Raw genomic sequence first — 72089 nt, forward strand, 5'->3', positions numbered from 1 at the left:
TATTTAAACGGTGTTACGTATTTTGACTATCCGCGTTCATTAAGTGTCTGAGTGGGATAACATTGTGTAGAAACTTCTCCTGTAGTAAGAACATTAAACGCCTGTGCGCTATTGTGCTGCAGAAGCAGTCCATAATGAAACTTTCTAACTTGGAATTGAGAGACGATAGGTGAATGAAGCCAGCACATTTTATATCTCTGACCAGAAGACTCAACATTTAATGAACAAGTGAAATCATTAATTTGACCGTTTTTCACTACTCCCTCAAGTAGGGAGGGGGGACACGTACATGGAAAACAGACACTATTTAAAAGAAGCGCCAAATCCATAGTTTTGAATACATGACGAGATTTTGCACGTGCTTTACATGAAAGTAACACATTACTGTTAAGTTCCTTGGATTATTATATATATATATATATATATATATATATATATATATATATACACTCCTGGAAATGGAAAAAAGAACACATTGACACCGGTGTGTCAGACCCACCATACTTGCTCCGGACACTGCGAGAGGGCTGTACAAGCAATGATCACACGCACGGCACAGCGGACACACCAGGAACCACGGTGTTGGCCGTCGAATGGCGCTAGCTGTGCAGCATTTGTGCACCGCCGCCGTCAGTGTCAGCCAGTTTGCCGTGGCATACGGAGCTCCATCGCAGTCTTTAACACTGGTAGCATGCCGCGACAGCGTGGACGTGAACCGTATGTGCAGTTGACGGACTTTGAGCGAGGGCGTATAGTGGGCATGCGGGAGTCCGGGTGGACGTACCGCCGAATTGCTCAACACGTGGGGCGTGAGGTCTCCACAGTACATCGATGTTGTCGCCAGTGGTCGGCGGAAGGTGCACGTGCCCGTCGACCTGGGACCGGACCGCAGCGACGCACGGATGCTCGCCAAGACCGTAGGATCCCACGCAGTGCCGTAGGGGACCGCACCGCCACTTCCCAGCAAATTAGGGACACTGTTGCTCCTGGGGTATCGGCGAGGACCATTCGCAACCGTCTCCATGAAGCTGGGCTACGGTCCCGCACACCGTTAGGCCGTCTTCTGCTCACGCCCCAACATCGTGCAGCCCGCCTCCAGTAGTGTCGCGACAGTAGTGAATGGAGGGACGAATGGAGACTTGTCGTCTTCACCGATGAGAGTCGCTTCTGCCTTGGTGCCAATGATGGTCGTATGCGTGTTTGGCGCCGTGCAGGTGAGCGCCACAATCAGGACTGCATACGACCGAGGCACACAGGGCCAACACCCGGCATCATGGTGTGGGGAGCGATCTCCTACACTGGCCGTACACCACTGGTGATCGTCGAGGGGACACTGAATAGTGCACGGTACATCCAAACCGTCATCGAACCCATTGTTCTACCATTCCTAGACAGGCAAGGGAACTTGCTGTTCCAACAGGACAATGCACGTCCGCATGTATCCCGTGCCACCCAACGTGCTCTAGAAGGTGTAAGTCAACTACCCTGGCCAGCAAGATCTCCGGATCTGTCCCCCAATTGAGCATGTTTGGGACTGGATGAAGCGTCGTCTCACGCGGTCTGCACGTCCAGCACGAACGCTGGTCGAACTGAGGCGCCAGGTGGAAATGGCATGGCAAGCCGTTCCACAGGACTACATCCTGCATCTCTACGATCGTCTCCATGGGAGAATAGCAGCCTGCATTGCTGCGAAAGGTGGATATACACTGTAGTAGTGCCGATATTGTGCATGCTCTGTTGCCTGTGTCTATGTGCCTGTGGTTCTGTCAGTGTGATCATGTGATGTATCTGACCCCAGGAATGTGTCAATAAAGTTTCCCCTTCCTGGGACAATGAATTCACGGTGTTCTTATTTCAATTTCCAGGCTCAATATATATAACAGTACTAAATTTCCCAGTAAGGTCAATTTTTATTTCTTTCAATGAACCATACACAGGAACATACCACCGAAGTCGCTGACGATAGTAGCGTCGACGAGGCATTGCGGCGGTACGTTAACACACAGTGAACGTTGCAGGCCAAAGCAGGCTGTATAATACTTTTTAATATAGTATTAATTTAATTCTTAAGTATTTAAGATAGGAACTTTTTCAAGAAATAGCAGTAAATAATATAATCATCTTTTTCTCAGAAACTGTTCGAGAGACTTCTAGATTTCTATACAACTTTCCCTGTTTAATCCCTTTGCATATAGTAAGCTGCTCTCGTGAGACTCTTTTGAATGTACGGAACAGGAGAATTTTAATAATTTTTTAAATTTAATTCTTAAGGGTAATATAAAATTCAGGTAAAGTTCTAAGCACCTTGCCAGTTATCTCAGTTCACACTCAGAATTTTAAAATTTGCTCTTGAGACGACAATTATTGTGTTCACAGAAAAAGTGTACGAAATTAAATAATTCGTAGATTCTGAGAAAAAGGAACATAAACTTTAAAGTATCAATTTTCATAAAATACAATATAAAGTTCAACCTAACGTTTTTATATGACATATGAGTGTATGAAGATGGTCGGATATGTCCGAAAGAGCAGATTGGTGATCTTGTAGCTCTCGAAAAACGAAATTAAAATGAAATCCAGACCATTAGCTGCTTATAGGCCTTGATAAATATCAACAGTGACAATTGAAAATGTGTGCCCCGACCAGGCTTCGAACCCAGGATCACCTGCTTACATGTTCTATGCGACTTTTTTTCTGATCTCATTTTGTTCGTCATTGGCCGCTGTGTTTGTTTGGGTCGGATGTACCATGAAACTTGCTCAGGTTCATCGTTGATCTATTCACTCAGTGTTTGTTTTTTTTAATTACGGAGGGCAACTAAGCCTTTGACCGACAAGCTGAGTTACCGTGCCGGCTGACTGAGCCACCAAGGACACAAAGCACTGAGCGACTGCAGGGATTGATCTCTGGCATACTCCCCGTGAATTCCACGTTTCCAGTTTAAGTCCCCACAGTACATTTATAGTGCCCTTGCCCACTACACTCATTACTCACCGCAGCCAGTCTACTGATTCCCATAAGAGTTTGAGCAACACTGAAGAAGATCATTGGCCGGTAAGTCTTATCTATATGAAGACATGTCCGAAAGAACAGATAGCATGTTCATATAGATAAGGCTTACCGGACAATGATCTTCTTCAATGCGGAAGCACTCGCATTGCTCAAACTCTCACCGAAATCGGTAGATTTACTGCCGCGAGTAATGAGTATAGTGGGCAGGGGCACAACAAATGTAATGTGTGGACAGTAAGTTGGAAATGTGGATCTCACGGGGAGTTTGCCAGAGATCAGTCCCTGCAGTCACTCCGTCCTCTGTGTCCTCGGTGGCTCAGTCGGATACACTGTCTGCCATATAATCAGGTGATCCTGGGTTCGAGTCCAGGTCTGCGCACACATTTTCAGATGTCCCCGTTGATATTTATCAATGCCTGTAAGCAGCAAATGGTCTGGATTTCATTGTAATTTCAAAACGTTTTTTTATGTCATCTCTTCAGAATGCCACAAATTTGTACTCAGGTTTCTTTTACGTTGTCGTTAACCCTGCCTGCAGGTGAGACTGTGCCATTTTCACAATGAATGGCTCCGTGACGCTGATACTAGTAGTGATGCTGGCGGCTCGAGTGGCCCACTCAGCCAGGATCCTGGGCATCATCCCGACGGCCTCCATCAGCCACCAGCTGCCTTTCAGACTGATAGCTCTCGAGCTCGCCAAGAGAGGCCATCAGGTCACAGTCATGACAACGGACCCGATAAGAGTAAGTGCACCTTCGACAGAAAATAATTTTTAGAGTCAAAGTCGTTGGCGTGGCTTACGGGTTCTTCAATATGGAATGTAGGTTTCTTCACTTTCTAGTGGAGGTAGAAAAAAATTCTTAAACATCAAAAGAACGATTGTGAAACCGTTTAAATTATAGTACATAGATAAAAACCTCTACAGATGTCGAGAGTCGGAAGAGCAGGTGGAAAAAAATAAATCTCTAAATAGACGTCGAGAGTTGGAAGTGCATGTGGAATTTTTTTGTCTGTGACAGTATACACTAAGAAGATAACATTCATTCCATGAGCAGTTGTCCTTAATCCGCAATGTTCTGATATCCCTTACTGCCACTGAATAACCCAAAAAGAGTTTATGGTCAGGGGTCCACGGAAAGTTGTCGACCTATCGCTGCTTCCTGGACGCTAATATTGTGGGCTCACAGGTATAGCTTGCAGCTCTCCATTTTTTCTGTAATTCTTTACCAGTTCTAACGATACCGACTGGACGCCGATCCTCTTTCCATCTCCTCCTTGTACCAAACTGAGGATCGAACTGAGGCTCTGGAATCAACTGTACATTATGAAAATCAGGTCGTATCACAGTCTGTTATCGAAACATAACGGCTGCTTTTGTCAACTGCAAGGTGCTTGCATTAAACTGAATTGGTTCTGTAAGTTGGTTCAGAGATGATGATGATGATGATGTTTGGGTTTTGGGGCGCTCAACTGCGCGGTTATCAGCGCCCGTACAAAGTCCCAACCTTCGTTCAGTCCAAACGCGCCACATTCACGAATGATGATGAAATGAGTACAACATAAGCACCCAGTCATCTCGAGGTAGTTCAGAGATTAAGTCGAGTCAGATTTATAAGGAACCTGTCGGTATGAGTCCACTTATCAGTATGGCCTGGATGTGTGCATTGTTTCGGTTGCGCAGGGTGTCGGGAAGACGTTGTATCCTCTCCTGCGGCAAGCCGGCCCACAGCTGTTGTAACTGCTCGTCGATATCCTAATCCATCGGGGGGAACTCAGCATCTTGCTGGCCAACAGAGTATCTCATATCGCGCAGCCAGCTCGTAGAGACACATGTCATGTGTGGAAGAGAATTACACTTTTAAAGAATCTCACACACGAGGCCGCAGGATGTCCATGACGTACCACTGTGCCGTCAGAGTTCTTTCAGTCACTACCAGCCATGACCAGAAGTTATTCCTGATGTCTGCCCACACTACGACGTCAGGATTAACACTGTTGGGTTCAAAATGGTTCAAATAGCTCTAAGCAATATGGGGGTTAACATCTGAGGTCATTAGTCCCCTATACTTAAACCGAACTAAGCTAAGGACATCGCACACATCCATGCCCGAGGCAGGATTCGAACCTGCGACCGTAGTAGCAGCGCGGTTCCGGACTGAAGCGCCTAGAATCGCTCTGCCACAGCGGCCGGCAACACTGCTGGGCCTCTCCAAAACATTGGAGGAATGGGGCTTATCACCGACTCGCCGTCGCACTTACTGACGATGCTCAGACTGGGTAGTGACGAACCGCGATTCATCGCTGAACGCAGTGCGACGCCATTCATAACCAGTCCTCGCTTCCCTATCAATGCACTCCTCCAAAAGCAGCCGTCTGTGTTGCGATGTTAACGGCAGAATACGCGTCGGACGGCTGCTCCCTAGTCTGGCTCCTGCTTGTCTCCGTCCAATTATGTGCGATGGCACAAAATGTTGCGGGAAGTTTATTACTTTTTTTCGGAGGGCAGAAGGGTTTACGATGTGTTTAGTGCACAATACGGCGATCGTCCCTTCTGGTGGTCAGAATTGCTCGACCGAAAGCTTTTCGACGAGTATGCCTGCCGTCCGTTCCATGCAGTCCAACATCGGGCCACGGTCGAGTCCAGGTGCCACACGAATCTGGACACAGCACGATAAGACCACCCAGTCAAATGGAGACCCACAGTAAGATTGCTTTGAAACTCTGTTGCTGATAACGATGTCTGACACGAGTAAGCGGCATCTTCGTGTCCTTCACAGAGTTCACTCAACATCTGACACTGCCCACGCCCCTTACATACCTATCGTACCTGGTAACAACACTAAACACTAGTAACACTATCCACTGCTCTTACCTTACGGGTAGAATTGCAACTCTAATAATTTCCATACCCGCCGAGTGCGGCACACGTATGAAGTTAGATTGACCTCCAACCATTTATTCCGGTGCTTCACTCTTTTTAAGAAACAGTGTAGGTTTAACTACGAAGCAATAACTGTCCTTAAATGCAAGACAAGCTGTAGAGTTATGTCTTAAACACTCCTTTAATAACTCTGAAATACTGACGAAATATAATGAATTTTCGGAAACGCTAAATTTAAATAAACACTTTTGTTGTAACCACTACCGGAACGGTAGCGGGGTTGCCGAGAACGAAGCGCGGCGGAACCAAACGGGAGCGGCCCGCGAACAACGAACGAACGGGAAAGGACGGACACGAACAACGACGGACGACCAAGGGAGACCTTACGACGACAATAAGCAACGGGGTGACAAGCGACACGAATGCACAACGTCCACTAGTAACGGAAACGAAGTACTCCAAACACTCTGTCTGTTGAAGCGATGTCGATAGACTCCACGAATATAGGACTGCCTAGCTGAGCTCTTTTTTCTTTATTTTTACTTTAACACCTTATACAAAGGTGGGCCGACAGCGGCAATCTTACGCTGCTCTTCGGCTACAGCTAGTACAAATAGCAACAAGGAAGACATAGAAAAACAAAACATAATGAAGTACAAAAAACAGTAGACACATGAGTACAAAACACGGAGCCGTTCGCAGGTGTAGTAAAATAAGAAACTTGACTGAAATAACACACGTGAACGATGGAGCGTGAGCGGTGAAACACTAAAGCACTAACACGACGGCACACGCAAAGAACCGACGGCGATGATCTCTGGGGTGTGAATGTTCACTTGACGTGTACGAGTCCGGGGACCTGCCAAAAAGGGTAAAAGTTGGGGGAGGAGGGAGAGGGGAGGGTGTAGATGCCAGTGGTAGAGGAGATGGAGGAAAGAAGGTAGGGGGTAGGGGAAGCCCAAGGGGAGGAGGGGGGGAGGAAGGGAGGAGGGAGAGAAGGGAGAGAGGGTGTCCTAACAAAAAAACACAGGGTGTGGAAGGGGAGTATAAAAGTTGGTAGGAGGGGTAGATGGAGGGGATGAGGGCATCATCAGGGAGGGGGAGTTGGTGGAAGCCACCTTGGACGAGGGTATGGAGAGTGGAGACATGGAGATCAGGTGGGACGTAGGAATAGAGGCGCGGCAGCAGACAGTGGTGGGAGAGGATGGGAGAGACAAGAGGGTGAGGGGGATCAAGTTTATGGCAGGTGTAGAGGATCCGTATCTGTTCAAGGAAAAGGAGGAGGTGCGGGAACGGAATAAGGTCATACAGGATCTGTGTGCGGGAGGGGAGACGGATGCAATAGGCGAGGCAGAGCACATGGCGTTCTAGGATTTGAAGGGCTTTGTAAAAGGTAGGAGGGGCGGAGATCCATGCAGGACCTGTGTAGCAGAGGATAGGGCAGATGAGGGATTTATAGGTATGGAGGATGGTGGAGGGGTCCAGATCCCATGTGCAGAAACGAGCTTGAGGAGATGGAGGCGGGAACGTGCCTTGGCTTGGATCGTCCGGAGATGGAGGTCCAGGAGAGGTGACAGTCAAGGGTGACGCCAAGGTATTTGAGAGTAGGGGTGAGGATGATAAGGACGGCCATAAATGGTGATATAGAAGCCGTGGAGACGGAAGGAAGAGGTGGTTCTGCCTACAATGATCGCCTGCTAGCTGATCATTTTTTTTTCTTTGTTGATATTCAGTTCCCCCCAAAGGGGGCGGGCTGGCAGCAGCTTACTACGCTGCTCTATAGCCTACAGACTTTTTTTAAAAAAAAAAGGAAGAAGAAAGAAACAAGGAAAAACAGGCGATAAAACGGTGATTTAAAGTGTAAAATGGCGTAAAAATGCGGAAAGTTAAAACAGAAAGCAAAAGGGGTAGGCAATGTTGATAAAATACACAGGAATCAGACAAGGAACAAAGTAGACACACAGTTAAAAAAAACCATGGCGACAGTCTGGTTTCTGTTCGCAAGAGATAAAAAATCACACCCAGCGACAGTATGATGGCTGTTCGCTACACTTCCCAAAAGACACAACACGGAACACTCACTGGAAAAACACACTGTAAAACACTGCACGAAAATGGCGGCACAAATACGGCACTCCCGATCCAAAGGCAGATTGGCGGGGGGGACTTGGAGAAGGGGGAAAAACAAGGAGGGAGGAGAGGAAAAAACGAAAAGGGGGGGGGGAACCAAGGAGGGAGAGGACTAATAAAGGGGGAGAAGGGCAGACGCGAGAGGGAATGAGAGGAGGCAGAGGAGGGAAATGTAAAAGGTCTCGGGGGAGAGAAGGGGGCAGAGAGAGGGGAGGTGGGGAAGAAAGAGGATGGAAGGAGGGGGGAAAGGGAGCCCAGGAAAAGGACAGAGGAAAGGAGGGAGAGTGAGGATCAGAGTTGATAGGAAGGATAAATGGAGGGAGAGAGGGCATCATCCGGGAGGGGAAGTTGATGGAAGCCACCTTGGGAAAGGAGATGTAGGGTGTAGAGATGGAGGGTAGGGGGGACACAACGGTGAAGACGTGGCAGGGGGCGGGGATTGGAGAGGAGAGGAGCAACCAGGGGGTGAGGGGGTTCAAGACGGTGGGAGGTGTAGAGGATGCGGGTATGTTCGAGGAATAGGAGCAGATGGGGGAAAGGAATAAGATCATAGAGGATCCGCGTGGGGGGCGGGAAGCGTATACGGAAGGCGAGGCAGAGTGCATGACGCTCAAGGATCTGGAGGGACTTATAGAATTTGGGGAGGGGGGCAGATATCCAGGCAGGACTGGCGTAACATAGGATGGGACGGATTAAGGATTTGTAGGTGTGGAGGATGGTAGAGGGGTGCAACCCCCATGTCTGGCCAGAGAGGAGTTTCAGGAGTCGGAGGCAGTTGTGGGCTTTGGATTGGATGGAGCGGATATGAGGGATCCAGGTGACGTGACGGTCAATGGTGAGGCCAAGGTAGGTGAGGGTGGGGGTAAGGCGGACAGGACGGGTGCAGACAGTAAGGGAGAAATCCAGGAGCCGGAAGGAGAGAGTGGTACGACCTACGATGATGGCCTGGGTCTTGGAAGGATTGAGTTTCAGGTGCCACTGGTTACACCATGCAGCAAAAAGCTAGCTGAAGGAGAGGCAGGCGCTTATATACAGGGTACGGTACCTCGCTATTGGCTGCTGGGACCACGTGCTCCACCGTGGCGCCCTCACGTTGTAGCGAGCCAGGAGAGCGCGCGCAGCCACGGCTTATTGCGCGACGGCTGTAGAGACCTCTAGTGGTAATCGAGGTCCATGCCGTCTGGCGCGGATTCAAAACCCGTGGCGCTCAGTGCCAGAACTCTGCTGTTCTGTGGTTAATGGAGCATCAAAATGGTTCAAATGGCTCTGAGCACTATGGGACTCAACTGCTGCGGTCATTAGTCCCCTAGAACTTAGAACTAGTTAAACCTAACTAACCTAAGGACATCACACACATCCATGCCCGAGGCAGGATTCGAACCTGCGACCGCAGCGGTCTCGCGGTTCCAGACTGCAGCGCCAGAACCGCGCGGCCACTTCGGCCGGCAATGGAGCATCAGAACGTGACCCAGAGTCGTTCAAATTTCATTCACATGAACATTCCAGAAAATCTCAAAGAAAAAAAATAATGTGATTAGTGACAAAAAAGTGGAACATACCACGAAAAGTTTAAAAATTTGCAAGAAGTTAAGAGGGGTAAGCGAACAGTCATTGAGGAAGTGGTACTAAGTAAATCTGATACAAAAATATCACCATTTAAAATAAGGAAAATACCACTATCCTCAGTAGTAAAAATTCATATAGAATAAAAAAAATCTCAATAAGAAACTCAAACTCTGCGGCCGTGTAATATGTAATGTGATGAGTCAATCACAGTATGTTTTTAAAAGGGCTATTCTAATGAGGCAGCTATTTATAATTTTATTGAGTACAAAATAAAATGCAAGCATTTGTTATTTTTTGTGACTATTCAAAGTTATTTGGTTGTATCAGTCATAATATTCTGTTAAGAGCAACAACGTTTTTATTGTTTACTTTGTTTCAGAACAATCTTTATTTAGATCTGTTTTAACAAACTGTTAACGGAAAAGTACGCTAGGATGTTTGAGTGTAGGGACGCCACATCATGTTCATGGGGGAAAATCACGAAGGGCGTTTCTCGGGGTTTCATCATGGGCCCAATAGTGTTCTTGTTTTATGGTAATGGTCTACCATTTTGTTTTAATCAGCTGGCAGAACTGGTGTTATCACGAGCATCATTTCGTGTTACATTCAGCCGCTCACTAAACATGTGTATTCCTCCCTGAAGGACAACAAAATATAAGAAGTGCGAGGCCCATGGTACGACACGGAAGTAAAGAACGACAGCAGCGCTCCTAGAGTCCTCGCAGCGAACTCTGAATACGAGAAAACAAATCACGAAAATGCGTATTTCTAATTCGAAATTCGCGATTTAGTTGATAATTTTTTATTCGTATGCTCTAAGACAAAAAAGAAGAAACGATTCAACATAAAGGAATTATCCGAGTGGGACGGAAATCTATAGATATGACGTATATGAACAGACAAACAAGTGATTCGAATTTCAGAAAAAATCCATTGTTTATTAAAGAGAAAGTGCTCCACAAATGGTACACGTCAACAACGCGGTGGTCCACGCAGTTATTCGGCTTGGCGTTGATTGATGGAGTTGTTGGATGTTGGCCACCGCTGTGCTGTAAGCGGATGTCAGTCAAAGAAGTGTTGCCGTGAAAGGAAATGCACCCTCAACCGACACTCCTGGTTGTCGGGCCTTATGGCGGGCGAATGTTAGGTTGGTATCCCACCGCTATCCGGGGCGCCTCCAAACAAATCTCGGCCTGGAATCTCCTTGGCTGCAGTAGAAATGTCTCCAGTGATGAACCTGTTTCGGACTGCTCCCTGATGACCAGCGAAGTCGTGTTTGTAGATGCCTTGGACAGCAGTCGAACGCCAACCTGTCTGTCACCTGTCAGATGGTGGTGGTGGTTGATTCGGTTCAAAATGGTTCAAATGGCTCTAAGCACTATAGGACTTAACTTCTGAGGTCATCAGTCCCCTAGAACTTAGAACTACTTGAACATAACTAACCTAAGGACATCACACACATCCATGCCCGAGGCAGGATTCGAACCTGCGACCGTAGCGGTCACCCGGTACCAGACTGTAGCGCCTAGAATAGCTCGGCCACCCAGGCCGGCGGTTGATTCGGGGGAGGGGACCAGGCATAGAGGTCTTTGGTCGCTTCGGATTAGGTAAGGATGGGGAAGGAAGTCGGCCGTGCCATTTCAAAGGAACCATCCCGGATTTTGCGATTTAGGGAAATCACAGAAAACCTAAATCAGGATGGCCAGACGCGGGTTTGAACCGTCGTCCTCCCAAATGCGAGTCCAGTGTGCTAACCACTGCGCCATCTCACTCGGTCCACCATATGGCCCGACAGCCAGCAGTGATTGTGTGGCGTGCCATTTATTTCATAGCACGACCCCTTCAGTTCTTATCTGCGGCATCCTTTAGCACGGCGGTACGTCGACATATTCTACATCCCGTTTTTTTGCCCATCATGGCAAGCCATCCTCGCCTAACATTTCAGAAAGATAATGGCCGCCCACACAGGGCGAGAGTTTCTACTGTTTGTCTTCGTGGTTACCAAACTCTATCTAGGCCAGCAAGGTCGCTGGACCTCCCACAAATTGAGAACATTTGGAGCATTATCGGCAGGACTCTCCAAACAGCTCGGGATTTTAATGATCTAATGTGATTAAATGATGATGGCCTCCTCTTGGGAAATATTCCATAGTTAAAATAGTCCCCAATCGGATCTCCGGGCAAAGGAGAAAGAAAACTGGCGTTCTATTGATCGGAGCGTGGAATGTCAGATCGCTTAATCGGCCAGGTAGGTAAGAAAATTTAAAAACGGAAATGGATAGATTAATGTTAGATATACTGGGAATTAGTGATGTTCGATGGCAGGAGGAACATGACTTCTGGTCAGGTGAATACAGGATTATAAATGCAAAATCAAACAAGGGTAATGCAGGAGTAAGTTTAATCATGAATAAAAAAAAATAGTAGCACTGATAAGCTACTACGAACAGCATAGTGAACGCATTATTGTAGCCAACACAGACACGAAGTCCACGTCTACCACGTCTCCGCAGATGATGAAGAGATTGAAGAAATGTATGAAGCGATAAAAGATATTATTCAGATAAGGGAGACGAAAATTCGATGGTCATGGGGACTGGAATTCGATAACAGGAATAGGAAGAGAAGGAAAAGTAGTAGGTGCACATAGACTGGGGTTAGGAATGAAAGAGGAAGCTACCAGGTAGAATTTTGCCCAGAACATAACTTAATCACTTGGTTTAAGAATCATGGAAGAAGGTTGTATTTGTGCAAGAGGCTTGGAGACACTGGACGGTTTCAGATAGATTATATAATTGTATGACAGAATTTCAGGAACCGGGTTTTAAATTGTAAGACATTGGCCTCTGACCACAATTTATTGGTTATGAACTGTAGATTAAAACTTAAGAAACTGCAAAAATTTGTGAATTTAAGGAGATGGGACCTGGATAAACTGAAAGAACCAGGGGGTAGAGAGTTTCAGAGAGAGCATTAGGGTATAATTGACAAGAACAGGGGAAAGAAATACAGTAGAAGAAAAATGGGCAGCTTTGAGAGATGAAATAATGAAGGCAGGAGAGGATCAAGTGAATAAAAAGACGAGGGTTAGTAGAAATCCTTGAGTAACAGAAGAGGTATTGAATTTAATTGATGAAAGGATAAAATATAAAAATGCAGTAAATGAAGACGATACAAACGTCTCAAAAATGATACCGACAGGAACTGCAAAATGGCTAAGCAAGAACGGCTAGAGAACAAATGTAAAGATGTGGAGGCATATATCACTAGGAGTAAGATAGATACTGCCTACAGGAAAATTAGAGAGACCTATGGAGAAAAGAGAACCACTTGTAAGAATATCAAGAGCTCAGATGGAAAAGAATGGAAAGCGGACAGGTGGAAGGAGTATGTAGAGGGTCTATACGAGGCCGATGTAGTTCAGGGCAATATGGAAGAGGATGTAGCTGAAGGTGAGATGGGAGAAATTGATACTGCGTGAAAAATTTGTCAGAGCACTGAAAGACCTAAGTTGACACAAGGCCCCAGGAATAGACAACATTCCATTAGAACTACTGATAGCCTGGGGAGAGCCAGCCATAACAGAACTCTACCATCTGGTGAGCAAGATGTGTGAGACAGACGAAAAATCTTCAGACTTCAAGAAGAATATAGTAATTCCAATCCCAAAGAAAGCAGGTGTTGACAGGTGTAAAAATTACCGAACTATCAGTTTAGTAAGTTACGGTTGCAAAATAGTAACACAAATTCCTCACAGACGAATGGAAAAACTGGTAGAAGCCGACCTTGGGGGTGATCAGTTTGGATTCCTTTGAAATGCTGGAACACGCGAGGGAATATTGACCCTACGACTTATCTTAGAAGATAGAATTTGTAGACTTAGAGAAAACTTTTGACGATGTCGACTGGCAAACTCTCTTACAAATTCTGAAGGTGGCAGGAATAAAATATAGAGAGCGAAATGCTCTTTACAATTTGTACAGAAACCAGATGGCAGTTATAAAGAGTCAAGGGCATGAAAGGGAAGTAGTGGTTGAGAAGGGAGTGAGAAAGGGTTGTAGCCTGTCCCAGATGCTCATCTGCATATACATGGACACTCAGAAAATCACATTTAAGTGCCTGGCAGAAGGTTCATCGAACCATCTTCATAATTCTCTATTATTCCAATCTCGTATAGCGTGCGGGAAGAACGAACATCTATATCTTTGTGTACGAGCTCTGATTTACCTTGTTTTATCATGGTGATCGTTTCTCCCTATGTAGGTCGGCATCAAAAAAATATTTTCGCATTCGGATGAAAAAGTTGGTAATCGGAATTTCGTGAGAAGATCTCTCCACAACGAAAAACTGATGATGTCCATCCCAAATACTGTATCATTTCAGTCACACTCTCTCCCCTATTTCGCGATAATACAAAGCTGTCCTTGTTTGAGCTTTTTTATTTTAAATTCTGTGCATTAGTATTTGTAAAATGACTCTTTCATATAGTGTTCATTAAAAAATGACGATCATTCCACTTGGGAGCTGTGGAATGGTACATTAGCTTATTTGTTTTAGTTGTAAATATTTGTCATGTATTGTTGTTTTGCTGACGTGTTCTACATCCCGGATGACCTCCTCACTATGGATCATTTGGAATGAAAGTAAATCTAATCCAATCTAATCTAATCCTACCTGATAAGGATTTCGCACCGCGTAGCCGTATTCCAAAAGAGGACGGACAATTGTAGTGTAGGCGGTCTCCTTAGTAGATCTGTTACAGATCCTAAGTGCCGTTTGGTTAGCCTTCCCCACAACATTTTCTGTGTTCTATGTGTTATTCAATCTGTATATTGAGCAAACAGTAATGGAAACAACAGAAAAATGTGGAGTAGGAGTAAAAGTCCATGGAGAAGAAATGAAAATGGTTCAAATGGCTCTGAGAACTATGGGACTTAATATCTGAAGTCATCAGTCCCCTAGAACTTAGAACAACTTAAACCTAACTAACCTAAGGACATCACACACATTCATTCCCGAGGCAGGATTCGAATCTGCGACCGTAACGGTCGCGCGGTTCCAGACTGAAGCACCTAGAACCGCTGGGCCACACCGGCCGGCAGAATAAATTAAAACTTTGAGGTTTCCCGACGACATCGTAATTCTGTCAGAGACAGCAAAGGACCTGGAAGAGCAGTTGAACGGTATGGACAGTGTCTTGGAAGTAGGATATAAGATGAAAATCAACAAAAGCAAAACGAGGATAATGGAATGTAGTCGAATTAAATCAGGTGATTCTGAGGGAATGAGATAAGGAAATAAGACACTTAAAGCAGTGGATGAGTTTTGCTATTTGGGCAGCAAAATAACTGATGATGGTCGAAGTAGAGAGGATATAAAATGTAGACTGGCTATGGCAAGGAAAGCGTTCCTGAAGAAGAGAAATTTGTTAACATCGAGTATAGATTTAGGTGTCGGGAAGTCTTTTCTGTAAGTATTTGTATGGAGTGTAGTCATGTATGGAAGTGAAACATGGACGATAAATAGCGTAGACTAGAAGAGAGCAGTAGCTTTTGAAATGGCGTGCTGCAGAAGGATGCTGAAGATTAGTTGGCTAGATCATGTAATTAATGAGGAGGTACTGAATAGTATTGGAGAGAAGAGGAACTTGTGGCACAACTTGACTTGAAGAAGGGATAGGTTGGTAGGATACATTCTGTGGCATCAAAGAATTACCATTTTAGCACTGGAGGGGAGTATGGAGGGCAAAACTCGTAGAAGCAGACCAAGAGATGAATAGAGAAGCAGGTTCAAAAGGATGTAGATTGAAGCAGTTGCTCGGAGATGAAGACGCTTGCACAGGACATAGTAGCATGAAGAGCTGCCTCAAACCAGGCAGAAGACGGAAGACCACAACAACAACAATGCACCAGTTCGACAGAATTTGGCGCGGTATCCCTCAGGATGACATCCAACAACTCTGTCAACCAATGCCTAGCCGAATAACCGCTTGAATAAGGGCCAGAGGTGGACCAACGCATTATTGATTTGCTCAGTTTGTGAAGCGCTTTCTCTTGAATAAATAATTTTTTTGACATTGTAATCATTTGTTTGTCCATTTACGTCCATCTATCGATATATTCCAGAAATCTCAATCAAAAACCAAGATCAACTTCTCATAGCTGGGTTTCACAATCATGTAAAATTTTATAAAAGACGTCGTGGTTGCCTTTTGTATCTAAAATAATTTATTTTTGAAACCAAATATTGCAGTTTATACTTATGCGATCAGTTCAGCTTGTATTTATGTGATACAGAAAACAAACAGGCAATCGTGGATTCATTTACACCACACAATATTATGAGTCTACGCAAAAATTAAGCAGATTGCTAGCAAGATATTCACAAAGCAATTCAATGAGTACAACATGAAGAAGAAGTAATAATCGTGAACACAATACGATGAAACCAGCTTCTGTCACGTCAGATGAGTTTTAGGTTTAGACATGTGCTTAAGAGGCGTTATTTTCTCTTAGTGGCCCAAACACCCTTGCTTGTAAATGCTAAAAATGTAACAGTAGTTACGCACATGTATTCAAAAGTTATTAACATGTACTACAAGCAATATATCTCAGCAGAAATCAATATGCTATAATCATCTTCCCACCCTGATGGAAATTTAAAAGCAAATTATACACATTCTCATACTTTCATCAATGGATCTACTAGTGAAATTTTTATAACTAGAGTTTACTAAATGCCGGAGCATTCAGTACTGTGGAAGTATGTTCACACAATCCCATGTGCAATTATGCCCATCGAGTAGAATGTTTTTGCTGCATAATAGTAACTGGTACATGAGCTACGTACTCAGACACTAATTCAAAAATGTATACTAAATGGGAAGGAGGAACATCATTCGAAGCGGTTCCTGAAAAGCTGTAATAAAGTTGAATAGCAATTCTGTCAATAGCTGCGAACATGGAGTTCTCCATTAAATGCGGGAAGGTACGATAAATGGATTCGAACTAAAATAAAAAAGAATACGAACAACGTAATTTCGACGCATTTAAGTCGATCAGTTCACAGACGGGTTTACAGGAGGAATAAATGGCCACAGAAAATTGTACAACGAAACCAGCTTCTGTTTTATATGAAACGAAAACAAATAAGGAATTATTTTCTCCACCCCATATTACAGATGCGAGCAAGATCAAGCGCAAAACGAGTAAAATATTAACAGTGCAATTTATAGAGTGCAATAAACATATGAAGTTGTACTCTGTCAGTAACACAGTGCGATGAAATCAACTTCTGTCCTGAACCGTCTGCCCCGATAGCTGAGTGGTCAGCGTGACGGATTGCCGTCCTAAGGGCCCGGGTTCGATTTCCGGTTGGGGAATTTTCTCCTCTCAGGGACTAGGTGTTGTGTTGTCTTCATCATCATTTCATCCCCATCTGGCGCGCAGGTCGCCCAATGTGGCGCCGAATGCAATGAGACCTGCACCTCGGCCGCCGGACCTGCCCCGCAAGGGGCCTCCCGGCCAATGACGCCAAACGCTCATTTCCATTTCCATTTGTCCTGAACGAAATCAAAACAAATATGGAAGGATTTAAATCGCCCAATAAGAAGACGAGATGTTTGCTTGATAAACTTGCAGCGTTCCAAGTGGCCTGGCAGCGAACCAAGATCGTGTTACCGGAAGTCCCCATATGAGTTTCACCCCCCCCCCCCCTACTCCTTTCGCTCATTCAATCGTAACGTCATAGCGAAGTACTAAGGACAGAGCGTGCGAGAGATGCGTGTGTGCAGACAGTGACAGCAGCCTATTGCGCTGTTGCGCATGGTAGGTCAGTACAGGGACAGTTAAAGTTGTTTTCGGATGACGTCATGTCATGTGCTCGAGTGGATTCTGCATCACAGATTTGCAGTCAGGGTGCGTAGGATAACCGTGAGTGCTCAAACGAAATTTCAACCACAGATTATAACTCCAGGTGTCGGTCCAGTGCGTCTAGCACTCAGATTGGCAGCAGGCCCTCAACTGGGCTTTTTCTATCCTACAACAACCATCACTGCCACCGAGGCGGAACCAGCTTTTATCAGAGAACACAACATACCTCCACCGTGCCCTTCAGTGACTGTCCTTTGACACCACCGAAGTCCCAAATGACGGTAGATTAGCATCAGTGGATTGTACGGTATGCGGCGTCTGGCTCGGTGCTGTCCTTGAAGTAAACGATTTACAGCAGTTCATTGTGCCACTGTGCTCACATTGCTGCTGGACATGCAGTACGATGCGCCACAACACGATGGTCTCTCCTCTCGGTAGTGCCGCGTGGCCCTTCAGAGCCCGGTCTTCTTGCGACCACCACTGCCAACAACTATATACAGTGGTTACATTCCTGTCAAGTCTTTCCGCAGTATTGCAGAAGGAAAATCCAGCTTCTCGTAGCCCTGTTATACGGCCCCTCTCAAAGTCAGTGATGCGGTGAGAATGGTGTCTTTGCCGCGTTAAAGCCATTCTTGAGTAGCATCAACTCACCACGTCCAGTCTGAAAGGTGACTAACGCTGATGACCTTAACAGCGTGTATTCGAAAAATACATGATTTCCATCCTCGTAGTGGGCCTAATAGCGCCACTCTTACGCGACAGACGCGAAATTCGAAAAGAAATAGGTGCGACAACATGCCTATCAACTTTCTTTTATGTCGCACTACTTCTTCTTAGTGTTGCGATGGTTTTCCGCCAGTGTGTTTAGCGTAAGTCCACAAGTGACCTTTCCTGTAATAACCCCTCATTAAGCACTCATTGTACAACGGAAAATAATTAAAATAATCGTAAGGTAACTGAGAATATTGGCCACAGCTTTACAGTACATATATTTCCTAAAGATATTTATTGCCCACAATTCACTGCAGTTTCAGAGTTATGAACCAGTTCACAAATACAGTAAGAGAAAGAAAAATAATTTTAATTTCGTTCTAGTGAATCTAACTTAGTCACAAGGTGTGAAATACGGACCTATGATACTCTTTGATAACTTTTTGTATGGGAATGGAATGTATGAAGGACCTTAGAAGTGTTTCCACATGAAGACTTAAGTGGTATCTTCTTAACAACATTTTCTTCACCATACAGCAACTCTTGATTAGAAATAAGTAGACGTATGCAAAACTATAATTGGCAAGTATAGAGACGTGAAACAGTTACTACAGTCCTTTATTTAGTTCAAAAATTCCTGATAATAACGTTTATGGTCGTGCATGGGACGCAGAACTAAGTAACTAACTAACTGAGGTATAAAGGATTCATCCTTTGCCAAGAAAGAGTAAGAAAACTGGTGTTTGTATTTGACATTTGTACTTAACAAAATAAAGGATACCTGCAGCCACCACACATGCTTGGCAGCATCGTAGTATGCTCTCTTTGAGGCTGTTGAAAGAGCAATGATGGATGTCCACGAAGTTCCTGCACAGCTCTGCATGCGTCCTTGGTCGCAGGTCATCTGCGGTTCTTCTCCCCCTATTCATCGCTACTCGGCTCTCTGCAAATCATATGTGGGATCATGTGGGATCTGTCTACGTAGCATACGCATCTTCACCACATATTCGTCCGCTAGGGCAGACAGGCATTGTCTTCTAGAGACAGAGACTGCGAGGGAACTTTGAAAAGTCACTCATTTGGCTCAAGGGTGGGCGATATTTAACATAGCTGTTAAAATAATACCGCTACTGAATTGTAACTATGAAGCAATAACACGATTCGCTATGGGTATATTACATTCACAAACAGAGAAGCGAATTTTCGTCACACTCCTCGTCTTGTGTAGCTATGAAGCTAAAATACGTTTCTTCTGGCAATGGCCATGAAACTAAACAACTTTTCCTCTAGCCATGAGCACAGCGTCCGGGGGCGGGGGCGGGGGATCGCAGACGCGAGTCCTCCATAATATTATTTGAAAAGCGATTTAAGTTTTTTGAGTCTTAGTTGACAAAAAATGATACCGTTACTTGTGCAGTAAGAATTTACAGTTTTCAGGATTTACTAACGTTCCAGTGAATCAAATGCGCTTGTATTACTCACCAAAAAGAATTTAGTTTGAAAACGATTGTTTAGGACATAATGTATAGGCATTGAGAATGCTCCATAAAGCGGTTTTAGGTCCTAATTTTTTCAACTTCTTTCAAGGGGATCTCATGTTTAGACCCCCTAGTGATATGCACTGTATCTATTGAATCCTCCCGCCCCAATAATTTAGTGCTGGTGTCAGTTACAAATTTCATTAATGTACAACAAACCAATACTCTTACCATTCACGCCTTGCCACAGCAGTAGACAGACTCAGAATTCCGTCTCGGAGCTCTTTAAACTGAGACGTCTCGTGTGATCAGCACAATGGCCACACTCCTAGGAAGCACACGAACAGTTTTGTGTTTCCCCGAAGCCGTTCCAAGTGGCAGCCGCTACTCCGTAATAGCTCCACACGGGCAGTGTTACTCGCGGATGGAAATTCTGTCTTCGTTAGCAGCTCACAGTTTAAGGGATAGGTGTGGACAGCGTGAGAAGTGGCTGATTGGATGGATCACTCGATGTGTTGTTTAAAGATGTGCACTGAGTAACTTATATTCTCAAGGAAACAATATTTGCTGTGTAACTGGTATGTAAATGTTTAACCCAGAAAACGGGTATTTTATATATCTCGAGGCGGTGTCGAAGATAAACGCAGTTACGAAGCGCAGTATCTTCTTGGTACGTTGAAGCTATGAAGAGAGTAGTTAATGAACGATCAAAAGGCTTTTGCACTACATGTTGAATGGAAATGACTTATCGAGAGGCAGGTGAAAAATAAAAGGTCGACTAAGCTCAACGAGACAGGGAAATATATAACAGCGATTCTGGAAAAGGAGTGAAGGAAATAAGATTAAGGTTTAGCGTCCCGTCGACGTTGAGGTCATTAGAGACGAAGCAGAAGCTGGAAATGTTTCAAGAATGGTGAAGGAAATCGACCGTGCTCTTTACAAAGGAACCATCCCAGCATTTTCCCGTGGCAGATGAGGGAAATCGCGGAAAACATATTGTGCATAGCCTGACGCGAATTTTGAACCGTCGTCCTCCCAAATGCGGACCATTGTTGGAATCATTGCCCCATCTCACTGGCTGTGCTAGTGAAGAATGAAAAAAACAAGTCGTCAGAAGTGCAGCTTTCTTTTCGCGGAAGGGGCGAAACATTCGTAGCTCCGAGTGTATTCTGTGCTCTTGTGAGCAGGTATTAACATTGTGTGTATGTTCCACACCTCCTCCAAAACCACAGGACCGATTTCAGCCAAACTTGGTACAGGTATACCTTACTGTCACTGTACAACATATAGTTCAGGAGATTACCATTGATCTGATAAACGAACTGGGAGGTCAGTCATAAAAACAAAGGCGTTTTTCGCTGCGGCAGGACCTTCTCATGAAATTTCAATCACCAACTTTCTCCTCACAGTGAGAAAATATTTTGCTAGCACCCGCCTACATATTGGAAATGATCATCATAATAAAACAAGAGAAATCTGAGCTCGCACGGAAAGCTAGAGTGGAGCGGTAGCTTAAAGATGATTTGATGAACCCTCTGCCTGGCACTTAGTTGTTAGTTGGAGAGTAATCATACAGATGCATGTAGGTAAGTAGAAGAAAAGGGTTGGGTGAAAAACTGCGCCGGCCGAGGTGGCCGAGCGTTTCTAGGCGCTACAGTCTGGAACCGCGCGATCGCTACGGTCGCAGGTTCGAATCCTGCCTCGGGCATGGATGTGTGTGATGTCCTTAGGTTAGTTAGGTTTAATTAGTTCTAAGTTGTAGGGGACTGATGACCTTAGAAGTTAAGTCCCATAGTGCTCAGAGTCATTCGAACCATTTGAATTTGAAAAACTGCCGCATCATGTATGATGTTTAAATTAATTACTTCTTTACTAGTAACTCCATTCGCAACACATTTTTCGGTCGATAATCACTTATGGTGGCGATATGCCAAAATATTTATATCACTGGAGAACACATAGTTCAGAAGATATGACGTCATAAATATTAAGTACAAGGCCAGACGTTGGGCAGTACGGGCGTGGTCGCATAGCTATAAATAAGTACCTGGGCAACACCGCGTTTCTCCGCTAGAATTACATAAAGTAAAGCATGGTAATCCTAGATTCAGTTTTGTCTGTGTTCGTTTCCGGTTGCTAAAAATAATTGGCAGGCATAAGTCAAGTTATTTGTGAAGATATGTTACTGTAACAGACGAAAGTTACGAATTTGCATGGTACGATATTTGTAATCAAACATTATGTCCCAAAATGACTGACAGTAACCTGAGAGAACATCTGGAGAGAAAGCATCCAACAATATTTTTGTCAATTTACGTTTATCGCCATGGAAATATGTAGAAACGATTCTGTATGTAAATGCGGTCTATTTGATGAAGGAACTATGAATACATTGTTTAGAACTTAAAACAAATCTCGTTAAAAATTTAGAAACCAATGTTACATTAATGTGAACCATTTTAATGATTTCGCCGTGTCTCACTGCATACGTAGACCGAATTGAATAAATATCAAGTTTCTGGAAACCATTAATACTCATAATAATGTGTTTATCCCATCACTGATGTGATACATAGAAGAAAGAAAAAAAAATATGTTTAACGTCCCACTGAATACAAGGTGGTTACAGGTGGAGCAAATGTGCGGACTGCATGAGCCAGGATTGTTTCACGCTGTCCTCTCTTCCTCCTCTTTCCATCATCCCTTGCTCATACCACATGTACACACATCAAAAAAAGTTTTGCATCACGTCAGTTCCAAGAGTTCCGGAACCTTTACAGAGAATTGGAATAGAGATCCGCGTGACCGCTACGGTCGCAGGTTCGAATCCTGCCTCGGGCATGGATGTGTGTGATGTCCTTAGGTTAGTTAGATTTAAGTAGTTTTAAGTTCTGGGGGACTGATGACCACAGATGTTAAGTCCCATAGTGCTCAGAGCCATTTGAACCATTTGAATAGAGATCAACATAAACATCATTTCCGCCGTTTTTATTGCTCATGAACATCACACATTACATGTTGTACCACCATATAGCGAGACCTTCAGAGGTGGTGCTCCAGATTGCTGTACACACCGGTATCTCTAATACCCAGTAGCACGTCATTTTGCACTGATGCATACCTGTATTCGTTGTGGCATACTATCCACAAGTTAATCAAGGCACTGTTGGTCCAGATTGTCCCACTCCTCAACGGCGATAGGGCGTAGATCCCTCAGGGTGGTTGGTGGGGAACGTCGTCCATAAACAGTATTTTTCAATCTATCCCAGGCATGTTCGTAAGGGTTCATGTCTGGAGAACATGCTGGCCACTCTAATCGAGCGATGTCGTTATCCTGAAGGAAGTCATTCACAAGATGTGCATGATGGGAGCGCGAACTGTCGTCCATGAAGACGAATGCCTCGCCAGTATGCTGCCGACATGGTTGCACTATCGGTCGGAGGATGGCAATCACGTATCGTACAACCATGACGTCGCCTACCATGACGACCAGCGGCAGACGTCGGCCCCACATAATGCCACCCCAAAACAGCAGGGAATCTCCACCTTTCTGCACTCGCTGCACAGTGTGTCTAAGGCGTTCGGCCTGCTGAGGTTGCTTCCAAACACGTCTCTGACGATTGTCTGGTTCAAGGCATATGCGACACTCAACGGTGAAGAGAGCGTGATGCCACTGAGGGGCACATTCGGCATGTTGTCGGGCCCATCTGTACCGCGCTGCATGGTGTCGTGGTTGCAAAGATGGACCTCGCCATGGACGTCGGGAGTGAAGTTGCGCATCTTGCAGATTATTGGGCACAGTTTGAATCGTAACACGAAGTCCTGTGGCTGCACGAAAAGCATTATTCAACATGGTGGCGTTGCTGTCAGGGTTCCTTCGAGCCATAATCCATAGGTAACGGTCATCCACTGCAGTAGTAGCCCTTGGGCGGCGTGAGCGAGGCATATCATCGACAGTTCCTATCTCTCTGTATCTCCTCCATGTCCGAACAACATCGCTTTGGTTCACTCCGAGACGCCTGGACACTTCTCTTGTTGAGAGCCCTTCCTGTCACAAAGTAACAATGCGGACGCGACGGATCCGCGGTATTGCCCGTCTAGGCATGGTTGAACTACAGACAATAAGAGCTGTGTACCTCCTTCCTGGTGGAATGACGAACTGATCGGCTGTCGGATCCCGTCCGTCAAATAGGCGCTGCTCGTGCATGGTTGTTCACATCTTTGGGCGGGTTTAGTGACATCTCTGAACAGTCAAAGGGACTGACTGCGAAACAGTATCCACAGTCAACGTCTATCTTCAGTAGTTCTGGGAACTGGGGTGATGCAAAACATTTTTTGATGCGCGTATTTATGATGTTACGAAGTGAGGTGCCACAGTGGTTACAAGGTCGGACTCCCATTTTTGGAAGCGACGATTCAAATCCCAGCCCATTCATCGAGATATAGATTTTCCATGTTTTCCCTGTCTTTCTCCAGCCAAATGCCGGGATAGATCCTCTGTATAGGGCACGGCCGATTTCGTTCTCCATCCCTCCCTACCCCGAGCTCATGGTCTGCCCCTATAGTCGATGGGATGTTAAACTCTACATATTCCTTCCTTTACGATGTTCTTCTGTTTGCACGTTTCTGTGGCTCTAAATTTTCATTAAATGTTTTAGTAATTGTCCGCTGACTTTTGATGATGCATTCTAACGTCAGTACAACCATGCCACCAGGTGACATGTTATGATAGTTGGGTTCTATAACTGCAGTACGGAGTCAGTTGTGCGATAAGTAACTCTTTACATGATATTATGTATTAAGTTCTTTTCTTTACTGTGTGAAATCGTTTGTCAGTGGATTTAATTACATCTATTCTTAATAGGCCAACTTTAAGTTGTGCGCCGCGCGCGGTATCCCCGCGGTCTGCCGGCACCTTGCCACGGTTCTCGCGGCTCCCCTCGTCGGAGGTTCGAGTCCTCCCTCGGGCACTGGTGTGTGTGTTGTCCTTAGCGAATGTTAGTTTCAGTTAGATTAAGTAGTGTGTAAGGCTAGGGACCGATGACCTAAACAGTTTGGTGCCATAGGAACTTACCACAAATTTCCATATTTATGTTGTGCGTTCATGTCAACTGTGATGTGTTTGGTAGACACTCAGATGATGTTCCCCACCCGAAACGCTTAAATAATGAAGTTTTAACGACAGGTGGCTTCTTTTGCACGATCTAAAAGCGGTGCTTAGTAAAAAAGGTAAATGAAATCGGCCGCTATCTTTTCGAGAGAATTAATGTGGTTTATTTCCGTGGCGATTTAGGGAAACCCCGGAAATTCTAAATTTAGATAGCTAGATGGGGTTCGAACCGCTTTCATTCCGAGCCTCAGCCACATCTCTCGGTCACGTGGTTGCAGTACGTCATCTCTGTAGTCGCCGGCCGGGGAGGCCGAGCGGTTCTAGGCGCTTCAGTCTGGAACCGCACGACCGCTACGGTCGCAGGTTCGAATCCAGCGTCGGGCATGGATGTGTGTGATGTCCTTAGGTTAGTTAGGTTTAATTAGTTCTAAGTTCTAGGCGACTGATGACCTCAGAAATTAAGTCGCATAGTGCTCAGAGCCATTTGAACCATTTGAACTGATGACCTCAGAAGTTAAGTCCCATAGTGCTCAGAGCCATTTGAGCCATCTCTGTAGTCGACAGAAGAAGAAACATTCACTCGATGACAAACAAAAGTGTGACCATCCCAATACGACACATCAGTAATCACTAAACTGCTTACTGTGCATATCAGAAGCGTCGCAAAAGAGAGTTCAGTGCTACTGTTGGCTTGGGAGAGTCCTATGTGTAAATTCAGCAGCTTAATAGAGAAGGATTTGCTTCATCAGCGCACTACAACACATACAGACGGCGATAGTATCGCCTACACAAGGCAGAAACGGGCAGTGCATTGGCGGAGCTGTCGTTAGTACTCAGGTAATTAATGTGAAAAGGTTTCCCAAGTGATTGCGGCCGCACGGCGGAAATTAATCGACTTCGAACGCGGAATAGTTCTTAGAGTCAGACGCATGGGACATTCAATTTCGGAAATTGTCAGCGAATTCAATATCCCGAGGTTCACAGCCACAAGAGTGTGCCGAGAGTACCAAATTTCAGCTATTATCTCTCACGATGGACAACGCAGTGGCCTACGACCTTCACTTAACGATGAGAGCAGCGGGTTTTGCTTAGAGTTGTCAGTGCTAACAGACAAGCAACACTGGGCAGGAATCAATGTAGGACGCACGACGAACATATCCGTTAGGACAATGAGGCGAAATTTTCTTTAATGGGCTATGGCAGCAGATGACCGACACGAGTGCCTCAGTTAACAGCTGGAATCGTGACCATACCAGCTGGGCTCTAGAGACTGGAAAACTGTGGCCTGGTTAGACGAGTCACGAATTCATTTGATAAGAGATGATGGTATGGTTCAATTGTAGCCCAGACCCCACGAGGCCATGGATCATAGTTGTCAATAAGGCACTGTGCAAGCTAGTGGTGGCCGGCTGCATAATGGTGCGGGCTATGTTTACATGGAATGGAACTGATCATTCACTGGAAACGGTTATCTTCGGCTACTTACAGACTATTTTCAGCCATTTGTGGACGTTATGTTGCTAAACAACATTGGAATTTGTATGAATTAAAATTGCCATGTCTCTGGGCCATAATTGTTCGCAACTGGTTTCAAGAACATTCTGGACAATTACAGCGATTTGATTTGGCCACCCATCTCGCCCGACATGAATCCCATTGGACATTTATGGGACACAGTCGAGAGGTCAGAACGCCCACAAAATCCTGCATAGAAGCAGCAAGGCTTATCATTTATGCAGGGGACTACCAACGGCTTGTAGAGTGCATATCACGTCGAGTTGCTGCGCTTCCCCAAGGATAAAGAATGTCCGACACGATATTAGGAGGTCTTTTGGCACCTCGTTGTATGATCCCTTTCTTCGCAGTTCGTGACAATATGAGAGTTGTGTCTTAAATGGATCTGTTAAGTGTAGGTGATTGTAATGGGTATGTGTACTGGCCATTAAAATTGGTACACCAAGAAGAAACGCGGATGATAAACGGGTATTCATTGGACAAATATATTATACTAGAACTGACATGTCATTACATTTTCACGCTATTTGGGTGCATAGATCCTGCGAAATCAGTAGCCAGAACAACCACCTCTGGCCGTAATAACGGCCTTGATACGCCTGGGCATTGAGTCAAACAGAGCTTGGATGGCGTGTACAGGTACAGCTGCCCATGCAGCTTCAACACCATATCACAGTTCATCAAATATAGTGACTGGCGTGTTCTGACGAGCCAGTTGCTCGGCCACCATTGACCAGACCTTTTTAATTGGTGAGAGATCTGGAGAATGTGCTGGCCAGGGCAGCAGTCGAACATTTTCTGTGTCCAGAAAGGCCCGTACAGGACAAGCAAATTGCGGTAGTGCATTATCCTGCTGAAATGTAAGGTTTCGCAGAGATCTAATGAAGGGTAGAGCCACGGGTCGTAACACATCTGAAATGTAACGTCCACTGTTCAAAGTGCCTTCAATGCGAACAAGAGGTTACTGAGACGTATAACCAATGGCACCACATACCATCACGCCGGGTGATACGCCAGTATGGCGATGACGAATACACGCTTCCAATGTGCGTTCACCGCGATGCCACCAAACACGGATGAGGCCATCATGATGCTGTAAACAGAACCTCGATTCGTCCGAAAAAATGACGTTTTGCCATTCGTGCACCCAGGTTCGTCGATGAGTACAGCATCGCAGGCGCTCCTGTCTGTGTTGCAGCGTCAGGGGTAACCGCAGCCATGGTTCAAATGGTTCAAATGGCTGTGAGCACTATGTGACTTAACATCTGAGGTCATCAGTCCCCTAGAACTTAGAACACCTTAAACCTAACTAACCTAAGGACATCACACACATCCATGCCCGGGGCAGGATTCGAACCTGCGACCGCAGCAGCAGCGCGGTTCTGGGCTCAAGCGCCTAGAACCGCTCGGCCACACCGGCCGGCGCAGCCATGCTCTCTGAGCTGATAGTCCATGCTGCTGCAAATGTCGTCGAACTGTTCGTGCAGTTGGTTGTTGTCTTGCAAACGTCCCCATCTGTTCACTCAGTGATCGAGACGTGGCTACACGATCCGTTACACCCATGCGGATAAGATGCCTGTCATCTCAACTGCTAGTGACACGAGGCCGTTGGGATCCAGCATGGCGTTCCGTATTACCCTCCTGAACCCACCGATTCCATATTCTGACAACAGTCATTGGATCTCGACGAACGCGAGCAGCAATGTCGCGATACGATAAACCGCAATCGCGATAGGCTACAATCCGACGTTTATCAAAGTCGGATACGTGATGATTATGCATTTCACCTCCTTACACGAGGCATCACAACAACGTTTCACCAGGCAACGCCGGTGAACTGCTGTTTGTGTATGGGAAATCGGTTGGAAACCTTTCTCATTTGAGCACGTCGTAGGTGTCGCCACCGGCGCCAGCCTTGTGTGAATGCTCTGAAAAGCTAATCATTTGCATATACAGCATTACAGCATCTTCTTCCTGTCGGTTAAATTTCGCGTCTGTAGCACGTCACCTTCGTGGTGTAGCAATTTTAATGGCCAGTAGTGTATAATGCCTTATTTGTATTCTATTAAAATGTGAGAAGAGGGAGAGTGAAACCTGTGACAGCACGTAGCCTCTTCTCAAACAGGCACCAAGGGGACCACCCAGCTTAACTTCCCATCTATCGGACGGATTTCAGTCAACAGTTTGTCATTCCCTCACTCCATGTACCGTTATGGGGACTTCCAGTATTTAGTCCAGGCTATTGGCGCAAAATCTTGTGTTCAAGGGCACTACACATGAGCCGCAGTCCATTTGCCAGGTAAATACAAGAGATGAAAATTAATTCCAACGCCCGGTCTCGAGCCACACACCTCAGAGTGGAGAAACACCATACTGACATACGTTAGCAAGCTCAGCTGTGACGATGGTCGTTGTCTGGCGTACTTTTATGCACGTGTGCACTGTAGCCAGTAAACCAGTGTACAGACGATGTACATATGGCGGGAAAAAGTGTTCCTGATCCTCCGCAATGCGTTATCTTTAAATAACGTACCTATTCGAAGTCTGTTACAGGTAATTCTTAAGCTCACGTCCACTGACAAACAAGCTCATGCAGTAAAGAAAAGAACAGAATATCGTGTCAAGTGTTATACATACTTACAGCTACTCAGCTGACTGCGTAATGTAGTTATAGAATGAGTTTCAGATTCTTCTCATTCAGTTTTCCTTTTTCACGCCGACACTTAGAAGTTGGACACCATTGTGTAGTTCGTTATTGAACATGTAATATATTTGTGGCACGTATCTACTGAAATACATTTTTTCCTACAGAAAAACATCCAGAATTTTACAGAAATTGATGTATCGATGACATACGGCTATTGGAGAAAAACATTTGACTTTACTTCGATGTCAGACCGAAGTCCAGTTGGATTCATAGAAAGATGGTCTCCTTCAGGAAAGGCGACGTGTGAGATCCAGTTAGAATCCCAACAGATGAAGGATTTTCTCCGGTAATTATGTTTGAATTGAGCGATATGTTTTACATTCTAAAATGCTTAATACTAAGATGTTTTGATGTCTTACTTTTGTTTGCAGGTCCCAGCCGTCTTTCGACGTAGTTATTCTGGAGCAGTTAGTATATTATTGCTATTATGGCTTGATTCACCAGTTGGGATCCCCACCAACAATTGGCTACGTGTCTCTGGCCGCTCCTACTCCAGTTCTCGCTTCTTACGGAAATCCCAACAACCCAGCATACTGTCCCGATCTGCTGGTTGGCTACACAGACCACATGTCTTTCTGGGAAAGACTATATAATGCCTATTTTATGGCTCGAATATTTTACATATGGAACTACGTAACAATGCCATCGCAAAATGAACTGATTAGGAAATATTTTGGCCCTGATCACCCCCCTGTGGAAGAAATTGACAGAAACTTCAGCCTTCTTATTGTCAACAACCACTTCAGCGTGAATTACCCACGGCCACTGTTGCCTAATATCATTGAGGTGACGGGACTACATCTAGAGAAACAACGGAAGCCACTTCCTCGGGTAAGTAGTAACATTTACTGTGTGTTAGCCCAGAAGAATAATTTCATTTTTAAATTATTAGTGTAAAACTCTTCCTTGTAAGAATATCCTCCACTCTTTATGAGTAACTGAACATTTCTTGATCCATTACACACAACTGTGGACACGACGCATTTCCAATACCGTCTGACTGTGCACTGAAATACCTAATAAATATATCATATGCGGATTGGTCAAAAATTGCCATACATGTCACTGAATACACTACGTGCGACGTTAGGTTGCGCATGTAAATGCGTACATACAAATGATTTCTGTCAGAAGAAAATGACAACGAGAATTAATAGCCACCGATGTCTGCATGTTTGTAGAGACTGACAAGTTTGAGAAGAGTGCCAGACAGATTCCAGAAGAGCTACTAGCACACATGTGTATAATCAACGGTGGTATTGTAAGAGAAGGCAAGAAGTAAACGTCGTCATGGATACTCTAGTTTTAAGAAATTGTCAGATAGGAACTGCAACATTAGAATATTTTCTACAGCAAAGTCGCTTTTACATGATAATTCAGACTTTCTATGCGAAATTCAGCTCTTCTGCGGAGCTGAGCAGGAGTCTAATTTTGAAGGAAATTTTTGACAGGTTTCCTACATCACCCAATTGAAAAACGATTAAGAACATTTTGGGGGCTTCTAAACCAATGAAAAACATCAGAAACCTGGGTCGGATCTGTATGTCGTCTTTCATAGACTCCCCTGAAGTTTTGCATTGGCCAGTCACATACCTTCTGTCGTATTGTCCCGAAAGGTGTTAAGGAATGTAACATGATTCATGATTGGGCGGGGGGGGGGGGGGGGGGGGGGATGATGGGGGCGACAGTTTATTTTGAGTTCAAATGCTGGCAGTCCTGCTAGTTTCTGTCTCAGTTTTACCCGGTGACTTTCTTTCCGAAGCAATGACTGGGCAGAAATCCATCTGTAAGCGGGGAACGACTGCTGTTATGATTAAGAAGATAGTCATCTACTCTTATTTTCATGCACGTATTGGATTACAGAAGTCTAGAACCTGATTTTGTTAGCTAAATGAAGTGTTGCTTTTGTAGGGAGAAAAGGTAACAAATTTTTCCGAGTTACTGAGTCAGAACGATGAAACCAAATATTTAGAAAAACGACGTAAGAAGCGAATCTGTAAGTACAAAAAACTCCTGTATTGCAGCGCACCACTTATTCTGTGTGTTTGTACCTGCCTCAGTATCCCCAGGTTTTCATTCTACCTCCTGAAATTTCATCTCTTTCAACGAGCAGTGAGCGAATACACTACTTAGGCGCTGTTGGTTGGGAGATTCGGGAAGGGCAGGTTCAGCCGTCTAGGTTTTTCTGCAGTTTGCCCACGATGGCGCCATGCCTTCGCGAAGTATGAGAATTGTGTGTGTGTGAATCGTGGGGTCATGACTGTAGTGAATGGTGATGAGAGATGGGAGAAGTGAAATCCAGTACCGACACACAGCCTACTCCTTTCGAATAGCACCAAGGGGGCGCAGAGCTTAGCGCCACCTTTCGCCGGACGGCTCACCATCGACAGTATCAGATGCCTACACTACACGAGACGCTGCGGAAAGGTGTGGTGTCACCGCCAGACACCACACTTGCTAGGTGGTGGTTTTAAATAGGCCGCGGTCCATTAGTACATGTCGGACCCGCGTGTCGCCACTGTGTGATCGCAGACCGAGCGCCACCACAAGGCAGGTCTCGAGATACGGAATAGCACTCGCCCCAGTTGTACGGACGACTTTGCTAGCGACTACACTGACGAAGCCTCGCTCCTTTGCCGAGCAGATAGTTAGAATAGCCTTCAGCTAAGTCCGTGGCTACGACCTAGCAAGGCGCCATTAGCCTTACATAGCTTGTACCTAAAGAGTCTCACTTGTATCGTCAAGAGCGATGTACAACAAGGATGGATTAAAGTTAAGTATTCCAGAAGCCACGTACTTTTCTTTATAGCATTCATTACGTATCCTGTTTCAGACCTCACGCCATCCTTCGAGTGTTTATAGCGTGCATTGCCGTCCCGTCAAATCACACTGTGTCGGCACTTCTGTCGACACATCATATGGCGACGAGTCAAAAAAGGGTCTTGTTCTTTCTACTTGCTTACATTTACTTGTGTCATGGCTTCTCCAGATGTACTGTCCGAATTTTATCGCTTGCAGAATCGGGCAGACGCAGGCGTTATTGGATGCCCTTGGACAGCTCGTCCAGGGTCAACGTACAATGCAAAACGATGCGCCGGCCGCCGCTTCACTGCTACCGCAGCCACAACATGCTGTTGCACCCCCGTTCCGGCCATTTGACCCAGCTAAGGAAACATGGACGGAGTGGTCACGCCAATTTGGATTTCATCTCGCCGCCTACAGAATTCAAGGTAACGAGCGGCAGCCTCACTTATTGTCGTGTGTAGGGGTGCAAACGTACCATGTGATAGTGAAATTATTTCCCCGACGCGACGTAGCAACTCTGTACTACGAAGAAATTTTGTCTGCTTTAGAGGCCTATTTCAAGGAAACAGTTAATGTAGTTGCAAAACGGTATACGTTGTTTCGTACAAAACGTACGGCCGGTCAAACTAATCGGGAGTGAGTTGCAACTTTGCAAGGCCTTACAAGGGATTGTGCTTTTGAGTGTGAATGTGGACTCCCTTATTCAGATACTATGGTCCGTGATGCAATTGCACAGAACGTTTCTGATGTTTGTATACGGGAACAGATTTTGAAACTAGTTAATCCCTCCCTTCAACAAGTGATAGACATATTAGATAGACAAGACACACTTGACTTTGCAGAGGAATCATTTGCAACTTCGCCAGCCGTGTGTCACATTAACCGGGCCGCCGGGCGCGCTGCACGGAACGATAAACAGCCCTCGCGCTCGTCCGCGCAGCTACCGCCTAGCTCTCCACGTGTGCCGCGCAAGCATACAAATGCAGTGAAATCATGCCCGCGGTGTGCAACTAGACATTTGCGTGACAATTGCCCGTCACGCTAAGCTATTTGTTTTTACTGTAATAAGAAAGGACATGTTCAAAGTGTTTGCCAGAAAAAGCTCAGATCAGACGCTCTTAATTATTCCAGGCCCTTTGCTTCACGCCGAAATCGAACTAAGGACACTCAGGCTCGTGGAACTTCGCCCGTGGACATTCATGTAGTTAATTCCAGTCCGTCCAGTGCCACTTTCTCTCACAGTGACTGTGTTTGTCCCACAAAATGTGTGCGTCGACGTCGCTGGAAATCACGTCCATTAGCAAGTGATGCTGTACCGGTATCAGTTCAAATTGCACGAGACAGTCGCTCTTGTCGTCAGCAGGACAATAAACTTTTTGTAGATTTGGACTTTAATGGCATGGTCATACCATTCCAGCTCGATACCGGAGCTGCAGTTTCATTGATCAATTACGACACGTACAAACAACTGGGCAAACCTCCATTGCGTGCCGCAAATGTTCAGCTCACTAGTTATTCAGGACAGCATATCCCTGTGTTAGGACAGTGCACTCTTCTTGCAACATACAAGGGACAAACAAAACTTGTGTCATTTTACGTTCTTCGTTCTTCTACTGCAGTGAACTTGTTTGGTTTAGATTTATTTCAGTTGATTAACATGTCTGTAGTACATCAGGTCCTATCAGTGAATCAGACTGTGCCTTCAGACAGTGTTTCTCGTCTGTGTGAAGAATTTGCAGACATTTTTGCACCGGGCTTAGGTTGCGCTCAGAACTATGAAGCACATTTGGAACTGAAAGTCAACGCGCAACCGAAATTTTTCAGAGCGCGCAATGTTCCTCACGCATTGCGTGATGAGATCGTAAGAACATTACACGATTTAGAATCACAAGGTGTAATTGAACTTGTGCAAGCTTCTCTCTGGGCCTCACCCTTAGTAATTTTGCCGAAACCTTCCGGAAAATTGAGACTTTGTGTGGACTTCAAGGCAACAGTGAATCCACAATTAGTGATTGGAACTTATCCTTTACCCCGCTCGGAAGATCTTTTTGATAAACTGTGCCCGGGTCAATATTTTTCAAAGTTGGACCTAGCAGATGCGTACTTGCAAATACCAGTGGACGAGGAATCCCAGCGCGTCTTGGTGGTTAACACACATCTTGGTTTGTGCCGATTCAAAAGACTGCCATTCGGGTGTGCATCCGCCCCTGCATTGTTTCAGCAATATTTACAAACTGTTTGTGCGTCGGTCCCTACTGCTGCGAACTATCTGGATGATATTGTGATCTCCAGAAAGACAGCAGAAGAACATTTCGCAAATCTAAGAATGTTATTTCAGGTATTGCGACACAATGGTCTTCGCTTGCAGAAGGACAAATGCGTTTTTTTTGCTCGTGACTTACCGTATCTGGGACATGTCATAAATGCACAAGGAATACATCCCAGTCCAGAGCACCTCCGTGCCATACACGGCTTGCCTTCGCTGCAGAATTTGAAGCAGCTGCAGAGTGTGTTGGGAAAAATTAACTATTATCATAACTTTATCCCGCATGCCTCTTCCATTTCAGCTCCGCTTCATCGCTTACGCCGTAAAGGTGTTCCGTTCGTCTGGACGACGGAATGCGAACGCGCCTTTCGCCAGTTGAAATCGGCGTTGCTTTCTAATACTTGCCTTACGCCATTCGATCCCCAGAAACCCCTTTTGTTGATGGTAGATGCATCGGATTTCGGGATCGGTGCTGTGCTTGCGCACAAAGATGGATCGCATGATCGCCCTATTGCATTTGCGTCCAAATTGCTCTCGTCTACGCAAAGAAATTACTCGCAGATAGAGAAAGAAGCTTTGGCTCTCGTCTTTGGTGTTACAAAGCTTCATGATTTCTTGTATGGTCGTCACTTTACCATCATCACAGACCACAAACCTTTGACATCGCTTTTTCATCCGAACAAGCCTGTACCTCCACTTACAGCGCAGAAATTTATTCGCTGATCTATTTTCCTCTTGCAGTACCGCTACGATATCTTGTATCGGTCCACTGCTAAGCACGGAAACGCTGATGCGTTGTCCCGTTTGCCTGTTGCTGAGGATAGAGCATTCGATTCTTCCGAAATTGCTTGCATGTTCATTGATTCGGAAACCGATGACGTGGTCGACTTGTTTCTGATTGGTTTTGGTCGTGTAGCTACAGCCACAGCTGCTGACCCTGTCCTTGCTACCGTTTTGCGTTTTGTTGCTACGCCATGGCCCTTGTCAAAGTCACGGATCGAGGATCCGTTGGTTCGCCGATTTTTTGCTCATAAGGAGAGACTTTTTGTACGACGTGGTGTTTTGTTGTTGCGTTCTCATAATGATCAGTCCAGAGTCGTGGTCCCACGTTCGTTACAGTCCTCTGTCTTACGGCTTCTCCACCAAGGACATTGGGGTATAGTGCGAACGAAACAACTTGCTCGTCAGCACTGTACTTGGTTCGGAATCGATGCTGCGATTACGAATATGTGCTCTTCTTGCCTGGCGTGTGCCGAACAACAATCCGCACCGCCGCGGAAATTCTTTGCATGGCCGAAAGCCACTTCCCCTTGGCAACGCTTGCACATCGATTTTGCTGGTCCATTCTGGAATGCTCGATGGTTGGTTGTGGTCGATTCTTTTAGTAATTTTCCTTTTGTTGTCCGGATGTCTTCCACGACGTCATCTGCCACCATCCAAGCATTGTCTGGAATTTTTTGCATTGAAGGTCTTCCACAGATTATTGTTTCCGACAATGGCCCACAATTCATGTCCGCAGAATTTCAGTCATTCTGCAAGGCCAATGGTATTCAACACCTGACGTCCGCGCCGTTTTCGCCTCAGTCAAACGGTGCCGCTGAACGACTGGTCCGGACTTTCAAGTCACAGATGTTGAAGTTGAAAGAGTCGCATTCTCGGGAGGATGCGTTGTTGCTCTTTTTGTCTTCGTATCGCTCTCAGCCCCGAGATGGTCGCTCGCCGGCTGAGTTGCTCCACAGTCGTCCTCATCGAACCTTGATGTCTTTGCTGCATCCGCCGCATCAGGTTCCTGTGCAGCGGCAGACTCCTGCTTTTGCTCCAGGCGACGTTGTGTTCTATCGCAACTTTCGCGGTTCACGGCGTTGGCTCGCAGGGCGCATTCTTCGCTGCCTCGGCCGCGCGATGTATTTGGTTTTGGGGGCCTCTGGTGAGGTGCGTCGGCATCTCAATCAGCTGCGCCTCTGTCGTCGCACGGGTTCAGCCGCTCCCCGTCTGCTTTCAGCGACGGTGCCGGCCGGCCAGCGCCCTGGGGACCCATCTACTGGCTCGCCTCATCCCCAGGTGTTACCGACGCTGCCTTCCATTTTGCCCCATGGCGACGCGTCGCCGCCGCCGCCGCCGCCGCCGCCGCCGCCGCCGCTTGGTCTCCCGCCGGCGCCGCCCGCAGTGGACGCTTCGCTGCAACCGCCAAGCGCCTCCCTGGGTCACGCGCCGCCGATCGCTTCCCGTGACCAGCTGTCCTCCGCCACGGAACTCTTGCCCGCTCCGGACCACATGGCGTCTTCGCGCGTCGGGTACCCCGACGCAATGGAGGTCGACCCTTCGGCCCCTCCTGTCTCACCGCATGTTGACGTGCACCCTGGAGTAGGTTTTCAGGCGTTTCCTAGCTCCCCTCGGACCGAATGGCCGGGTGAGGGTGGCACAGCCTCGCCTGTTGTTAGGCTCCCCACCTCGTCGCATACGTCAACATGGGGTCCTCCCACGGCGGGCGGAAGCCTTATAACACGACCGTCCGCCGATTTGCGGGGGAGGAATGTGGTGTCACCGCCAGACACCACACTTGCTAGGTGGTAGTTTTAATTCGGCCGCGGTCCATTAGTACATGTCGGACCCGCGTGTCGCCACTGTGTGATCGCAGACCGAGCGCCACCACAAGGCAGGTCTCGAGATACGGAATAGCACTCGCCCCAGTTGTACGGACGACTTTGCTAGCGACTACACTGACGAAGCCTCGCTCCTTTGCCGAGCAGATAGTTAGAATAGCCTTCAGCTAAGTCTATGGCTACGACCTAGCAAGGCGCCATTAGCCTTACATAGCTTGTACCTAAAGAGTCTCACTTGTATCGTCAAGAGCGATGTACAACAAGGATGGATTAAAGTTAAGTATTCCAGAAGCTACGTACTTTTCTTTATAGCATTCATTTAGTATCCTGTTTCAGACCTCACGCCATCCTTCGTGTGTTTATAGCGTGCATTGCGGTCCCCTCAAATCACACTGTGTCGGCACTACTGTCGACACATCGAAAGGTTTAGAATATAATCCAGGACATCGACCTGAGGTCTGGTGGTCAGGAATTTTACGCCACCATCCCATTTCACCTTCGCCGTAAAAGCAAAGGGAAAATAGCCAACAGCACGTACTTTACCCATACGGCTAACCATACAATTACTATCCACGCCAGACGTTACTCTCCTTCGGTGATCTGACTAAAACCGGTGTGACTATTTAATAAAAGGCTGCAGAATCCTCTGCAGTTTTCGTCTACGCACAACGACAACATTCATAGTTAAATATGGATTAAGCATTGCTATGAATAGCGTTGGGCTTTGAATTCTCTTATATACCGCCATGAAATGCTAAAATACATCACAATAAGAAGTAAAAGACAATAATACGTATCTAAATGAAAGTATCACATGAAAAGAAGGAGATATGTAGTCTATAGCCCAAAAGTGATAGCTTATGCTCCTACACAAACACCGTGTGGTGGATGGCAGTCCGCAGCTCGTGGTCGTGCGGTAGCGTTCTCGCTTCCCGCGCCCGGGTTCCCGGTTTCGATTCCCGGCGGGGTCAGGCATTTTCTCTGCCTCGTGATGACTGGGTGTTGTGTGATGTCCTTAGGTTAGTTAGGTTTAAGTAGTTCTAAGTTCTAGGGGACTGATGACCACAGATGTTAAGTCCCATAGCGCTCAGAGCCATTTGAACCATTTGTGGATAGCACTCCCCTATGTGCCACATATTGTGATGTGGAGCGCGGGAAATTCACTACGTAAATGCCTCTGTACGTGATACAGATCGTATAATATTGTCTTCACTGTCCCTATGGGAGCGATAAATGTGCGGCTGTAGTACACTACTGGCCATTAAAATTGCTTCACCGAGAAGAAATGCAGATGATAAACAGGTATCCATTGGACAAATATATTATACTAGAACTGACATGTCATTACATTTTCACGCTATTTGGGTGCATAGATCCTGAGAATTCAGTACCCAGAACAATCACCTCTGGTTGTAATAACGGCCTTGATACGCCTGGGCATTGAGTCAAACAGAGCTTGGATGGCGTGTACAGGTACAGCTGCCCATGCAGCTTCAACACCATATCACAGTTCATCAAATATAGTGACTGGCGTGTTCTGACGAGCCAGTTGCTCGGCCACCATTGACCAGACCTTTTTAATTGGTGAGAGATCTGGAAAATGTGCTGGCCAGGGCAGCAGTCGAACATTTTCTGTGTCCAGAAAGGCCCGTACAGGACCTGCAACTTGCGGTCGTGCATTATCCTGCTGAAATGTAGGGTTTAGTAGGGATCGAATGTAGGGTAGAGCCACGGATTGTAACACATCTGAAATGTAACGTCCACTGTTCAAAGTGTCGTCAATGCGAGCAAGAGGTGACTGAGACGTGTAACCAATGGCACCCCATACCATCACGCCGGGTGATACGTTAGTGTGGCGATGACGAATACACGCTTCCAATGTGCGTTCACCGCGATGTCGCCAAACACGGATGCGACCATCATGATGCTGTAAACAGAACCTGGATTCGTCCGAAAAAATGACGTTTTGGCATTCGTGCACCCAGGTTCGTCGTTGAATACACCATCGGTGGCGCTCCTGTCTGTGATGCAGCGTCAAAGGTAACCGCAGCCATGGTCTCCGAGCTGATAGTCCATGCTGCTGCAAACGTCGTCGAACTGTTCGTGCAGATGGTTGTTGTCTTGCAAACGTCCCCATCTGTTGACTCAGGGATCGAGACGTGGCTGCACGATCCATTACAGCCCTGCGTATAAGATGCCTGTCATCTTGACTGCTAGTGATACGAGGACGTTGGGATCTAGCACGGCGCTCCGTATTACCCTCCTGAACCCACCGATTCCATATTCTGCCAACAGTAATTGGATCTCGCAACGCGAGCAGCAATGTCGTGATACGATAAATCGCAATCGCGATAGGCTACAATCCGACGTTTATCAAAGTCGGAAACATGATGGTTACGAATTTCACCTCTTTACACGAGGCATCACAACAACGTTTCGGCAGGCAACACCGGTCAACTGCTGTTTGTGTATGGGAAATCGGTTGGTAACTTTCCTCATGTCGGCACGTTGTAGGTGTCACCACCGGCGCCAACCTTGTGTGAATGCTTTGAAAAGCTAATCATTTGCATATCACAGCATCTATTTCATGTCACTTAAATTTCGCGACTGTAGTACGTCATCTTCGAGGTGTAGCAATTGTAATGGCCAGTAGTGTATTCTCCTAGAGTCCTGAACACTGCCTCTTAAGACTGTTAGAGATTAGTTGAAATCTGCCGGCCGTGGTGGTCTAACGGTTCTAGGCGCTCAGTCCGGAGCAGCGCGACTGCTACGGCCGCAGGTTCGAATCCTGCCTCGGGCATGGATGTGTGTAATGTCCTTAGGTTAGTTAGGTTTAAGTAGTTCTAAGTTCTAGGGGACTGATGACCATAGATGTTAAGTCCCATAGTGCTCAGAGCCACTTTTACTTACATGCATAAGTAAATATCAAACGGGTTCTTCAAGGGCCTCAGTTATTCATGTAACAGCTTTAGATTTTGAACGTGATGACTAAAATATAGTTGCCGTTAACTGAACTGAATGTAATTTTGTTAATTTCTATTTATTGATTGCAAAGCAAGGCCTGAGAGAATTTCGATTGTTGCCGTGGAGCGGCCAAGATGAAACTTACTGAACTCATGGAATCTGTATAGTTTGAAAACATGAACTTTAACGTAATTTAAATATCGATTGCAATTTAAAAAGGTTCTTATAACGAAATCTCTCGCATTTACAGTTACTGTTAACACTGAAAAATAAATTAATACTTGGGCGCGTAATGGCCGACCAGAGGCTGCATAGGAAGATGAGCTTCTCGCAGCGCAAATTACTGAAAAAAATGCTTATTAAAAATAGTTAGCCACTGCGAGCATTTGAGGTTGCAACTATTACAAAAAATTCACTTTGTAATAATAATAACAAATTTGTTTTGGCAATGAATATGAATAACTTACATAAAATATGTGTAGCCGCTCAATGGCTGCCTTCCGTATAGCGACACAAAACAGTGTGTCTCCCACAAAATACGTCCTTCCTCCTCGGCCGTACAATCGCGTCTCTTTCGATCCTTTTTTATTTTCATAGACATTGAATAAAGCTGCTATCGGTGCATATCAGTTGTTACAAGAACATTTTTATATTCATAAAATACGTAAACTACGATTTACAACCGCTAAAAATGTCAATACTTATGTGACGTACCGTCACAAGCGGCTTCGGTCACAAAAATTGACAACGAACGGGAGAGTGGAGAGCTGACCACATGCCCTCCATAACCGCACCCATTGACACCTGTTAGGCTGAAAATGACGCTGCAGTCGGTCGATACTGCTGGGCCTTTTGAGGCTTCTTCGGCGTTTTGTTCTTTCAGGTAATCACCATTAGCTACAACACACCTCTGATATCATTTGTTAAGGCGTTGGCAAACGCTTGTTGTGGAATCGCTCAAATCGCTGCGGCCACGCGTTGTTGGATGTCCGCAACGTCTTCGAAGTCTGTGCCTACCAGCGTCAAATTAAAGTGAAACAAAAAGAAGTCTCTCGGCGCCAAATCTGAAAGACAAGGAGGCTGTTGCAAAACAATCACCTTGCGCAGAGCGACAAAGTTGAGCACATAGATAGCGATGTGCGGACGGGCGTTATCGCCGACGAAATTCCACCGTCTACTCAGGTACAGTTGTGGCCGAATCCGCTGGATGCGTTGCAGCAGCCGTTTCAAAACTCAGTCATAAACTTCCATGTTGACAATTTGGTCCTCGGGTAGTAATTCCTGAGAGATGAAGCCCTTCCTGTAGGAAAAGGCGATCATCATCGACGGAAGCTTGGGTTTTGCCAGCCGACTTTTTTTTGGTTCGCGAAAGATGATAAACATCATACCACTGACGGTCGGTGGGCCCCTGGATCGTGTTGGTAGCACCAGGTCTCATATCCTGTAATGATGGTTTTCAAAACGTGATGATGCTGGCCAGACATGTCGATGACATGTCCAGACGTTTCCATCCGTGTTTGCTCCTTCTCGTCTGTCAGCGTGTGCGGTACAAACCGGGCACCGATCTTCCGCCTTTTTTAATATTTCTGAACAATACCTCTTACACCGTCTCTGCTTATCTTCGACTCTTCTGTTGTCATTCTCAGTCGCCGACCCTCCGTAAGCATCCGTTTCACTCTCTCGACGTTGTCTGGCACTGTTCTTGTTGACAGTCGACCCAAAAGTGGCTCATCCATGAAGCCTCTCTTTCCGACTCTAAAGAGTTTAAATCACGCAATACACACTTCCTAGTTACTGCTTCAAATTCGTACACTTGCACTGACATCCCATGAGTCTACGTCACAGTGTTCACTAAGTTGAAGCAAAATTTCATGCCAACGGGTTGCTCCATTTTGCAGTGACACAAGTTTTCATATTGACTCCGTTAATTTGGTGGCAGGGTGCACCATTGCTTCACTTCGGCAGTTTTCGCCATAGGAAGCGCCTGTTGACACTTCTCTCATTATAACTGACGCTGATGTTAGTCTTTGGGACCATTCAACGAATTTTTCAGCGCGCCTTGTATTTTTTAAGCGATCTCCTCTGTAGAGTGAATGCATTTACACAGTATAGGGATAGAGAAACAATTAAAATCGCTCAAAAGAGGAAAGGCCTCTGGACCTGATGGGATACCAGTTCAATTTTACACAGAGTACGCGAAGGAACTTGCCCCCCTTCTTGCAGCGGTGTACCGTAGGTCTCTAGAAGAGCGTAGCGTTCCAAAGGATTGGAAAAGGGCATGTGCAGAACTATAGACCTATATCTCTAACGCCGATCAGTTACAGAATTTTGGAACACGTATTGTGTTCGAGTATAATGACTTTTCTGGAGACAAGAAATATACTCTGTAGGAATCAGCATGGGTTTCGAAAAAGACGGTCATGTGAAACCCAGCTCGCGCTATTCGTCCACGAGACTCAGAGGGCCATAGATACGGGTTCACAGGTAGATGCCGTGTTTCTTGACTTCCGCAAGGCGTTCGATACAGTTCCCCACAGTCGTTTAATGAACAAAGTAAGAGCATATGGACTACCAGACCAATTGTGTGATTGGATTGAGGAGTTCCTAGATAACAGGACGCAGCATGTCATTCTCAATGGAGAGAAGTCATCCGAAGTAAGAGTGATTTCAGGTGTGCCGCAGGGGAGTGTCATAGGACCGTTGCTATTCACAATATACATAAATGACCTTGTGGATGACATCGGAAGTTCACTGAGGCTTTTTGCGGGTGATGCTGTGGTGTATCGAGAGGTTGTAACAATGGAAAATTGTACTGAAATGCAGGAGGATCTGCAGCGAATTGACGCATGGTGCAGGGAATGGCAATTCAATCTCAATGTAGACAAGTGTAATGTGCTGCGAATACACAGAAAGATAGATCCCTTATCATTTAGCTACAAAATAGCAGGTCAGCAACTGGAAGCAGTTAATACCATAAATTATCTGGGAGTACGCATTAGGAGTGATTTAAAATGGAACGATCATATAAAGTTGATCGTCGGTAAAGCAGATGCCAGACTGAGATTCATTGGAAGAATCCTAAGGAAATGCAATCCGAAAACAAAGGAAGTAGGTTACAGTACGCTTGTTCGCCCACTGTTTGAATACTGCTCAGCAGTGTGGGATCCGTACCAGATAGGGTTGATAGAAGATATAGAGAAGATCCAACGGAGAGCAGCGCGCTTCGTTACAGGATCATTTAGTAATCGCGAAAGCGTTACGGAGATGATAGATAAACTCCAGTGGAAGACTCTGCAGGAGAGACGCTCAGTAGCTCGGTACGGGCTTTTGTCAAAGTTTCGAGAACATACCTTCACCGAAGAGTCAAGCAGTATATTGCTCCCTCCTACGTATATCTCGCGAAGAGACCATGAGGATAAAATCAGAGAGATTAGAGCCCACACAGAGGCATACCGACAATCCTTCTTTCCACGAGCAATACGAGAATGGAATAGAAGGGAGAACCGATAGAGGTACTCAAGGTACCCTCCGCCACACACCGTCAGGTGGCTTGCGGAGTATGGATGTAGATGTAGATGTATGGTACTAATGAACCGAAGTTAGACACCAGCTTGTCTACGACTAGGCTTACAATATCTTTCCATTTCATATCCCCACAAATTGTTACATGCAGATTTTTCTGCCATAGTACTCATGGACTATAACGTGCTAGCATTTTGTGATGTACACAGTTTTACGCTTCTGAATATCTGAAGCAAGTTTCGTTTCCAATCTTTGCACTACTTTGAAACATTATTAATCTGTTACTCAATAACTGTGCAACTTATTCTCAGATAGTGGGTCATTATACGTAACAGCATCATCTGCAAGAAGTCTGGGAATGCTATCAATATTGTCGATCATGTCATTAACGTACAACATTAACAGCAAGCATAGTAATACATGTCCCTGAGGTATATGTTGAATTAGATCTGCATATGTCGATACCAAAGAAATCATTAACCCAATCAAAAACCTCGTATAATTGGACTTAGTTAATAATCGTCCGTATTTCACTGAATCAAATGCTTTGACGGAAGACTAGACAAATTGAGTCTACGTTTTTGCCTTGACCCACGGGTTTCGGGACGTCCTGTGTGAAGAAGGTTAGTTTGGTTTCGTATGACTGGGTCGTTACAAATTCATGCTGGTTGGAGTTGGAAGAGGTGATTCTGTTCGAGATATCTCATTACATTTGGGCTCATAAGTTGTTCTAAGATCCTACAAGTGCTGGATGTCAATGACATTACATGGCAATTTTGTGAATCATTTCTGCTACTCTTCTTGTAGGCAGGTGTGAGCAAATAATGGGCACAGATTCAGAGAGATCTACGGTTTATTATGGTCAAAAAAAGGGTCTAAGTCAACTGCAGATCCTGTATAGACTCTGGCAGGGAATCCATTGGACTTTGGGGGACCTGTTCAGTTAAATGATCTCTTTTGTTTCTCAGCGTCATCGCCATTAATATCTACAGCACTTATTTTTCTAATGATGCGCTAATTGTGCTGTGTCAATATTTGTAGTATTTCTTTTGTAAAGGAACATTTGGAAACCTAGTTCAGTACTTCTGCTACTCCTTTACTACCGCTTTAGTTGGTCAAAACAAACACAGTGACGTGTCAATATTTTTCTTTCCAACACAATGAACAGAAGAGCTGAAGAAAACTAATAAATCACTGGTTGTATGCCTACCCCATGAACCATGGACCTTGCTGTTGGTGGGGAGGCTTGCGTGCCTCAGCAATACAGATGGCCGTACGGTAGGTGCAACCACAGCGGAGGCCCGCATCTCGTGGTCGTGCGGTAGCGTTCTCGCTTCCCACGCCCGGGTTCCCGGGTTCGATTCCCGGCGGGGTCAGGGATTTTCTCTGCCTCGTGATGGCTGGGTGTTGTGTGCTGTCCTTAGGTTAGTTAGGTTTAAGTAGTTCTAAGTTCTAGGGGACTTATGACCACAGCAGTTGAGTCCCATAGTACTCAGAGCCATTTGAACCATTTTTGAACCACAGCGGAGGGGTATCTGTTGAGAGGCCAGACAAACGTGTGGTTCCTGAAGAGGGTCAACAGCCTTTTCTGTAGTTGCAGGGGCAACAGTCTGGATGATTGACTGATCCGGCCTTGCAACACTAACCAAAACGGCCTTGCTAAGCTGGTACTGCGAACGGCTGAAAGAAGGCCGTAATTTTTCCCGAGGGCATCCAGCTTTACTGTATGGTTAAATTATGATGATGGCGTCCTCTTGGGTAAAATATTCTGGAGGTAAAATAGACCCCCATTCGGATCTCCGGGCGGGGACTACTCAAGAGGACGTTGTTATCAAGACAAAGAAAACTGGCATTCTACGGATCGTAGCGTGGGATGTCAGATCCCTTAATCGGGCAGGTAGGTTAGAAAATTTAAAAAGGGAAATGGAAAAGTTAAAGTTCGATATAGTGGGAATTAGTGAAGTTCGTTGGCAGGAGGAACAAGACTTCTGGTCAGGTGAATATAGGGTTATAAATACAAAATCAAATAGGGGTAGTGCAGGAGTAGGTTTAATAATTAATAAAAAAATAGGAGTGCGAGTAAGCTACTACCAACAGCATAGTGAACGCATTATTGTGGTCAAGATAGACACTAAGCCCACGCCTACTACAGTAGTACAAGTTTATATGCCAACTAGCTCTGCAGATGATGAAGAAATTGATGAAATGTATGATGAGATAAAAGAAATTATTCCGGTAGTGAAGGGAGACGAAAATTTAATAGTCATGGGTGACTGGAATTCGAGTGTAGGAAAAGGGAGAGAAGGAAATATAGTGGGTGAATATGGATTGGGGGCGAGAAAAGAAAGAGGAAACCGTCAAGTAGAATTTTGCATAGAGCATAACTTAATCATAGCTAACACTTAGTTCAAGAATCATAAAAGAAGGTTGTACACATGGAAGGATCCTGGAGATACTAGAAGGTATCAGATAGATTATATAATGGTAAGACAGAGATTTAGGAACCAGGTTTTAAATTGTAAGACATTTCCAGGGGCAGATGTGGACTCTGACCACAATCTATTGGTTATGACCTGTAGATTAAAACTGAAGAAACTGCAAAAAGGTGGGAATTTAAATAGATGGGACCTAGATAAATTGACTAAGCCAGAGGTTGTACAGAGTTTGAGGGAGAGCATAAGGGAACAATTGACAGGAATGAGGGAAAGAAATACAGTAGAAGAAGAATGGGTAGCTCTGAGGGATGAAGTAGTGAAGGCAGCAGTGGATCTAGTAGGTAAAAAGACGAGAGCTAGTAGAAATCCTTGGATAACAGAAGAAATATTGAATTTAATTGATGAAAGGAGAAAAAATAAAAATGCAGTAAATGAAGTAGGCAAAAGGGAATGCAAACGTCTCAAAAATGAGATAGACCGGAAGTGCAAAATGGCTAATCAGGGATGGCTGGAGGACACATGTAAGGATGTGTGAGACTTATCTCATTAGGGGTAAGATAGACACTGCCTACAGGAAAATTAAAGAGATCTTTGGAGAAAGGAGAACCACTTGCATGAATATCAAGACCATTGATGGAAACCCAGTTGTATGCAAAGAAGGCAAAGCAGAAGGGTGGAAGGAGTATATAGAGGGCCTATACGAGGGTGATGTACTTGAAGACAATATGACGTAAATGGAATAGGATGTAGATGAAGATGAAATGGAGATACGATACTGCGTGAAGAGTTTGGCAGAGCACTGAAAAACCTGAGTCGGAACAAGGCCCCGGGAGTAGACAACATTCCGTTGGAACTACTGACGGCCTTGGGAGAGCCAGTCCTGACAAAACTCTACCATCTGGTGAGCAAGATGTATGTGACAGGCGAAGTACCCTCAGACTTCAAGAAGAATAGAATAATTCCAATCCCAAAGAAAGCAGGTGTTGGCAGATGTGAAAATTACCGAACTATCAGTTTAATAAGTCACTGCTGCAAAATACTAACGCGAATTCTTTACAGACGAATGGAAAAACTGGTAGAAGCCGACCTCGACGAAGATCAGTTTCGATTCCGCAGAATGTTGGAGCACGTGAGGCAATAATGACCCTACGACTTATCTTAGAGAGTAGATTAAGGAAAGGCAAACCTACATTTCTAGCATTTGTGGACTTAGAGAAAGCTTTTGACAGTGTTGACTGGAATACTCTCTTTCAAATTCTAAAGGTGGCAGGGGTAAAATACAGGGAGCGAAAGTCTATTTACAATTTGTACCGAAACCAGATGGCAGTTATAAGAGTCGAGGGGCATGAAAGGGAAGCAGCGGTTGGGAAGGGAGTGAGAGAGGGTTGTAACCTGTCCCCGATGTTGTTCAATCTGTATATTAAGCAAACAGTAAAGGAAACGAAAGAAAAATTCGGTGTAGGAATTAAAATCCATGGAGAAGAAATAAAAACGTTGAGGTTCGCCGATGACATTGTAATTTTGTCAGAGACAGCACAGGACTTGGAAGAGCAGTTAAACGGAATGGACAGTGTCTTGAAAGGGGGATATAAGATGAACATCAACAAAAGCAAAACGAGGATAATGGAATGCAGTCGAATTAAGTAGGGTGATGCTGAGGGAATTAGATCAGGAAATGAAACACGTAAAGTAGTAAAGGAGTTTTGCTATTTGGGGAGCAAAATAACTGATGATGGTCGAAGTAGAGAGGATATAAAATGTAGACTGGCAATGGCAAGGAAAGCGTTTTTGAAGAAGAGAAATTTGTTAACATCGAGTATAGATTTAAGTGTCAGGAAGTCGTTTCTGAAAGTATTTGTATGGAATGTAGCCATGTATGGAAGTGAAACATGGACGATAAATAGTTTGGACAAAAAGAGAATAAAAGCTTTCGAAAAGTGGTGCTACAGAAGAATGTTGAAGATTAGATGGGTAGATCACGTAACTAATGAGGAGGTAATTGGGGTGAAGAGGAGTTTGTGGCACAACTTGACTAGAAGAAGGGATTGGTTGGTAGGACGTGTTCCGAGGCATCAAGGGATCACAAATTTAGCATTGGAGTGCAGTGTGGAGGGTAAAAATCGTAGAGGGAGACCATGAGATGAGTACACTAAGCAGATTCAGAAGGATGTAGGTTGCAATAATTACTGGGAGATGAAGTAGCTTACACAGGATAGAGTAGCATGGAGAGCAGCATCAAACCAGTCTCAGGACTGAAGACAACAACAGCAACAACTGGTTGTATGACACTGGGGGTACTGCGGTCTAAATTGAAGCGCTACTCAACACTCATGCAATTGACTATTCTTTCCAGTACAAATCATTCTTGCTAGCTGTGGCGTATAGATACGCTCTGATCTCCCAAATGGTGTCTTGGGAAGGAAACTCACCATGCAGTACATAGTGTACTGGCAAAATTCCTCACCTCATCACTCCTTTTCAGTCACCAATCGTATTTCTGGATAGCCACCAACTATGAGTATCCCAAAGATCTTTCCCTAATATCTTTATGTCCTTCATATGGTACTGACGTGGAAGACATCACTATTTTCTTTGAATATTTCCTTAATCTGGTTTCGCAGTACCACCGGATGAGTCATTTCCAGATGTCACAGATGCTGCAGTTGGTTCAGAGTCTCTTTAGCGACCCCGTTCTGGCTTAAGACACTCGTAACAAACAACACATTACTTGTTTATGGTTAATTTAAATTTTTATAAATTTTTTGCTTTAAAATTTTCGCATATTGGTACTATATTTTCTGTAGATGTAAAGTAAAGTGTGCTACACTGAAGTTTGAAGTTCTTCGCATTGTATGTGAGTAATGTATGTAAAATACTATGTAAATTGTTTATTACTGTAAATAATTTTCTAATGACATTTCGCATTTAAAAATATTTATGTGTATAAATTGTTAATGTTGAGTAAATTTGACAATTTAAGAACTGGTCACCCCTAGGAACAGTGTAAGAAATAGGCGTTATGTAAAAGCCAGTATGCTTGCATTTGAAATGGAAGTGGTTCTGGAAAGTCGAAAAGGTGGCAAGGGCAAATTGGCGTGCTACCTAGAGCAAGCGCGGAAAGTAAGCCAATCAGTCTGTAAGCAGCAGTGATTGAGACAACACCTCTGTGGAGCAGGAGAAACTTTGCCTGCAAATTTGCACAAAAATGCCTCGGACGAAGACTGCAAATGGCTTACGGGATAGCTGCGAGTTGTTGAGCTACTGTATGTAAAATTGAACAATGCCAAGAAGAGAAATGGAGCCATACAGCAAGATAATTGCAGGCCATACTATGGGTAGTGTAGCCGTCATAATTGTTCGCCACACCCAAGCCTACAGCCACCAGATAAGATTTTTTTTTGTATTTTTACTTTTGTACAACGTGAACCATTAATTTAAACCGTGTTTTAATAATAATTCTTGAACTTTAAAGGAACTGGTTCATCCTGTTATTTCATCCTAACCATACACCTATATAGAGTTTCTTCCTGGTGTTTGATTAATCCGAGTATCCTGTTTTACAGACTTTTGAAGTGCCAAGTTAATATAAAGAGTTACCATTTAAATTGTTTTTGTGTAAATAATAACAAAGTTTTCTCAACTATTGCAAAATGTTATAGTAAAAGTTTGCTTACGTAAAATCCAACCAAAGTGAAGCCAAGTTATTAGAATCTGTTAAATAACTATACAAAATTACTTCAAAGAGTAATATCTTTTGAAAGTAAATTCCAGTAAGAAAGAGGATTTCTAGAAGTTAAATATCCAGTATAAAAAGTGTGCGCTTTAGTATCTAAGTATTTTACTATTGAAGTTTGTTTATTATGGAAAGTACTTTTCTAAAGGTCCCCTGGTCAATTTTTTTTAGCTTCCTTGAAGTTATCTACAGGGCTTTTTTCTCTTTTGCAAGCGCAATGTATAAGGGTGTAGTCGAGCATTGTTTAAGAGGAGTAATATTTATGTGAAGAGCCAAATTAAACAGTAGCAAGAAAGTGGGCACAATTCATACTTCTGCTTTTCCAATACTTCATTGTTTAATTGACTGGATAGGCTGGCGGCCGTCAGTACATGTTTTAAACCACTAAATGAACTTTGAACTGAGTTGTCGCAGATTCAGTGTAATATTATTCATACCGCGTTTCTATCTAACCGGTGGGTAAGATCTTAGGAAAAGAAGTGAATAGTCTGATTTACTTATTCATTAGACACAACACACGGTCAAATCCTGTAAAAAGGGTAACTCTATTGGTTAGCTTTTCCTATAAACAGGACTATCCTCAAACAGTGTACTTTATTTAGAAACTAAACTAAATTTTAGTATGAGGGTTATTCGTGGGAACATAGAGTCAGCGTTTCTGTTATTTAGGTAAAAGCATATTAAATTCCAATAGTAGTAGTAGGGTTATAAGCTCTACTTGAAACCTTGCCTACAAATTTTGGTAATCATATCTGTGAAGAAGACCCTATGAAACGGGATGTTATTCCAGAATTTTTCCCCAATAAAACAACGCACATTTACCCTCAAGTGGTGATTTAATAGAGTGCGACCTGAGAATTATATTGATTTTAGTAGCTGCTGTTTTCACAATATCTCACAAATAACTGCAAATTCTCATTATAGTTCAAACTATTCTTAGTCATACCGTACACGTTTTAAGGGAAACAGTGGGAAGAAAAACGAGATCATTTGATTAGCTTGTTTTGAGATTGTGATGTAATATTGTTCATGTTGTACTACAACTGAACCACTGTTTGTTCGCATTATATGTGTTTTGCGGGATCTCACTGAAAAACGGTTTCAGTAGGGAGGAAGCAAATTTCATGTCACCAGTGCGCTCATTTCAGAGATAGAATGGCAGATTGTGATATAAGGACCTATACTTCAAAACTAAACAATTGTAATTACCGTAAAGAAAGATGGTGCAAAGAACAGAATGAGATAACAGGGGAAGAATAACAAAATCGTTTGTTTAGATCCGCCATTGTTGAAATAACATATGCATACTACATAGATGTTTGAAGAGTGTAGACGAGAAAATTAATTAGGTTATTTCTGACAGATCGCAAGTAGGTATAAGGAAAAGGAAAAATGTTTTTTTCTGGTAGATGTAAGTCCATAATATATTGCACGAGAACTTGTTACGAGCAGTATGAAATCAACAATAATATTGTGTACATAACATTTCACACGCCAAAGTATTTCTTGGAGAAACGAATAAATACGCTGTCCTTGGTCACTCTATGAAAAAATAATGCCTAATCTAAGAATATTGATTATAATATCGCGATTGAAGGGTCGTGAATATTTTGAGTTCAGGCTAAAAATACAAAATCCATCAAACATGTTGATTTTCTTGTTGCAAGAAGTACCGTTTTCTACTGTTGTATCTCTTATAACAAGACTGAAAACGTTGTTGCTAAAGTCGACAAGAGTTCCCATTACTCTTGGTTCATTGATTTTGGGTCAACAGTTGCATCAGGATAGAAGATTTAGTTAACTGTGATAAAACCAATTTACGAGACATCTCTTCACGACTATCTACGATTTAAATTATTTTTCATATGTGTGGATGCATGTATCGTCTAATAGTACAATCAATGAGGCGTCCAGTCCCATGATTTTCTCTTCCCTTTTAACTTTGCAGAGGATTATATTCGTTTATACTACGAAAAGTGTCTGTATTATGGTGCCTTCAAGCGCCTGAAGTGCAGACTTTGGCATTGCTGTAAATATGTCGTAGGTTCCTCCACTTGTTTTGACCAGTATTTTGTACAATACTGGGATGTTTATAGACATCATGAAGCCAAGTCCCCGAAAATCATTTCTATCAATTACATACTCGTAAATTTAGTAATGAATGCTTTATTTTTCTACTACTTTTAGGAGATGTGTTTTGATCATTTGTACAGGTGGTGTGTATAACAGCAGTGAAAAGAGCCATATAACATCGCACTCATCTTATTTCTTTCAACAATGCTGACAATATTTATCAGAATTTGAGTAGTCCTTGTTAATTATCAGTTCTCATTGTTTCATGAAAGCATTGTGTAATGGTAGTAGCTGTTCCATAGGGTATGTATGTCCTTAATATTTATTGATGATGTAGCTAAACCACCAGACACTGGCTGAAAGTAGAATTTTCAGTTGTAGGATAACACTAAACACATACAGTCAATGAATAAAAAGTTGTCATTTAGAAATTTTGTGGAGATTGCTTCCAGATATCCAAAACTCACACTGCCTTTGTTATTCTAGCAGCTACTGTCTCACTATCTGCAAGATTTTTTTCCCTGCTAGAGTGTGTTTTGTGTATCACTTGTTTGTATTTGATATCTTACATAAAGTTGATGAAATACTGAGCTATGGAATCTTTAGTATTAGCCATGCAAATACAATTAGATATTTATATTTTCCTGGAGCTACAAATTCGCTCTTGACTATTGTTCAGGTGGTGAAGTATGTATCTGTTATACATGCAATAACTACAGTCGACAATAACAATCGTATTTCTTGCTATGATGATCAGTCAATTAAGTGTTCTTAGTCATTGTAGAGAGCAAACTTAGAGTATATCATAACAATTAAATTTAAAAGGCACATAGCTTACAACAGTAAATGAAAAGAAAACTTATTGAGTAACAGCTATACCAATGCATGTGCTCTACAAGACCAAAGCCAAAAGCCAATCTTAAATACAGTCATATATACAGGAAACTGGAAGATACAGAAAGGAAGAAAGCACAATGACATGTAACTACAACGGAAGAAGAACCAATTATCATAAAAATCCAACAAATATTCCAACCGTTAAGGTATGGATACTTTACATATCAACTATGACTAGCAAAGCTACAAAAATAAAACTCATAGAAGTAAAGATTTAAAAATAAACAATTTTTGAATTTGTAATTCCACTCATATGATTCAAACCATGTGGTACTTGTAGAAAGTTTTAAAAGCAAATAGTGACAATGTGATATGAATACTGAAAATATTTACCAAATCTCAAAATATAAACACACAGTTTTAACAACTTAAATTAAACATAAAATGCTTACTGGGTGCTGAAGAGAAGTATCTGAATGAGGCATATTACAGTGAATGTTAATAACTTGAAAATACTCCTTCTTTAAAGAATATCAACAAAGGCAATACTCTCTTGAATAAATCCTCCATGTGGATAAAAATAAATGCAGCATTATTTCTTCAAAAAGGACTGAGTTTGGTTCCTGAAACCCTTTGGAAATCATTGCAATATTTTTATATCTCTTTGAAGACCTTCCAAAATATAGCTTGTTAGGTTTTCGGAGTGCACAGAGAGTGCAACTTACTAAATATCTAATCAAAACTATACGTAAGAAACGATCTATAACTAAAATTTCTGTGATATATGTGAATCATGTAACGCTGAATGTCACAATTTTATCTATACAAATGAAGTTTTGCAGAGTTAAATGATAGCTAATTCACTTGTTGGCTGACTAATCAGTTACAGGAGTCCATAATATTTGGTAGCTATATGAATGTGCAAAAAGAATTAGTTTCTTAGACATAAATAGGTACACATAGCAACTTTTTTGTGCAGTATTGAATGTAATGCTTTCCCTTGTATATGTAATGTCTCTTTTTTAAACACTTAAGATTGCCACAGTGGTGGTTAGTTATATTGAACAACCATGGAAGAAAACGACTTTAGTCTCGATGTGAAACTAGATGCACTTGAAACTGGATCACACCCAAAACTAGGAGGGTTCAATAAAGTAGATTTTTAAAATACAGCATTGTGGAATGACGTCTTTTCTCAGATTCGGTGTGATGCTACCTAGAAGAGAAAAAGGATTATCGAGTCACATGAAATGTTCTTCACATATTAACACATTTTTAAGTTTGACAAAACCTCAACCATCCAATTCTTTGATGTAGATTGCAGTTTCAGAGAAAAGCGTAATTATGATACATAAACGTGAGCTTTATAAGTTTGTGGGATCTCTACATTTATGAGAACTAGAATTATGGATTACTTTTTTGGAGGTAGACTGGAACCTAATCTCTTAAACTGTGGCGCTGTGTGAGAGAGAAAAGTTTTGAATTGGGGTTCCTACAAGTTAATTGCTCTTGCTGACGTTTATTAATGTATGTGGTACTAATACATGGTATTCATTTTGAAATCGCTGGTAGACAGCTCTATGACAGTCTTAATTAGCGAGAGAAGCTTGACAGTACATTTTCACTCTTGATGATAAAGCCTTCTCAGGTTATCAGACCTGAAGACGGCAAGTGGGATGCCACAGAACGACACCTTGACTCAGCTGATAACCCAAGAAGACTTCATCATCCAGATTCGACGAGAAAGTCTAAAGTACCACATTTTCATCCTTGTGAAGTTTTCTCAACAACTGTCACTCACAATTTTTTTAAAAAAAAAGGTGTACTTGTGTGTGTTACATAAGGGATTGAAGTTAAATCTACTAGTACCATTTCGAATGTATTGTGATGCAAAAATTGCAGAATTTTTGGGTTGAGGCTGAGGTTCCAATAACTTAGAAGTACTTAGATTTAACAAAAATATTGGAACTATATAATAACATGTGTTCGACAGTTGTAAGAAAATAAAATTTTTACATGTAACTTATTCATCTACAGAGTGATTTAAATTTCCTCAGTTATTATGAAGCATGTGTATGAGTGAACACTTATTTAATTCGTATCAGCGCCTTATCACAGGCTCATATCCACGACATCCTAACTATGCAGATACTCTCTCACATTGGTGGCAACTAGTATTTTAGAGGTAGATGAGATTACTGGCTTTGGTACTTATAGGATAAAACACTGCGATGAAAATTATTTGAGATTGATTTTGCTGTTGTTATAAAATTTGTTTTTATTATTTTACAAAAAAAGATAAATGGAGCATTTATTGTATTCAAGGATGGAAAGAATTTACTGTACCTAATCAAAAACGGTTTACTTATTTGTGAGGCGATTTGAAAGGCACATCCCCTATTTTAAATGACTGAGTATACAATACGAGATTAATTATTTTGCAGGATATCCAGGATTTCCTTGATGGTGCAAGAAACGGTGTGATTTACTTCAGCTTTGGTACTAATGTGAAGGGTAGTACAATGCCCGAGCACAAACGAATTGCATTCTTGGAAGCTTTTGCGCAGTTACCACAGCGAGTACTTTGGAAGTGGGAGGTGGACAGCCTGCCTGGACAGCCGGAGAACGTCATGATAGCCAAGTGGCTGCCCCAGCAGGACGTCTTGGGTAAGCTTCTGTTCAGTGCACCAATTTTTGTAGGTGCAGCACTGTAAAAGCTATTTGTCTTACCTCCATTTTCGCTTTTCCAGCACATCCAAACATTCGTCTGTTCATTACCCAGGGAGGACTTCAGAGCATGAATGAAGCAAGTTATTTTGCAGTACCCCTGATAGGAATTCCCTTTTTTGCGGACCAGCAACAGAATGTGGCTAAGATGGTACAATCTGGTATTGGTTACCAGCTGCTGTTCAGAGATGTCACTACTGATACCATTCTGAAAGCCATTCACACAGTTCTTGAAAACGACAGGTAGGAACAGAAATATTAAATTTCATTTATGTTATCAAGGGAACATACATACAGCCACGTCATTCCCCTCTCTAGTTTGACTGTTGCTTTCTCCTATTGATGTCTATGTCAACAAAAGGTGAGCCTTAATTTTATCTCATTCGTTTAGCCTAGGCAAGACAATATTAAAAAAAACACCCGTTTTCTTAATTAACTTGCACGAGATATGTCTTTGCTTTAGACTTACAATGGAAAATTTCTGTTGGTGAACTTTATTTCCTCGCACAAGTTACTGTCTTTGGTGATAATTTACTTCCCCTCTTTGTTATTATATTTAAAAACAGTGTTTTCCATGTCGACTGTAGAAAGTTTTTCGTAGTGGACAATGACTTTTGTTTTTATTCATATTCATCTACTTTTTCATTAACTACGTTTAGCTGGTTTTTACACTATTCTTTTGCTGTTTGTAGCCTATGGTTATCTGTCCTCTTTTACGACAGCTATCGAGAAAACATGAAGCGTTTCTCAGCAGTATTCCGTGAGCACCAGGAGAGGTCCCTGGACAATGCCGTCTGGTGGATCGAGTACGTGATACGTCACAAGGGTGCTCTGCACATGCGCAGTGCAGCCCTCGACCTGAGCTGGTGGCAGCTGCTGCTGCTCGACGTGATTGGGTTCGTTGTTGCAATGGCGTCCATCGTAGTTTACGTGCTGTTCAAGGCAGCCACCTATTGCAAAAGACTTTTGGCTCTTAATCTGAAGCAGAAGACTGCGTGAAGCTACTTTTGTAGGTGTCTACAGTCGTTCTATAGATTGAACATGTGAAGAGAGAGGTCAGAAAGAAGTTTCTGTGATAGTTTATGAACTTAACCTTTAGACACCTTGTTCGTACATGGTACTCCAATAAAAAATAATAATCCCTGCTGTGCAGGTGACTGGAAGATAATTATTTTTATTCATTAAAGGATGATATTATGTATAAAACAAACGTATTTTGTTTCACATTGTTTTAGTTTCAATGGAATTTGCACTGTTATACCTTACAGAGACTGGAGACTGAATTATACTCACATCATATTTAATTTACTAGTGCATTTATCTATTTCTCTGTGTGTGTTTGTGTTGTGTGTGTGTGTGTGTGTGTGTGTGTGTTTGTGAGAGAGAGAGGGAGATAGAGTATGTATGTGTATGTGTGTGACAGTTGCTTCAAATCTCTTGGCTGTTGCTGTTTTCATATATTAACTCTGCCTTACGTATATGATACTAGTCTTAATATTCATCAATGTCACTGTTGTCAGCAACACAAATTTTGGTAGTATTGATAGTGACACTGATGTTATTAATAAGACGCATAATTATTTCAAAATATACACTTGAATATGATGATGAGTACCATACTTCTTTACAGAGCGTAGGGGAGCGACGCGGGAGACCCGCGCCGCCTTACTAGGCAAGGTCCTAGTGGAGGTGGTTTGCCGTTGCCTTCCTCCGACCGTAATGGGGATGAATGATGATGACGAAGACGACACAACGACACCCAGTCATCTCGACGCAGGAAAAATCCCTGACCCCGCCGGGAATCGAACCCCCGACCCCGTGCTCGGGAAGCGAGAACGCTACCGTGAGACCACGAGCGGCGGACACACTTGAATATAGTTCCTAGAAATAACGGTTGTGGAATATTGCAAATCCAACTGCAACACTAACTTTGCCTCCATGACAGTCACCATCGATCTGTATAAAACAGTAATTATTCAGTGATCTAGATCGAATCTAAATACGGATATGCCTGTGTACTGTGTATGATCCCAGGATGGCCTTCAAAAGAACCTGGTTAAAGATTGTACTAGTAATATCAGCCGGCGGGAGTGGTCGAGCGGTTCTAGGCGCTTCAGTCTGGAACCGCGAGACCGCTACGGTCGCAGGTTCGAATCCTGCCTCGGGCATGGATGTGTGTGATGTCCTTAGGTTAGTTAGGTTTAAGTAGTTATACGTTCTAGGGGACTGATGGCCTCAGATGTTAAGTCCCATAGTGCTCAGAGCCATTTGAACCATCAGTAATATTAGAAGAGGCACAGTGGCAAATAGAATTTGCTGATCGCCATCTGAGGCTAAGATGTTAGATTACTACCCACAAAAGATAAAAATCATAGTTCCTCACTAAACGCCACGGTCAGCTTAAATAACCGGGGATTATCATCTCAGTGTGGCCCTTGCGACACGTCAGCCTGAATAGAGCTCCGAGGTGATGTGTTTCAGTTCGAGCGTGCGGACGCTCATCTGATTCGCAGGAGTCGTTAGAAGTTAATACATGTCTACATATGTGAAGTGTAAACCAGTGAATGTACAGCAGAGCACGATGAATCAAATTAAAAAGCCACTGAGACACTTGTGTTGATGTACTGGTTGCCTATGGAAGTGAAATACTTAATTAATTAACAGGTGGGAAATGAATCAGTAACGACTTTTTACGATAATTGTAAGAACATCTACACTAATTGAGCCACTGAGAAGATCGACCAACAAAATGAAAGCACTCGTTGAACCAAACAGAATGAGCTACTCAAATGATTACTCAAGCACATAACTAGTCCCTGAGAAGGGTCTGAATTAAATAATTAGTTAAGGTCAGTCTAAATGTACAAAACACATACACAAATAGCACTGCAGCATGTATTGGACAACATAACCACACACTATGAGCAAAACTTAGGTTTTTGAGTTATCAGAATTTCATTGCTGTTTTCAAATCATTTTTGCATAGATTCGCTCATAATTTAAAATCTATCGGAGCTACATAAATTTATACGACACCAGCAGAAACAGCAGATAAATTTCCTATGAGACTGACGTCCCACTTAAATTTATATTGCAGAGGTTCAAGGCACAGTTCAATAAGAATAAATTTACTTAAAATTATGTGTAAATAGCATTCACTTTAATTGCGACTGTGGGCGAAATATTCATGGACAAATTTATTAAGATGTATCATTTTAATCAGTCTCTCATCAAGTACTTTTTGGTATCTTTAGTTTCAAGATAGCACACAAGGCGAAAATTACGTATCGCATTGATGAATGACAAAGTGAATTGCTTGTCGCAGTTGATGAGAAACCGAGTTACCCTCTATAAAAAGGCTTAGCTTTTTTTGCGCGTAGAGCCATTCTGATCTTCGAATCTGCCACAGCTATTAACAATTTCGGATTGGAGAGAGTTTATATTTTCGAGATTTTAATTCTGAGACCTTAGCTTGAAATTCAATAGGTGATGCAAAAATAGAAGGGCCATGTTCCCCCTGGTGTACTTTGTTTACATTTGTGACGTCACTTGTTTAGGTCGCTGTCCTAGCCATGAGATCACAAGCCACGCACTGTTATCTGCATTGTCGTCGTCATAATGTGAAGAGGCACAGCCCTTATCAATGGAACCATAATAAAGATTTTACAAGCCATACGCCTTTTCCTATGACTTAACGTTAACAGGAAATTCAAGTAACATTGATGACACACACAACCACTGTGTGTCTTCCAAGTTCAAGTCAAATGACCAGTTTTATTTGGGAAGAAAATTGTGTGATTTTCACATTAACTGAAATGGTGCGTTGTTCAAAAAACGATGTTGTCAATAGTATAGTATTTCATTGTTTGTCAAAATACTTAATTAGCAATACTTCCGTGTCAAAAATGTGTATCTATCGCCAGAATTGAATCAATTGGAACCACGTTCGTGGGGTGCAATCAAGGGTCAAAATTTGCCATGTTATGTCCAGAATTGAATCGTGTTCTTTATAGGTGGAACCGAGTGGAGATTTTCAGTCAGAGGCTCCATCGATTTTGAGGCCTTCTCAGCTGTCGTCTGTAAATGTGTGAACCTGCGTTATGGGTTGGAAAACTGTAGGACTGATATGTCAGGACGAGTTACACAGAGGAAGCAACTACTTTGGAAGCAGGTTACCTGTAGAATGCACATCTTTCTTTGCTTTTAGGTTAGGCCATAGTTTGCGGTCCCCTGATCAAGGCTCGCCAGTCGATACACACAGAGCGAAGACAGATGACGTACAAAGTAAAGACACTACAATTGTTAGGCCTTTAACAGTAAGTTGCCCAAAAATTCGTAACAAGTTTTCTGAATTTATTAACGTCCGGAAAAGTTGTAGCGCTGAAATTATTTCCAAAACCAAGAGCTAGATGAAACGCAGAGTAGTAAGTTCACAAATATTGAACGAGACATAGAACATATATTGAAACGACATATTAGACGCCATAGTAGAAGGAGTGTTCATTGCCGTCACCATTAATATTGTGTCTATCGTAGTCAATATTGAATCCGATTGTGAAATTATCTGGACAAGAGTAACCGGCCTAGGTCAACTCTCATGTTATCGTGGGATGTTTTTATCGGCTAACCGACGTAACGTTTGCAGAATAATTCAAAGTAAATCTATGCTCAGTAACGCAGTAGTGCGGAAGTACCCCGCTTACGTCATGTTCGCTGGACGCCACTTTCATCTACCGAGTACAGTCTGGGACATTTATGGATTCATTGCATGTGGCATGGCCAGACAATCTTGTGAGGTAGTTCTGAACATGTTTTTGGAAAACTGTCTGGAGCAGATAGCTCGAGAACACACACGCACAATGGAAATATTTTGAACCTCACAACTACAAACAGATTTGACCTTATAGACGGTGTCAGTGTAGACAGGGATTAGTGATCATGATGTCATAGTGACGATGGTTACTGAAGCTAATAAGTCCTTCAAGAAGACTGAGAGAGTATTTACTCTGGAAAGAGCAGATAAGCAGTTATTAGCATCAAACGATAGTATGAAAATCCAAGCAGTAACGTAACATTTGGATAGCTCAATGAAAATGAGACTACACATAGAAAGAACTGTTACAGTATAGTACACAAAGGTAACGGAAAGAAATACATCATGTCAGTCCCTGGACATTACATCATTACCTCTCGCCATATAAAGATACGTGATGCACCCAGAAACTGTATCGAATATGATCGTTTTGGTGGTACAGTTGTTATGTTGTTGTATGTCATAATTTTACATGGGCGTACTGACCTTCAAATTTTGGAACACGGTACACTCGTCGGTCAACGTTACTGGACACTGTATTCGTATCGGAGTGCGTATTTTCAGGAGAGCACTCAACCCTGACTTCAGTATTAAGGATGACAATGCGTGACCGCACTGAACTGCGTAGGAGAAGGAGGAGGTACAGGAAGAGGAGGAGCTTTTCCCGAACGAGAAGATATTCGGCGAATGGACTGGCCTGCCAGTTCCTCCGACTTAAATCCCATCGATCGCCTTTCGGGTGCATACTGCAACACACCCACATGCACCTACGAACATCGAGCAGTTGACAACCACGCTGGTAGGAGAATGAAGCGCACTACCACGACAACTCCTAATCAACTCTGTGACCTGCATGGCGGCACACCGCAAAGCATGCATTGCCATCCGTGGTGACTACACACAATACAGCGATCCATGTCCGGCCTTTTATAGTGTCCAGGGGATCATGAGAGTAAATCGGAGAAAGACGAAAGTAATGAGAAGTAGTAGAAATGAGAACAGCGAGAAACTTAACATCAGGATTGATGGTCACGAAGTCGATGAAGTTAAGGAATTCTGCTACCTAGGCAGTAAAATAACCAATGACGGACGGAGCAAGGAGGACATCAAAAGCAGACTCTCTATGGCAGAAAGGCATTTCTGGCCAAGAGAAGTCTACTAATATCAAATACCGGCCTTAATTTGAGGAAGAAATTTCTGAGGATGTACGTCTGGAGTACAGCATTGTATGGTAGTGAAACATGGACTGTGGGAAAACCGGAACAGAAGAGAATCGAAACATTTGAGATGTGGTGCTATAGACAAATGTTGAAAATTAGGTGGACTGATAAGGTAAGAAATGAGGAGGCTCTACGCAGGACCGGAGAGGAAAGGAATATGTGGAAAACACTGATAAGGAGACGGGACAGGATGATAGGACATCTGCTAAGACATGAGGGAATGACTTCCATGGTACTAGAGGGAGCTGTAGAGGGCAAAAACTGTAGAGGAAGACAGAGATTGGAATACGTCAAGCAAATAATTGAGGACGTAGGTTGCAAGTGCTACTCTGAGACGAAGAGGTTAGCACAGGAAAGGAATTAGTGACGGGCCACATCAAACCAGTCAGTAGACTGATGACCAAAAAAAAAGGGGATCATGTTGGAACGCGATAGCTTCAGTGTGATTACTGCCTTTGAATAAAAATATCATTCCGTTCATTGCGAATTTCTTTCTGTTACTTACTGTGCTATAATTGAAGGAATTGTTTCTATGCATGGTCCAAATTTCATCGGGCTATGCCGTTTGGCACCAACACATTACCAGAAAGTTACTTTCATCCTTAAGTTCTGCACATCAGACTACTTTGACAATCGATGTACATCAGTTACGAGAGCTTTCGGAAAAGTAATGCCTCCGATTTTTTAAATGTGAAATCTCTTAAAGCTTTCTAAATAAAACAGACGTTATTAACTTTCAGCATCTTTATTCTTCATGTCTACACATTTATTTCTCAACATAGTCGCCGTGGCGACAATAATACTTCTCCCAACGAGAGAAGTTTGTTGAGAATGCATGACTTTGTTGACGGAACCGCAACCTCGCATCTGCTTGCACCGCTTCCTCACTATCAAAATGATGTCGACGAAAGTGTTCTTCAATTTTTGGAAACAGGGGCCAAATCGGCACTATATGGAAGAATTAGTTAGTTAGTTACATGTTCCATAGATCATTTAAAAAATTCTTTTATCGAAATGATGTGGAACCATTCAGTTTACAGAATATGAATACATGTTAATATTAATGAACGTATTAGCATTTCATTCCTACACATGCAATTACACTTGAAACATTTTTTTTTACTGGCTATCGGTGTTTAAGCAGAAATATATCAATGGAACAGAACGTTTCGTCCAGGAGAAATGGTTTTAAATTAAATTTAAAACTTGCTTCGCTACCTGTCAGACATTTTATATTATTAGGCAAAAGATCAAAATTTTTTATTGCTGCATATTGAATTCTCAGAGCCATTGACACCTTCAACAATTCTAACAATTTTAGAACGATCGATGACAATTAACCCAAGGCGATGGATTGTTGCAGATGTCGCAGTGATAGTGGGTGGTGTGGCATTGTCGAGCTGAATGAGAAGGTGCTTCATGTCTGGACGAGTTCTTCGAATTATAATTCGATTACAGCACGCGGTTTCATACGCACCGTCATACGATGGGCGTTTAATAAGTAAATGCAACACTTCTTTCTTCTGAAACAAGAATGATTTAATTCAGGATTCAATACACTACATTATTCAGTACTCTTTTGGCTACAAAATCCTGTTCAAATAAATTTCGACAGTCGAAATATCTCTCGATGAATTAAACAAAGATCGGCTGCATGCCGGAAATTTGTTTGAACATTTAATTCGCCAGGAAAATTTTAAAAAGACCTATTTCTCAAAATAATCTCCATTCAATGGGTCCTTCATGGAATACATCTTTACTTAGCTTCCATTTATCACGGATCTCTTGTCCAGTGCGAAGACGCACACGACGGGAAAAAAGTGGAGGTGACGCCTGTATATAAGAAGTGTGAAAGAACGGACCCGCAAAATTCCAGACCAATATCCCTAACGTAGGTTAGCTGCATAATTCTTGAACGCAAACTTAGTTTGAATATAATAAATTTCAGTGAGACCAATAAGATTACACTACTGGCCATTAAAATTGCTACACCAAGAAGAAATGCAGATGATAAACGGGTTTTCATTGGACAAGTATATTATACTAGAAGAGACATGTGATTACATTTTCACGCAGTTTGGGTGCATGGATCCTGAGAAATCAGTAGCCAGAACAACCACATCTGGCCGTAATAACGGCCTTGATACGCCTGGGCATTGAGTCAAACAGAATTTGGATGGCATGTACAGGTACAGCTGCCCATGCAGCTTCAACACGATACCACAGTTCATTAAGAGTAGTGACTGGTGTATTGTGATGAGCCAGTTGCTCGGCCACCATTGACCAGACGTTTTCAGTTGGTGAGAGATCTGGAGAATGTGCTGGCCAGGGCAGCAGTCGAACATTTTCTGTATCCAGAAAGGCCCATACAGGACCCGCAACATGCGGTCGTGCCTTATCGTGCTGAAATGTAGGGTTTCGAAGGGATCGCACGAAGGGTAGAGCCACGGGTCGTAACACTTCCGAAATGTAACGTCCCGTGTTCAAAGTGCCGTCAATGCGAACAAGAGGTGACTGAGACGCTTCCAATGTGCGTTCACCGCGATGTCGCCATACACGGATGCGACCATCATGATGCTGTAAACAGAATCTGGATTTATCCGAAAAATGACGTTTTGCCATTTGTGCACCCAGGTTCGTCGTTGAGTACACCATCGCAGTGGCTCCTGTCTGTGATGCAGCATCAAGGGTAACCGCAGCCGCGGTCTCCGAGCTGATAGTCCATGCTGCTGCAAACGTCGTCGAACTGTTCGTGCAGATGGTTGTTGTCTTGCAAAAGGCCCCGTTGACTCAGGGATCGAGACGTGGCTGCACGATCCGTTACAGCCATGCGCATAAGATGCCTGTCATCTCGACTGCTAGTAATACGAGGCCGTTTAGATCCAGCACGGCGTTCCGTATTACCCTCCTGAATCTACCGATTCCATATTCTGCTAACAGCCATTGGATCTCGACCAACGTGAGCAGCAATGTCGCGATACGATAAACCGCAATCGCGATAGGCTACAATCCGACCTTTATCAAAGTCGGAAACGTAATGGTACGCATTTCTCCTGCTTACACGAGGCATCACAACAACGTTTCACCAGGCAACGCCGGTCAACTGCTATTTGTGTATGAGAAATCAGTTGGAAATTTTCCTCATGTCAGCACGTTGTAAGTGTCGCCACTGGCGCCAGTCTTGTGTGAATGCTCTGAAAAGCTAATCATTTGCATATCACAGCATCTTCTTCCTGTCGGTTAAATTTCGCGTCTGTAGCACGTCATCTTCGTGGTGTAGCAATTTTAATGGCCAGTAGTGTATTTGTACGAATCAGTACGGGTTTAGAAAGCATCGATCGTGTAAAACTCAGCTTGCCCTTTTCTCAGATGCCATACTGCGAACTATAAACGAAAAGCAACAGTCACAGTCCATATTTTTAGAGCGCCAATCTAGCCTGTTAACGAAGGTACAAACCTATGGAATAGGTTTCTAGATGTGTGAGTCACTCGATGACTTCTTAAGTAATGGAACCCAGTATCTTGTCGTCGACGAGGAATGTTCATCAGAGACAAGGGTATGGTCAGGAGTGCCCCAGGGAAGTGTGATGCGGCCCTTCTTGTTCTCTATAAATGCAAAGGATCTTGCGGATGACGCTGTATTTTACGGATAAGTATCGTCGTTGCGTGACTGTTAAAGGATACAGGATGAGTCTGACAGAATTTCTATTTGACGTGTTGAATGACAGCTTGCTCTAAATGTAGGAATATGTAATTTAATGCAGATGAGTGAGAAAAACAATCATGTACACATCGAATACAGTATTACTATGTGCAGCTTGACACTGTGACGTAGGTTAAACGTTGCAAAGCGATATGAATGGATCCATCATGCAACGGCGGTAGTAGGGAAGGGAAATGGTCGACTTCAGATTATTGGAAAAGCATTAGAAAAGTACGGGTCATCCATAAAGAGTCCGCACGATGTCGTATTAAAGGAAAACGTTAAAGCAGTTCAAGAGGCATGCTTCTGGTTTTGTTATCGGTAGATTCGATCAATACGCTAGTGTTACTGAAATGATTCGTAAACTCAAATGGACATCCATAGAGGAAGTACGACTTCTTTTCGCGAAAATCTGTTGATAAAATTTAGAGAACCGTCATTTGTAGCTAACTGCAGTAAGATTCTACTGCAGGAGACGTATATTTAGGGTAACGAGTGCTAAGTTAAGATAAGAGGATTTGGGGCTCGCACGGAATATAGCCGTTTTTTCCTCACTCCACTTGCGTGTGTAACAGAAAAGGAAATGACTAGCAGTGATGAAAGGTACCCTCCGCCATGCACCATACGGTGACTTGTGGAGCGTCATATAGGTGCATATATGCAAAAACATCTGATCGATTGAATTGTGCGCTATGTTCAAAACTATCTAAACGACCTGTATTATCTTAAAAAATACGAAAAAATATTTATGGCGAATAGGGAACGTATCATCTCCCATGTGCTGACACGTCATCAAAAATACGTAATGCGTCTACTATATTTACCAAAAATACACAAGCATCCAAAATTCTGCCTCATTTATAAATTTCTTCTCTCTGTTTTATATCTCACAAATTATTATGTATGTCAAATAGCTTCTCATCAATGAATTTCACCACTCTCCGTAATGATTACTTTCTATAACAATGCAAAACATGTTGCTAAAAATAGCATGCTCCTTCCTCCTGGGAAACGTGCTTGAGAAACTGGCTTCAGACGAAGCACTGATGTATTAAAATTATTTTTGCGATCCACATTCTCCTAGATATGTCTGAAGTAAACACCCTTGAATAATCTTCAGCTTTTGGTGTTGCTGTTTCCTTTTGATATTTGCACTAGGTTCACTGCCTTACTCCTACAAGCCGGTCTGGGTGGCCGTGCGGTTCTAGGCTTTCAGCTTGGAACCGCGTGACCGCTACGGTCGCAGGTTCGAATCCTGCCTCGGGCACAGATGTGTGTGATGTCCTTAGGTTAGTTAGGTTTAAGTAGTTCTAAGTTCTAGGGGACTGATGACCACAGATGTTAAGTCCCATAGTGCTCAGAGCCATTTGAGCCATACTCCTACGATGCACAAACACAGAACTCTAGGTTCCGTTTGCACTATTATTCCATCAGTTCTTTCTATCCAGTACGGTAAGTAGCTATGTAGTTACTTCTCGTGGGAGAGGAAGGTATAAGGGTAGCTTAATAGGACCTGATGAAGTCCCATCTTACTTACATCTACTCTTTCTCTTCCAGTTAAGTAATTTACTGTCTATCTGTAAAGACCATCATATAGAATAGACGCTTCAATAACCTATGGGGAGCAAAACTGATCTAAGGGAATTGAATTTCACATGCACTGCCTGGCCTATGGCTTGGCGACACTGGCCTGCGTACTCTCCTTTTGTACCGTATATTCTATCTTAGCAGTTAGGAAAAATTTATTTACCAAAGTAATAAGTCCATAGTAACCTAGCCTTAGCCTCGTTTTTAAGACATTATGAGTGTGGAATCTATCCGAACTTACATGACCTAGTACTCTTTCTACTAGTCATTACTTCTTTATTGATATCTCTTGTCTGACAAATTTAACCAGTGACCCGACTTCAAGAGCTCTTCTATACCACTGACCCAGTTATGGCGCTCTACCAGTCCCACTCTAGTGTACACTATTTTTACAATCCTCTTTAATACTATCCTACCTACAATCGCTATACTAGCCAAATCTGTATCGTGTGCAGAAATTACCACTACTTCTTTAACTTCCATATACACTATGTGATCAAAAGTATCCCGACACCTTGCTGAAAATGACTTATGGGTTCGTGGTGCCCTCCATCGGTAGTGCTGGAATTCAGTTCGGTGTTGGCCCACCCTTAGCCTAGATGACAGCTTCCACTATCGCGGGCATACGTTCAGTCAGGTGCTGGAACGTTTCTTGGGGAATGGCAGCCCATTCTTCACGGAGTGCTGCACTGAGAAAAGATACCAATGTCGGTCGGTGAGGCCTGGTACGAAGTCGGCGTTCCAAAACGTCCCAAAGATATTCTATAGGATTCAGGTCAGGACTCTGCGCAGGCCAGTCCATTACAGGGATGTTATTGTCGTGTGACTACTCCGCCACAGGCCGTGCATTATGGATAGGTGCTTGTGGCGTTCACTGTGTTATTCAGTGGTTTGGTATTTAACTAATTTGTAAATGGAAATGATACTCTTATTTTAAATAATTTTTCTCCCGGCTAAAGATTTGATCAAGTTGCTAAAGAACTCCAAGTTAACGGTGTGTTAAAGTGTTGTCTGTAAGTTGTGTAAGTGTGACTAAATCACAGTTCATACAACAGATTCTATACAACTATTGATTAAGATGGAAGCAGTTATCATCAGCAAAATGATCATTAAAACCACCGAATATCAGCCGCGCACAACACTGACATATGTTACCTGAAGCAATATTCTTCGCAACTCGTGCGTTTGTTAGAACGTTCGTGCTATGAGCACTGTTTTTTAAGAACCAATCTGATTCGAATTATTTTCATTAAAATGAGTTCGGAACCACCGGTGCACATTTATTTTTACACATTTGTATTACGTTCAGCATTTATGTCTGCAGAGTTGCGTAATTTGAATTTCCCGCTGTGATAATTGTTAAGATGGCGGCAGACAATTGATAGAGACTTTCTATTGTTAGAACAAATAAGTAAATATTTAAAATGTTTACTAAACGCTATAAACTATACTTTCATATTGTGCAGTATTTAGACCTCATCAAGCAAACATTTGATTTGTTTCTAAGGAAAACACAGACAAAAACGCGATACAAATCGCTATCATCAATGGCTGCGCTCCTTGCAGCGGAAAGAAACAATTAACATTGATAATGATTACTGAGAGTGGAATTACAGTTACAAATAATTATTCACTCATGATTATAATAATAATGGGCTCTATTTTCAAGCAATAATTAACAAATAAATACAATTTCTTAACAGACCTCAGTTTGATATGCGTCTTGCGTGCTGAACCTACAAAAGCTATCCAACAAAAGGTAAAAACAAAAGAAGACAAACGCAGATCATAAAAGCACTTTACAATTATGATTGTCTTTATATGATACACATCGATATGTCCAATTACATCGTAGAATATTATATAAATAATTAATTCACTATTTTTTCATATGTCGAATAAATAATGTTTATAACTGTTAGAGGCATAATTTCCTCTCGTCGCACTGTAGCCAAAAATTTATCACGTGGATGTTACAATGCCCCTTGAGCTGAGAAAAAAAATTAGTTTATCTATTGTATATTTTTTTATCAGTCCACGTAATCCACGTAGATTTGTTACTCTCAAGATGCAAATGTTAATTTCAATGTTGTTTTAGACATGATAAAATTATAGTTGAATCGAGTACTTTAAATGACTTCAGCGACTGTATTATCTCGGAAATTGCTGCGGATACTTCCCAGATTAACTATCCCCCCCCCCCCATTTGGGGCCGGCCGCGGTGGCCGTGCGGTTCTGGCGCTGCAGTCCGGAACCGCGGGACTGCTACTGTCGCAGGTTCGAATCCTGCCTCGGGCATGGATGTGTGTGATGTCCTTCGGTTAGTTAGGTTTAAGTAGTTCTAAGTTCTAGGGGACTGATGACCTAAGATGCTAAGTCCCATAGTGCTAAGAGCCATTTGAACCATTTTGAACCCCCATTTGGGTTCACTGGACTCGGAAAACCGGGAATAAAACCGTCCAAGGGGCTTCAAGAAAATACAGACACCTACTTTTAACAGTCAGGCTTGACATGAATGTAATAAAATATGCTGGAAAATGCAAATTTATGTCTCTGTTGTAAGCATCTGAGATAATGAATGTTTTCTCATGGTGGGGTATCACCAAATTTCCAAAGTTACTCATTTATCGAACGCCATAACAATTTGCCGCTGACGTCGAGGACCGCCCTCTTGTCGAGCCGTTGGACCGCAGACAGGTAGTGGCTGCTGCTGGACCGCCCCCGGCCGAGTCGGTGGGCCGTCGGCTGCACCGTGGTTTGGATCTGCTGCTGGCTGGAAGTCGCGCTGCAGCAGGCCTTGTTTCCCCTTTCCCGCGTCCCTCAGTTTAAGACGGGTACATAAAATGTCAAAATATAAGTATCAGTGACAAGATAATTACTATTCTCATCCTGTGGAGAAGTCTATTAGTGTCCATTTCACTTGCATTCACACGGATGGAATTAGACTGTTTTTGGAGTATGTTCTGCATTTTGACACTGTTCAACACAATGTAGTGATTCACATGTAAGTTTATCACAATATGCGCATTTTGAACACTGCACCGTTAACCATACAAGTCTCCGTAGTGTGCTTCGTTTACTTAAGCGGAATGTAAATATTTTCGCGACGCGCTGCGTAGCCAATATTGCATTATTGTTTTGCCGCGCGGCTGGCTGTACAGTGTGTCACATTATATATGGCACGCTGAGACGCTTCATATCAAACTACTAAAGGTCATCAGTTCAAATTAATTGTTAATACAGTCAACAGTACTCAACGTTCATAGCGTTGCTGCTGACTTTGACGCTCCAAGAGCGTTGATAAGGTTAGGTGATCACAGTTTTTATCACTGTTCATCATTATTCACAATGTAAATCACAGTTCTTCACGCGTCCACTAGTTCCTGCGAAACACGTTTCACTGTTCTGATTGCTGTCAGTAGTTTTCCACAGTACTTAACAGACAATCTATATGCAAATGACACTTTTCAAGTAATGAGGTATGGTACACTGGAACATAAGTTCATATTACCATGACTGAATAACAAAATTTAAAATTTTACACTGTCACATAAACATGAGACGATATATAAAACTTTCAGAATCTGCTACATTATCTTGACCATGAGATCATTACTGAACTGTCCAGATAACAGCACATTTCCATTTTTATTACAGATACATATATGAATATATTTCTATTCTTTTTTTATTGGGATCGTTATTTACCGTGTTTTTGGGACAGAGGTCCATGTTCGGTTTATCTAACAGGAATGTTGCTCATAAGAGCATTTTAAATGACTTTGTAATGAAACCGTGTACGTAAATCAGTACACATTCAGATTTCGCTTCACTAGTGGTGAAAGCAGTTTATTTTATTTTTTACTTACTTATTAATTTATTTTTTCTCAGTCACACAGCTCACACACCACCAACACTCGCTACGTGTGTGGGACTACATGACTCAATCTTACGAAAATATTTTTGTTGTATCCATTCTTACACACGAACAAATATATTACTCAAGCTTTTTAACCATTTCTATCCTACGTATAGGACGGTAAAATTCCTCACACTTAATATAACAACACTCAAGTGTTTATCAAGTTATTTATCCCTTTTAGAGTAAAAATACATTTATTATGGGGATTCTCCACTCCTTGTTCAAATAATTCAAGAATATTACAGTGTAATACTTGACATAAAAGCTTATAAACTAATACATACATAACATTATCAAATTATTACTGCTAATTATTTTACCATAAACATTAAATTTACAGTTGTGGAATGGTGCACTTGCACTTCTGATTGGTCCATTGTATCTTCACTTCGATTTTCTTAGACCAGGGGACCGAGTAAGATGCTCTGCAATAGGTCTTGTGCGGATATACTTTCATATTATACTGGTAATCTTTTATGATTCCAGGGCGTTCAGTGAATACTTCGAGGTATCCGGATAATAATTCTGTTAATTGTCTAGCCTCTGAAGCATTAATGCAAGTTACCTCCTGTACTTTCTCTTCTATTGTTGTGACGATGTCACTCACGTTGCTGAGTGCATCGTTATTTCGATTTTTGTGACACATCTGTGGGTGCTTATGATCCAACACTAACATCTTCTGTTTGCTGACAGCAAGATTCATTTTTCTCATCAGCGGAAGGTTCGCACCGAACTCCCGATTCAGCATTAATGTTATGGGTCGCTGTTGGTACTTAAGTGCACATGTCCCACGGGCGAGATCTATTACAGCTTCCCTTTCCCGGAGGAACTCAAGACCCAGAAGCACCGGTATGGACAAGTTATCCATTAGTAGGAACGTGCATAATAAGCGATCATTTCCCAAGGAAACTTCCACCTGTGTCTGGTATTTTATACTCTGTGCCTTTTTTCCCAATGCTCCTATAACCTTACAATTTGCAACCGGCAAAATCGGCAATCTCCTTATCTCCGATACCTTCTTGAAAAACTGCGTGTTCATAACTGATATATTCGCACCTGTGTCAAGCAGAATAGTAGTTGTTACACCATTTACAGCTCCGGTGACACTTGCTTCGATATTTTCCTTTTGTGGCTTATCAGAGACAGCAGGTTCCTGATATAGCTCATCTTCGATCCTGTTGCCATCCTGATACCGTATCATGTTTATTTTTTGTTCCGTCGACCTATTGCCTTCATTGTTGGCCTCGGTCACCTGGCAAAGGCCTACAGGGACCGAAATTAGCTTGTTGGCTTCTGAGTGTTGTGTTTTGTTTCCGAAGGTACCTCCACTATTCTAACATTTTGTGAGTTTTCAGTCGGAGGAGGCCTGCTTGGATCCGACCACGGTGGATATTGATTGCTTGGTATAGGTATAGCCTGTACATAATTTATTTGCTGACCTGAATTGATAGAATTTTGCTGCGGCTGCCAATGACTTGGCCCTGGCTGTCGCCAATATTCACTGTCACCCCGCATATTTTTAGGCTTGTCTTTATATGGTCTGTCTCACCTGTTTTCATTTCGACTCTTTCGGTTGCTATTGTTATTGTTTGGGTTTTCATTGTGGTACGGCCTCTGATTACCAATCGGTTGTTTGTGTTCTTCGGCCTTTTGATAATTACTATTATTATTATTAGGATAACCAAAATTTTGGTTGTAGGGATTCTTACTACTATTATTATTATTGTATTTTCCTTTACTATAAGCTTTACTTTTACTTTTCTTTGGACTACCTTTGCCCCTATTTCCATTACTTCCATTCCATGAATTTTTTCTATTAGGACTATTATTATTGCTGATCACGTCAGAATTTTTTCTGGCGTCTTCTTGCACTAGATCCAGAGAATCAATTACAGAC

At 43.2% G+C, this 72089-nt stretch overlaps 1 protein-coding gene across 1 annotated transcript; it reads left to right on the forward strand.

The window, feature by feature from the left end:
• The first annotated feature begins 3573 nt into the window (after positions 1-3573).
• On the forward strand, positions 3574-55946 carry LOC126474366 (UDP-glucosyltransferase 2-like). Its single transcript, XM_050101833.1, has 6 exons — positions 3574-3756; positions 29087-29268; positions 29354-29813; positions 54665-54887; positions 54971-55190; positions 55640-55946. The coding sequence occupies exons 1-6, from the start codon at positions 3574-3576 to the stop codon at positions 55944-55946; spliced, it is 1575 nt and encodes a 524-aa protein (XP_049957790.1).
• The last annotated feature ends 16143 nt before the right edge of the window (positions 55947-72089 follow it).

Source organism: Schistocerca serialis, chromosome 4, assembly GCF_023864345.2.
Source record: "Schistocerca serialis cubense isolate TAMUIC-IGC-003099 chromosome 4, iqSchSeri2.2, whole genome shotgun sequence".
NCBI lineage: Eukaryota > Metazoa > Arthropoda > Insecta > Orthoptera > Acrididae > Schistocerca > Schistocerca serialis.

Coding starts and splice junctions, on each gene's coding strand:
- LOC126474366 (XM_050101833.1), top strand. CDS start 3,574: ATGAATGGCTCCGTGACGCTGATACTAGTAGTGATGCTGGCGGCTCGA. Junction 54,888..54,970: donor GCCCCAGCAGGACGTCTTGG/GTAAGCTTCTGT, acceptor TCGCTTTTCCAG/CACATCCAAACATTCGTCTG. Junction 55,191..55,639: donor ACAGTTCTTGAAAACGACAG/GTAGGAACAGAA, acceptor TGCTGTTTGTAG/CCTATGGTTATCTGTCCTCT.